The following is a 56142-nucleotide window of genomic DNA, read 5'->3' on the forward strand; positions in this document are numbered from 1 at the left end:
TTCAATGCAGGACCTTTACTTGTAGTAGTATTTCTACACCTAGCTAAGTAAAAGATGTGAGTATTTCTCCAGTCACTGTGCACAACAAATTTAACAGATAATAAGATAAATATTCACATTTTGCAACTCTATCAACACTATGACAGCCTGAATAGTGCAGGCCAAACCACAGCCAGCGGAAAAACAAGCTCATTTTACAAGTAAAAGAATGCAAATGCAAATACTGTCCACAGGTAGCAACAAAACTACAGCCAGGAGACGAAGGCAGTCCATAACAAACACGACTGAAAAGAACCAAAACACTGACTTACAACGTGCATATTAACACGAGCAGCACTGTACTCACAGTTGATGTAGAAAAGCTGTTATCCTCCGGATCTCAGCAGATAATAAATCCACTGGACTTGACGTCCTAACAAGTAACAAGAGGAGTAAGCTGAACTAGCTACCAGTAAATGTAGCTCAAAGAAAGTTATTTCCTCCACAAATCTGTCCTGAAGCAGCATGTTTGGACTGATGTAGCCGACGAGCTTGACTTTAAAAACGCTATTTAAACATTAGCAGCAAGTTTGTACAGAAATATTACAGTAAGGTTAGCAAACAAGCAGCGAAATAGCAGCTCACAGCTGAACGAAATTAGTGGATAGACGATCGCGCAGGTTATATAGGCCGCCATATTTAAAAGGGTGCGTTTGATATATGTTACAGCAGGTAGAGTATGTCACATGAGAGTGTGCCCGCGTCTAGTTGTGTAAACGGTATTCAAATCCTTTACTTATTTACAACAAAGTAGAAATACTCCATTACAAGTAAAAGCAAAGCAGAATGTACTTGACATGCCATTTAGCATCAGTCAACCTTATTTCAACCTTTTAATATGATTTTCTTTGTGATTATTCTCTTCATATTTTATGTAATTAATTTTAAATTTGAGTTCCAGTTGTGATTAAATAAAGTTACATGTATGTTACAGTGAACAAAACAAATGTACTTTCAGAGTTACTCAAGTATAATTTATTTTGTTTGGCTTTTGTGCTGTTTTCATTAGTAATGAAAGTACAAATAACACAATTAATAATAAATAGAGTGACTGATGTTATTTACCTCAATTGTGTGGATAATACTACTCACCTATGGACACATATAGCACTTTACACAGTACTATATGTTGAAGTGTTGCCAAATAGCACCAGTTCTGTCCTCTGATATAGGGTTAACAATCGACTAAATACACAGAGAACATCAGTCTATCTTTCCAAGTCAGCAAATACTTTTAATTTTATTGCACTGTACATACTGTAACTTGCCTCAGAGCAGCTCCTGAGGGTATTTTACACTCCCTGGTGTCACTCAGACTGGGAGAGGTGCAAATTGACCTTGCATATCACTGTACAGGGTGTTGGGTTGCATTGCACACTGTCACTTGAGCGTGCACAAACAGACATGCATGGAATATGTGGAAGCAAATATAGCAAGGAAAACTACAAGATGAAATCTCAAAAAAGCTCAGTCTCAAGCACACCATCTTTCCATCTGTCTGCTCGTGTAAACACAGGCTATATATGTGTGTGTATTGTGTGTATATATATATATATATATATATATATATATATATATATATATATATATATATATTCTGGATACATGAGCTTGAGCTTTGTTTTCCACCACCAGCTGCTAAAGGCCAGATTCTCACCAGATATCCAAATGACCAACAAGTGTACATGTGCTGGCATCATGCCACTGCATGGATGTGTGTGTGCAAGTGTGTGTGCACATATGCACAAGAGCCCCTTGCTGAGGTATGGAAGTACATGTAAACTCACAGTTTGTTTACCCCCCTTTGCCCTTTGACCTTTCCCCGTGACCTGCAAAATCCATGGCTGGGGAGGAGACCAAAACACAGTCTGTTAAAAGGTGATTTGTAGCTCTTTTCACATCAATGTGTCACTGTCAGATTATTTTTCATATTTTGGTATAATTACTCTAAAAACATGGTTACAATCCTCCACTTTATAGCAGTGATAATCTCAGTGTTCATCATAAAACATCCAGAAATATATTTTGCTGTTAATTAACTGGGCAGCACAGAGGTCTCATACAGGTAAAAGAAGAATGATATAAATATGATATCTAATGACTGACAAATGCAGCTTTTTGTCAGTCAGGGTTGAAATGACCTGTAGATTAAATGATTAGTTGATTAACAGAAAATTTATCACTAAATTATTTACATATTTTTAAGGCAAAATTATATAAAAATCCACAAATATCAGCTTCTTAAATGTAATTTTTTCTGTTGTTCTTAGAGTTTTATGATAATAATAAAATGATTGATTGGAGGAAATAAGACATTTGAAACTTGCACCATGCTCTCTGTGAATTAGCAGTTTATGCAATTTATATATCAAATAATTTAGCAGTTAATTCAGGAAAGAATCTGCAGATTATGAATAATGTAAATAATATTTTTTATCTCTGGTTAACATGATGCCAACTGCATATTTTCCATGTTACCTGTAGTTATATATAAAATTTGTCAGTGTAACTCTCATGTTTACCCACTAATCATTTGTTTCATCTTAACACATTTGTGTATTTAGACACATGCACGCGTACACACACGCTGAGCAGTTGTCCCAGAAAAGCTGCTATGGCACTGCAAGACTCCCCCCACCCCAGCCATTCCCTCCCCTCTGCCAAGTTACTGCACCCCCACCCCCTCCCGCCCACCTCCTGGTGCAGAGGGTACGTGTGGGGGGTTACTGCAGTGGCAAAACAGACCTGCAGTTCCAGCCAAACTGTGTACAAACACACACAGACACAGTCAGGACACTGTGGCTTGTTTCCCTGCCTCAGTCGGCCCACAGTGCCAGCTGCAGCCCGCTGTCCACCAGCACGTGCCAGCTTGATATCCCGTAAGGGCTGTGTTTGGTGTGTGTGTGTGTGTGTGTGTGTGTGTGTGTGTGTGTGTGTGTGTGTGTGCGTGTGCGTGTGTGTTTAAAGGGACGAAGGGCTTAGCCTAAAATCCTGTCACCCAGCTGCCTCCACTGTCAGATGGTCCCAAAGACCCACATCAACAGATGTACAGAGCAGCCACAGGGAGCAGAGCACACACAAAATACCATCTCACAGTCAGTCGCTCCACTTCAGTCTGTCTGTAAGTGCAGAAGGTGTGTATAAAAGAACCTGCAACCTTCTCTGCTTTAAGTACAGTCAGATAAATGAAACAGCCGTCGTCTCTACAATATAGCTGCTGACTTTCATAGCTGAATTCTTTCGGCCATTTTGAGCTCTGTAGTAGTACTACGTGTTTACAAATGCAGCGTACTGAAATGTCCTTGGCTGTTGTAAGGAGCCACTTTTGGAATCTGGTGTCAGTTTACTGATGCAGTCTGGGATCAGTGGGGGGGTATTGATGCTGACAGGCACAAAGGAAACTTGGCATCACACCACTACTACTGCCATGTACCAAGACATGTCAATAAATAAATGTTTTTATGTTGATTAGCAGGAGGTAGACGGTGTCATATGCTGCAATGTCATATGCTACAACACTGAAATTCATGCTGTCATTAACAGGTGATGAATAAAGATGCAAAATCTCAGTAACTGTCTTTATGTTATAACCTCCACAAGAGGTTAAACTCTGGGCAGAGTCTTGAAATTAAATGCAAATGCCTTGAACCACATAATCCAGGACTCTGCCAGAGACACAACACAACAAAATGTGTCTAGACACCCGAGGAAAGTATGTGGACACCCACATGTGTTTGTCCAACATCTCATTCTAAAACCATGGGTGCTGATATGCTGCTGTAACAACCCCGGCTCTTCTGGGAAGGATTTTGTCAAGATTTTGGAACCTGGCCACAGGGATTTGCTCCATGTTGGGTGATGAGGCCTGGCTCACAGTTGGCATTCCGGTTCATCCCAAAAGGTGCTCGATGGGGTTGAGGTCAGGGGCTCTGCACAGGCCAGTCATATTATTCCTCACCAAACTGGGAAAGCCAATTCTTTATGGACCTGTCTCCATGCATGGGAGCGCTGTCATGTTGAAACAGGAAAGGGTTTCTTTCCTATGTGAGAGTCAGCACTTATATGATATTATATAAATATACACGTATGCTCCGTCTCTGCAAAAACAAAAGAAGAATACTTCAAACAGATAGAAGTTAATTTCAATCATATGCTTTTATGGATCAAATAACGCTCAGACAAAACCCTTCTTAAAGTGATTTTACAGTCATTCATATATTAATATATCCGTAAATGTTATCAGCTACCTTCCCCTCTCTCTCCATGACTCCACCACTTCCACAAAGCTGTGTAAGTCGATCCGGCCTTTCCGACAACGGACGGTCCCATTAGCGCCAGCCATGGGCACCCATGGGAGTCAGGAGGAAAAGTGTCCCCCCCCCCCCCACCCACCCACTCCGCCCGGCATCATAACATTACTCATGAAACATTCACATCTTTATGCAGGCCGGGATGATCACGCCAGCCTCTCATTGGCGGAGACTGGATCGGCCCAGAACAGGAGATGAGGTTCTATTGGCGTGGTGGGAGCTGGAGCGAGGGCAGGACGGTGAGGAGGCCGGTTGAGGAAATCGGATCGATCGATCAGCCCACACAGACGAGGGCAAGGGCAAGTGCTGCAGGGTTTCATCCGATGTTATTCTTGTGGAAATGACAATCTTGATCTAATTTGAGGTTGTGAACACATATAAGATTGCTAAGTTTCTAGTCATGGTCAAATATACAGTAAAAAGTGATTTCAGTTAATTGACTTTTTTATATGGTTGTGGTAATGTGTTAGCGAGCAGCTGCCTGTTTTACATCCACCAGACATGGAGCAACATTAGCATTAATTTGGTCTCATCTTTCCAGCTATTTTAGTTAGCATGAAAGTTGGCGGACGGCCTGATGTTTGGTGTTGGGTGAGTTGTTGGTTCATCAGGAAATAAGGTTCAGTGATGGGCCTTAAAACCAAATCTATGCTAAAATGTCACATAGAGCTGAAGTGTTGGGTGACAATTCTCTGTTATTTGATACAGCTTTGGTATTAAAATATTGATTGCTGCAGCTTTAAGGAACAGTGACATGATATTTAACTGTCTAATTGTAATCAGATGCTGCTATGTTTTCATTAGTATACATTTTGTTGTGTAAAACAAAGCAATTACTACATCTGACTTGAAACTCAACGTTTTGTCAATGTCAGGAATTAACTGTCAAGCTCATCTTTATTACTGTTACCATTTTATAATTTATAATATTATTGTTCCTACAGTCGAATCCAAGGGTGGGGAGAAGTGACCAATATGGTTGAAAGGTCCTAAAAAGTTTGAAATGTAAAGTTTGAACATCTACAACACTATGACAGTTGACCAAAATCTCCATGTGCAGATGAAGGCCGTGTAATGTGGTTGAAAGCTCCAGCACAGGTGAGTGGACCTTGAGCAAACCAAATATTACAAACGGGATCAAGATGTGTCAAAACTGCTTTAATAAATAACTGGGATGATTATTTAGAACAATTAAACATCCACTAAAAGAATGGAAACTTGTTTGCTTTGTACAAAATTAACTTATGTCCCTTGAAGAATAAAATGTATACAATATGCATTATTCAGCTTTTAACACCAGCAGTGATGCATCATTAATTATTTATTTTGCTGTGTCCCATTTACAGAAAATACGATGGCGCTTTGAGACAATGACATGATATGAAAAAGAGTAAAACTTTTCATTTTGAACTGAGTTGGTAACTTAAAAAAAACACATTTGCATGGTCGCAAAAAGTAATAATTCTGCATCAGCAAATATTGTTCCCTTCATTAAAGCCTTTAAACCAAACATGAAGCTAAATGCATGATGTCCACATTTGACCTACTGACATCCACATTCATGACACTAAGAGTCATGGTGGACAGAGTATTTCTTTAATCCTCCGTCAGTGTTTTATTCCAGAGATCTCCATGATAGCAAAGTGAGACAAGGAGAGCACTTTACTCCACACCACACAATGTTTTAAAGAGTTACTTTCCTTAATAGTGAAAACAAACCAACAACATAAAAAGATGACCATTGATTACACAAATAATGCATTACTTGTTACATTAAGGCACCTGAAACAAAAGGGTTTGTGATGGATTTAGAAATGGTTTGAAGCGGAAAAACTCTTTAAGGCTTTAACGTCGGCAGCAGCACTACACATTGTTTTTTTGTTTTTTTTTTAAGCTAATCCTGATCCTGAACGACCAACTGATAAAGAGTTAAAAATGAGCAGAGTGTAAAAGGATAAGCAATGACTGGGATCAGAAAATGTTTAGGATACAGCTGTTTTGTTCTCTGAAGACAAAAACTCTGAACCAAGCTGCATTTTGGCCGCGCTCCTTTTTGTGACGTCAAAACAAGTTCTCTCCATTAGTTTTTGCCATTTTTGATACAGTTGCGACTTCCCCTTTAGATATCAAACTGTTTGTTATGTTATGTTAAATACCGAGAACACAGATCAATAATTAATATGTTTTTCTGGAACTGCAATTAAGGTGTCCTTGAAAAGAGAAAATTAAGTGCAAAAGATTTAGGATTTAAACAAACAAACTAACAAAAAAACAAACAAACAAAAAAAATCCTGCATATCCAGGCCATGATTTCTGCAGTCTAGTCGACTACTGTTGACTAAGGCCAATAGATGTGATTACTTTTGCAAATCAGGTAGCAGAGCTGCAGTGACGACAGCTTTGTAATGTTGGACCACATACAGCCAAAAAAAAAAAAAAGCAATGTTTTGGCCTAATGACGGTTATTCTATGATAAGAGCATTATTATGTAACTGAAAAAAACAAACCATTTATAAACCCTTCAGAAATTCCTTCATAGGTGGTACCTCATTGTAAATGTTCTTAACTGTGGGACTCTGGATATGAAGTGTTATAAAACCTGCCTATTTCGACTGGCATAAATAAAAGGAATGGCATTGTAAAAAAAAATAAAAAATAATATTAATCATAATAATAATAACAATAATAATAATAAAAATGTGTGACTTGTCTTTAAGTTACTTATTTCAAATATACACAGCGACTCCTTTAGTATTTACACATATGTACAGAGTATTCATTTCTGTTTTGATCAAATACCTTGAATGGCGTTGCTGTGAAATTGAACTCTCTAAATGTACACTTACATCCCTTTGAGATTTGAGAACAAGGAGGTCAAACTGGGCAGCGCGACTTGGAGCCTCGACGCGGCTCTTTGAAAGGCACTTGCTACCAACTCAAATACTGCAAAAAATCCTCAAACAGAGCTTTCAGCCAAGACAACTGAGAGACAGGAGAAAAAAAAATGGAAGGCCACATAGTAGGCACTGGGGTTTCTGTCCCCTCTCCCCTCCAGGCCAAGTGTTTTGGTAAGGCTGGCGCATGACGGCCACAGGTGGATCGGTGGGCAAAGCCGGAAGAGAGACGGAGCAAAGGGAAGGTTTCCTCTGTTGCTGTGGCTGCAACAGTCCATTTCCCTCAACACTCTTCCTTTACCTGTCTCTTTAATGTGTATCTGTCCCCACCGCCCCCCTCCCCTCCCCCGACAGACACTGAACAGGAGCCTGCTGACAATTTAACAAAATCATAATCATCTGTAAATAAAAAAAAAAGAATATTTATACAAGTTATTTTGTCTCCTTTTTGATGATTCATCATTTCTTAAATGGTACAATTCCATAAACAAAAATTGCAGAGAGCTTCTTTTGCCTCCTGAAAAATTGTTACATTTCAGCTCCTTCTGTACATAATTAAAGAAAAATAAGTGAACAGAAGCAAAAAAGGATGTTCACTGTGCTCTAGCCTCCTGAATCAAACATCATTTCAGGTGACAGTGACAAAAACATGAAAACAAAAGCAAAGAATGGCTTATTGAAACACAAAGCCTTTTTTTTTCTTTCCAAAAGTTGTCCAGAAAATAAGAATAGCCGCTGCCTAGCAGCTTCTCTCGCTTCCACATCACGAGTCCTTTGTTTAAATTTCTTATACGCAGTGGTCTCTGAGGTCTTTCTGACCAGTCAAGACAGCACTGACGTTTTTCCAGCGGTTGTCTTTGGGGCTGTAGCCTGGGGTCCGGTGTGGCGCTTTGAGGGGTGAACTGGAGCTGTGCAGGGTACAGATCACTCCCCCACTGGACTGCACTGCAGTCTTAGAGTACTTATAAACTGGCTGCTTTCCCGCCTCTGCTCCACTACACTCCTCCTCGAGCTCAAGCTCGCCTTCCGTCTCCTCCTCCTCCTCCTCCTCCTCCTCCCCCTCATCACACGTCCGATAGGAGGGACCCATGAGCTTTTTGCGCTCCTGCTCAGCCTCCCTGTTGCTTTCTTTCAGCTGCTGCTGCTGCTGCTGCTGCTGACGTCCCACGACGAGCCGGAGGGGCTCCCACTGGTTGTTCACGTTGTCGTCCGCGGCAGATCGAGAGTTCCTCTCGCGTTCTTTTCTCCGTTTGCGCGTCCACCACACGCATACAGCGATACAGAAGAGGCAGAGCAAGCAGAAGACCACGCATAGCAAAGGCACCAGGTAATCTGTTGACATCAAGACGCACAAGAGAGAAAATTAAAGACAACTCAGTGGATTAATCAGGAACTGAAAGGGGCCTGTAACAAACCCTTGTGGGACACCTTTGTTAATTATTACTCACCCACTGAGGGGGGAATGACCTGCGTTTCCACTCTGACCTCAGTGACTGCCAGCATTACTGTGCTGTTGTGCCGCCTTGACAAGGTGCCCTCTATGGCGCTGGCTGCCCTCTGGATCAGAGTGTGGTCTGGTAGATCTTCTGGCTGGAAAGACTGAGAACCAAACCAGAAAACAGGGAAGAGTTGAGACCCTTTGACTCCTACTTCAGTAAACTGACCAACAAATTGTGATTTAATGCAACAGCTTGTATCAGTAATTGTAGGTTTGACCTGTATTGTACAAGTGGCAGCACTATTTGGGTCTGTGCCAGCCAAACTGAGAATAAGAACTAATGAGTCTGAGAAAGTTTGGATCATTCACTTACTATAGCCACCTCTACAGCATCCTGATTCAAGTGAGAGATGTCACAGAGCAGGAGAAGGGCGTGGTCTTTTGCCAAGCTTCGGATGTCTGGAAGATACCTCAGCTCGTAGCAGATGTTCTCCACTGTTGTTCCCTGCATATGCACACAAACACTTCCTAATCAGCAACAATACAAAACCCACAACCTAAAAATGTGTCCAAGACCGCGCCTCTGAAACAAGAAGTATTATAGATGACTCACTGGTGGTACTTTGTCTCTGTTGAAAACAAGTGTTATGCGGACACAGCTGTTGTCCAAATGCCCGCTGTTCGGCTGGCACTTGGTGGTTACTTGTGGAGGAGAGGGTCCAGCCATGGAGCAAACGCCCCACTGGTGGCAAGGGGGGGAGAAGCAGGTGAGGTAGCTGTGCTTTAAACACTCCCGTCCAGCCGGACAGGACTGCTGTCTCTGCTCCCGGCCTGCAGACTGGAGCTGGCAGGGACGACGACCACACAGCACCTGGTGTCACACACACACACAAAACATTTACTCTGCTATTACCCTGCATGTTACATTCATCATTATAACCAGCAAATGTTAGTTATGCTCTCATTTAGGGCTCCAACTAATGGTTATTTTCACTGGTGATTAATCTTATGACTATTCTCAATTAACTGCGTCATCATTGTGTCTGGAAAATGGTGAAAAATGTCCATCACAATTTCCCTAAACTCAAGGTAATGTCTTTAAATAGTTTGTTTAGCCTTAAAATTTAGTTTACTATCATAAAAAAAATTCAAATGTTTTTCTGTCAACTGACTGATTTACTGTTTCATCTATAATCTCATTAGCTATTGGCACAGAATAAATGGGAATGACTGATCTATTTTTTTCTGTTTTAACATGCTTGAAATGCTAAATAAAAATGCAGTTTATGCAATGAAATCCTCAGTCAATAACAGTTTGTTTCTGAATAAAGAGTAGCAAATATTTAATTGCAGTGTGCTTAGAAGAGCTAGGTTACCTTTGTACAATCCACTTTGCCGTTGATGCAGTGGCAGTTGTTGCACTCTTCCTCCCAGCGGCTGCCGTGGGGAAACTGCAGCCCAGCGTAGTGGCAAGTCTTTCCAATACCTATGACTATACACACACACACACCACACACAGACATGTTGAACTGTATTAGTGTAGAATACAGACTTTGAAGACCTAATTACAAGATGGAGTGAATTGTTTCGAATGAGTAAGGCAGAGCACAAAGATCTACTTACACTCTTGACATCTGGTCCCTGTTCGACCGAGCGGACAGATGCATCGGAAGCCATTGATCTCATCCACACATGTGGCTCCGTAGGCACAGGGTGAGGACTGGCACTCGTTTATATCTGTGAAGGGAAGAGATCACCACATTTAGGCTGGATAACAGGCACAGGATACTGACTTCTTTTATTTTACAGCCCTCAGCGAGAAAAAGCAGCAAAATCTTATGTTAGAACAGTTTTTTGTAAATCCTGCTCATGTTTAATTATCAACCTTTGTGTTGTTCGACCGGCTCTTTGAAAGCCACGTATCAATTGTGCCTCCTCCACCAAAACCTTTGAGAACCCCCCCCCGGCCATTGTCATCCAGATTTCACATGAACACGGCCTGGATGAGAATTTTCAAATTCAAGCCTGACAGCAAAGGTGAATGCTATCCGGCCCAAACAAAGGAGCAGAGAAGAAGAATTTCAGGGTCACTGGGTAATTTGTCTTCACTGTGTGTTTGTGTGACTGTGTGAGTATGGAGGAGGGACGACCTCTGACCCCTGAGGCGTTAAAGGACCAAGAAAAAGGGGAGAGGGCGGCGTCGCGGTCTTGCATTTAGGTGTCAATGTGTCCATCTCATCCTCGGCCCTCCCTTTCTCCTTGGTTCCTTCCTCGCTCCATCTCCTCATCAATCATACTAGGTGCCATTACTACATTAAGGTAATAAATGAAAAAGTATCTTGATTTAAAATGTATCAGTTGGGGGTTTTGCACATTTCCATTGCATCTAAAAGCAAGTTATATGATTAAGTAACATCAGTACTCACTGATTCTGCAGTCTGGTCCGGCGAAACCAGGAGCACACTCACACCGAAACCAGTTGACTCCGTCCACACAGATACCACCATTGTAACTGAGAAAGGAGAGAAAACTATTAGATGAGGCTGCACAAGAGCTACATCCTTTCCAGCTGCAACAAAGGCACATCATTTTTTTTTTTTTTTTTTCCTGTGGTGGTGATGGTGGGGGTCACAAGGCTCAATTCAACTCATCAATACCAGCCTCCACCTTTCAGATGCTAATAGGCGTGTCCAGTCCCTCCCCTCCCCTCCCTCTCATCATGCCTCCTCAAAGCCCTGCTCCCCCTCCCTCAGGTCGCACGGGAAGAATGGACATGTAGCCCCCCCCCTCCCTTTCTCCCTGCACTCCACCCCCCACCTGCATTCACCAGGGGGTAGGTGGGACCCCCCCCCCCGAAATTCCCAAAACCCTCTCTCCACCACCTCTCTCTGTCCTATTCAATATACGAGCCCCCCTCCTCTGAGAGATGCCCCCTTTGAGGCTTGATTTAAGCGCAACTTCCACTGCTTTTAGTGGCCCTTCACCCCTCCAGTGTGCGAGGCCTGTGTGAAGTGTGGAGATGAGGGAGGCAGGGAGACAGACATGAGGGGTTGGGGGGGGGCAGTACATACCATGGATGAGGGTTGCAGTCGTTTGTATCTGTTGAAGAGAGGAAACAAAATAAATGTTTAGCGTTGAGCTGATACAGCGACATATCTGTCACCTTATGTCATTTTTGGGGAGTTTTTGCATTAGCATACAGGAAGTAACGGCCTCCATGTCATTTCAAAGGTATCTTTATAACTTATTTTATTTGTGACTGCACTCAACATGATCGCATGATATTAAAAACACAGGGTGTATTGGCCTTAAATTACATTTATTAGTTACGTGCAAAGCTACGTGGAGAAACTGACTTTGGCCGCAGGTGGGGCCTTCCCAGCCGTCTTTGCAGATGCAGGTGAAAGTGTCTCCTCCTCCCACGCACGTTCCTCCGTTGGAACAAGGGCTGGAGGCGCAGGTGCTGTTCTTGGCTGTGAAGAGAGAGAGAGGATGAGCCAAAGATCACAGAGGTGCAACAGTGTACAGATCACACAAACAAATTAAATCCAACAATCTGAATGTTTTTGCAGGAAAAGATTTATCTTCAATTCAGCTGTTTTTTATCCCGGCCTTGCACAAAGATGATAATTTAAGCATTTGAATAATGTCTGAGACCTACACACCTGTTTGAACCAGTTACTGTTTTATTGGGAAAACAACAAGTGTCATCTACTTATGATAATGGATTATTTGACGTGTACTTTATATATGCACAAACATGTGGCTGAATAAATCAAGTTAAAATTTCTACACATCATCCTGAGGTCTCACCTGTGTTGCACGTGTTTCCTCCCCACCCAGGTGGACACGCACAGCGGAAGGCATCCCCGTGGTCGTAGCAGGTGCCCCCATTACTACAGGTGGTTGCGTCACACTGGCTCTCACCTGGTGGGGAAAACAAACGAATACTGAAGTCACAAAGGTACAAACACCCTCCTCATATGAGGAGTCTGTTCCCAGCATCAGTAAGAAAGGATCATTCTTGTAATACAACATGTTGAACCCACGCTTCACTTGTCAAAACATACAAAGACGTACAGCATGGTGGAGTTGGGGGGCCACTGCGAGCTACGAACATAAACACACACATTAACACAGAGTCGACATAACTCACGGGAATGGCAGGTCTTGCCCTTCCAGTTGTCGGCACACTTGCAGTAGAAGTCGTTCACCAGGTCGACGCAGCGCCCCCCGTTCTTGCAGGGGTTGTGTCTGCACTCGTTGACGTCTGAGGGCGAAGGAAGATTTGATCTTTACTGTGCTGTGTTTTATTTAATGCAAAGAAACAGAGCAGAGCAGCAGATCTACCCCAGGCATCTCTTTATTTGTTTATAATGCTGCAGAGACAGGGTCACATTGGAGGCGGCGAACTCACTGTGGTCGCAGAGTCGACCCTCCCAGCCGTCAGGACAGACGCACTGAAAGGAGTTCACCCCATCGATGCAGGTCCCTCCATTTGCACAGGGGCTGCTGATGCAGTCGTTAATATCTGTGGGAAAGGTTTGAGTAGTTTTTTAAATTCCAGCTCAGTATGATCTTAAAAAAAAAACACACATCACCTGAGTCTCAACTTACTCTCGTGACAATACAAGCCACTGAAACCCGGATCGCAGATGCAGGTGAAGTTTCCCGCCGGCTGGCTGATGCAGCGCCCTCGCGGGCCGCAGACGTTGGAGGAGATGTGCCGCACCCCATCCGAGTCATTGGTCGCTACAGCAACGGTGCAGCTGTCAATCACTGTGAGGAAATGAAGACACAGTTGAAACTAATTTCCTTTCTTTAACGTCTGACAGTCGCCTCTCATGTTGTAACGCTGCATATGGCTCAAGTCACCTTGACATGGGGTGGTCTGGCAGTTCTCTTTGAGCCGTTCGCAGGTTTTTCCCTCGTAGCCTTCGGGACACGCACAGTAGAAGTCCTGGTAAATGCTGTGACACTTAGCATCATTCTCACAAGGGTTTGGATCACAAGCGTCTGACGGTGACCAGCTAGGGACCTGTGAAAAGACACAATATAAACAGTAATTTAAAAACTCCAAATCAATGTACACACCTTTTCCACAGTGAACTCTAACCAACTCTGCAGTCAGATCATTTTAGCATCTTTCAGCTCATTGTTTTGGTTTTACAGGCTTCAGCTTCACTGTTCTGATTCAGCCACATAAACAAAAAAATCTCTGATAAACCCAACACCAACAGAGCTAAAAGGAAAACTCTGGACTAAATGCAAATAAATTATAATGTTGCTCCATGTTGACTGGATGCGTAAATGAGCAATTCTTTGCTAACATGTTCACCACAGCAACTTATAGGATGATAACATGTCAGCTCCAAGAGACCAACAATCTACTGATGCAGGTTTAACCAAGAGTGTTTCACAGCAAGCTAAGCCTTCTTCTTACATTTAGTAATCCGGGGAAAGTAGTCTGAACCTCATTTGTCATTCAAAACGTTCTCAAATTCACATCTAAGACTTCCCAGCACCGGCTGTTTACAAGTGCTCAGTGACAACAACCACTGCTGCCACTGGATCCACTGGGGGCACAGACAGTAGCTGTGGGAGGACAGAGAGTTTCCTGGCAATCAAGCGATCTGAGCTAAACTTCGGCCACAGACCTGCTTCTGTAACTTGTCGACTCGTGCTGCCACACTAACCAAACACCACTTTACTAAAATGGTTCTTTGGTGATTATCAAGGCAAATAAACACGTGAAGACGAAATGAGCAACAGCTAAAGTCTGTGTAGGTGAGCAGCTTAGCGAGGCTCAAGCCTCCGCTCTCTGTTCAGACCAAAACCGAAAGGTGAGTGCACGACCAAAGTAAGCCCCAGAAACTTTCCCTAAGCTCATCAAGGGAATCCACGCTTTTGGTTTTACATCTCTCTCCTGCTTAATCTCGCAAGATTACTCTGGAGACAGAAGCCTGGCAGAGGAGAGGGAGAGAGAAACTGAGCAGACGAGAGAAAGATAACCCATTATGAGGGCAAATACTGACTCTGGTTCAACATCATGCAGAGCCACAGTGGATATAATAAAGATAAATCATCTGTCATACCACCATGACACAGAAAGAGCTGGTGTAGAGGCCACGGTGACATCTTTTGCCATTTCTACATGCTGCAATACAGAGGTTGGAGTGAAAATCTCTCAGTTTATGTAAACAGAAACCTACTGGGCATAAACTCTGGGTTGCACCCCTTTGCCATTTAAGGTGCTGAACACGGGAGTTAAGAGTAGGGCAACAGGGTGGAGAAGTCTGTGGTCACACACAGTTTATTTTAGCATAAGTGTCAGGGCCAGATACATTTTTTCTTTACTATTTGCATGCGTGTTGGTCAGGGGATCGGGTCTCGGGGCAAGAGTGTCTATAAATCTTCAGCACATTAACGTAACTCTTTGCACTGTTCAGTTCACCAGAGACATTTTTTTTATTGTAGCAGAAAGGATGAGAATTTCTTTGTGGTCGAAAAACCCCACAAAGCAACGTCAGAGAATGTAGTTGTAGGACAACCACAAATAAATTCTGCAATAAAATAGACTAATATAGACTAAAAGAGACTCAAAGTTTTTTCTTATAGTTGGGAACAGCTGTTGAGATCTGACCATGAGGTCCATTTAGTAGCTGTTCTGGAGCTTTTGGTTTTATTACTTCATCTTCAGAAAGCAAACAGAGTTTATCCAGCTGTCATGGAGTCATCAGGAGTTGACAGGAAGTCTTTAAAACGCTCAGGAATAAAAGAAAATGTGAGCAACTACAAGTGCAGAAACAACTGGGCTGACTCGCACTGGCTGATAAAGATCATGTGATAATGATCAAAAGCTACAGAACAGCTACTATATAAACTCTGCTGTGAGATGATTTTCTCGACGTCAAATCTCTGAACTAAATTTGATGGAATTACATCCAATAGTTGTTGAGACATTTCTGGAACAAAGTGGTGGACAGATCGGCCGACAACTGCCTCTGCCATCAAAAAATATTTGGGCTGGCTCCCTGAGTGAATTCTGTGTGGGACAAAATTCATAAATTGGTCTTAGACAACGAAGACTTGTTTACCAAGAGAATAAATGTCGTGGCTCTTTGTTTTGAACCTTCTTGAGCATTTCCGCTGGGATTCAACTTGTCCTTATTTCCCCTGAAGACATTAATCAGATCCGAGAATGGGCAGAACACCGTTACACAATCAAACTTTTATGGATTTGGAGATATCAATCGAAAGAAATATGAGGCTGGAGGTGTTGTAGTTTTGGCACTGCAGGGCAGGAATGTACACCGTGCCATGGCAGGCATCAGAGGTCTGTAGTATGCGGGCGTCACCTCATTCAGAGAGGCTCATATTTATAGTAGAGATGCTAAATCAGGATTGGCTCCTGACCAGCAATGTCCTCCATTCAGGGCCCAAGAGATGCGGTGAAGTGTCGGTTTCCTCGCTGCTAACCTACTTTAGCTTCAAACACACACTTCAAATATAAAAAGCTGCAGCAGGGACACTGATATGTAATGTCCGTATGAAATAAAAATTTGAATTACAACAGACGTTTGCAGTAGAAACTGGGCTTGGCTTGTTGGGTTAGGAACATAGAGCATTACACAACTTTTAGGCAATCACAGCAGTGATTTGGCACGCTGAGGAGTCTGCGATGGACAGTTGGCTCAGACGACAGTGTTGTAATGGCTACTGCAGTTTGGGCATTTGCTTCAAACTTGGCATTACAAGTCACTTTGTGTATATTATCCAAAATCCAAATGACTGTCAAGTAAGTATTAATATTCTTTTCACCATATTATTATCATCACAGCTTGCCAAGAGTTTCGACAGCACTTCCTTTAGATTGTCTGATTTTATTGGCATGTTTTTCCTCCGGAACTTAAACTGATCGGTGATTAGCCGTAAAATTATGACAGCTGCTTCAGGGTCTTTACACAAGTCTCTGTCTGAACATCCTCTGGTGCACAGTGTACCATCACCTACTAATGTTTTCATGTCCATGACCATCTCGCCTTGAGTTATCGACTGCTTTTCTCTAGCAAAATGTTTTTTTAGCATCAAACTTCATGTTGAACCATTTCTCGTCATCCGTCACATGTTTGGCGCTGCTCTGATAACACATTGTTAGCAGCTGTATTAATATTTCTGATGATTTTATCTGATGATTTCTCACAGTAGCGTGAAGCTCTGTGGTGTTAGATTTGCCCATACAAACAGCAGAAAAAGCAAGCCTGTGTATAAATTTAGGAGCATCCTTTTTGCTAATGATCAAAGCTCACAAATATGCTCCTGTTAATGAGCAGGTGGCAGGTTGAAATTAGCATTTCATGACCAGTTTGTGCGTTAAAGTTTGGTGAATTCGACAAGTTTAAGTTTCAAGTTCAAGTTTAATCCCACATCCCGACACCAGCTCGTATACTGTCATTGCATCGATAACTGTTAAATCCCGAGACACGTGGCACCTGAGACCCACCTCACACAGCTGTCCGGCAAACTCCGGTGGACATTCGCACACGAAGCCGTCCAACACTGCATGGCATTTGCCGCCGTTCTGGCACGGCCTGCTGTCGCATTTATTCCTCTGGAATTCACAGTGGGTGCCCATGAAACCTGGAGGACACTGGCAGTGGTAACCCTTCGCACCCTCCTGAAGAAAAACAATAAAGAGTGTAAAGGTGCAACTAGCATCCATAAATACAACCAGTTATATAGAAACTGAAAATGAAAATCATACGTACTTTGCATGTTGCTCCATTCTTGCACTGACCGTGGCAGCCATTGATGTCTGAAGAGGACACAACATTTAAAGTTATTTTTCAAGTTTCCATATAGGAATTAATTCTTAGGCCACCTCATCCATTATTAGGTGAAATCTACAACGTGGGATGTGCACAGATTAAGTCAAAGTTTGGAAAAGAAATAACTAGTGAAGCCAAGAAAGTGCCAGATAGACCCTGTAGACTGTAACTGGGCATGCACTGGATCCAAGGAGAGGAACTGGGCATGCAAGTTCAGTCATGACGGCAGAGCTGGAGCTTCAGTTTGCCGAGACGAGAAAGGAGCGGGTTACCACATGTGGGGAAAGTGACGCTAAGATACACCTACGTCGTGTGTCCAGGAAGTGAGGGGGAGGCAGTTAAAAGTAGCCAGAGGAAGAGGACGCCAGCGGAAGGAAAAAGAAATTTAGAAGTGACTCTGAGGAGGAAATACTGACTGATGACACAGTTTCGTCCGGACCATCCCTTAAAACAGTTGCAGTGATATCCGCCAATCAAATTTTTGCAAGACCTAGCGTTCACGCAGGGATTTTCTGCACACTCATTTGTATCTGTGAAGGCAGGAGGCAGAAAGGAGACCCAGTCCATCAGATGAAACAAACCAAGGAGAAGTACAGGGAGTAAGAAAAGAGACCGAAAACTCAGCCTTTTGAAGCCCAACGAACACAAAAATGAAAGAAATGGCACCATTGGTACTGAAAAATCAAACGTTTGAGCATATATTCGGGTGAAAAACTAAAATATATTATAAATATTGGTTAAACCGGTCAAATTTACATTTTTGATATTTGATACAGATGAACAAACAGAACAGTTTCACTCACAAACATCCACCACCTCTAAAACCAAGTGTTTCAAAGAAAAGGACAAATGCTCAAATATTCAAAAGGGGTGGGGGGGGGGGGTGGCACTCTGCAGGGAGTCCTGCTGTGCTCACTCACACACCTGTCCTCTCTCTGAAACCCAACACTACACACACCCACACACACCAATCGCCAGGTAAGACAGGAGGCCAATAGCTGTACCTGTAAACTGAGATCTGAGCTGGTAAGATGACACTGAACTCTTGGGATCTCTTTCCTATCTACACCCCTCTCTCCGTCCGCCCTCCATCCCCACCCTCAAACACACACACACGCACCCACCCCAACTTTGTTTACCGGTCGTAATCCATTTCCTGGCTTTGTGCCGGTCACGTCCGCCTGTCGGGACGAGGAGCGATATAAAAAAAAAAACGAATGCCAACGGCAGCGACAAACAAACAGCCGGATATAGATGCACTAGTGGCTCATAAAGTCATTGAGGAAAAAAAATAAAGGCGCTGAGCTGTGGGCAGCTGCTGGCTCGTCCAGGATATTGACAACTTGTACTCCGGCCATGGAAGGCTCAGGTTGCCAGTTGCCAGTTTTAATCCCAAAATACAGTTATCCAGAGCAGCGAGCAATGCTGCCTGAGTCTCCGAGGCCGTTTATTTGTTCTAGGAAATTGAAAAACAGGGAAAAAAATGGCCGCAAGCGCACATCTCCCCGCTGAAATGAAGAGTTGTTGCCAAAAAACATCCATCCTAAAAGCAAAAACTTTTTTTTTTTAATGTGTGTGTGTATATACAAAGGTTGAAAACTCACCTATCTGGCAGGTTTTTCCTTCCCACTGCGGCGGGCAAACACACTCGAAACCGTCCTCCCGGTCGATACAGGTTCCACCCCGAGCGCACGGGCTGGACGCACACTCGTCCAAATCTGAGAAAAAACACACACTTCAAACTCACGATGTGCCCCATTTAAAGAAACTGCTGAACTAAACAGACGTGTACACAATGATAGAGAGTTGTTTTAATCAAAGACGATGGAGAAGGAGAGCGCTGAGAGGTAAGAGATTAGAGGTTTAAGTGTTAAGAGAGCCACGACTAATGAGGTAATTTATCTGCAAATGACGGCTGGTGGCTGGTCAGCAAGAGTCAGTAAATACTACAGAGATATTCAGCAGGAAACAGAAAACACAGGGGGAAGATGATGAATTGATTTGGAGCAGCGACTCACTGTTGGCACAGGTCAGACCCTCCCAACCTGGCGGGCACTGGCATTCGAAGCCTGTAGGAACCTCGTGGCACGTACCACCGTTGGCGCAGGGATTGGACACACAGGCATGTTCAGCTGATGGAGGGAGGGAGGAGGGCGCGTTCACAGAATGAAAAGTGAAACGTTACTCAGACAGAGGGCTAAAAATCCTCACATCTTTGTCCTATACATGGCTTTATGACTTTCTTTCATCATTTTTGATGCATGAAGCTGACAGGGATAAAGTTAAAAGAGACGACACTGGACACAACAGAGGGGCCATCTTGGTTGAACAAAAACAGCAAGTATCTCACACTGAAAGTCCACTTTCAGAGACAGTAGTGTGACCTCTCTCTCACCTATCTGACAGTTCTTGCCGGAGTAGCCCTGCGGACAGGCGCAGTAGTACTCGTCTGGCTCTGTGTTCATGCAGGTTCCTCCGTTGACACAGGGCTGGTGGCGACCGCAGTAATTCAGATCTGGAGGAGACCGGGACAAAGACACATTTACAAGATCTGTATTTAACCATTTTTTGCCTGTTTGAATTCAGTGTTCCACTGGTAATAAGGACCAAAACTGAAAATCTAACACTGTTAATTTGCTTCTGAAGTGCCATTGGTGTTCCTCAGGATAAAAACAGACAGATACACTCTTCTATATGCTCTTTAAAAACCATTGGAGCAAATTTCCAACGTCTGCTGCGACTGTGCCTCAGACGCTGCTAATTGGATCGACCCTGTGACACAGCTCTCTGCTTGTTTCACCATTTATCCCGGCTGGTGTCGGGAGTTCCCGGGAAGCTTGTCGGAGTCTTCACTCGGCACGGACCACCAGCTGTCAGCTTTGACAGGAAGCACAGAGCGTGTTCTCGACAACTCTGCTGCACTGTATTATGATAAAGGTTTTAGAGGATACGGCCAAGTGGGTAGCATTTAGACCAGTAATTATTCAGCTATGGACTCTAAGCTATGAGGATTTTCTCCTGTTAATTTTTTTTGTCCCTTATCTTCCTCATTATCTGAAGTTTTTTTCCATGCCATGTACAAAGTAAGCTCAACTAAACCCTATTTGATCCCTGCACACCATCCTTAGGCTAAAGGCCAGGTCACCCTAAAGGCTGGTAAATAAATGAGCAGGGATCTGTCTCCACTGGGGATCTTAGGACCCGTTCTCATCCCCCGAAGAGCCCTTGGTGACGAAGGGATGTGGGGGGATCGAGTGTCCCTGCTGCTGCTCAGATCACACAGGCAGTAAAACTATCCAGCTGCTGTTCCTCTCAGAGGGAGAATACAGAGCACAGAGAATTAAAGAAGGTAGTTTCTTTGAATGCATACAAACTGGAACTCATTTTACTTCATTTAGGGCTTTTTTGTGAAGAACACACAGACAGTTTAAATATTGTGTTGTTGAGTGTTTGATCCAGTTTTTATAGCAACGTGACACCCAAGGTCACCACTTGAAATTGCTTTCTGGTCCAAAACCCAAAGATATTCAGTTTACTGTCACTTAAGAAAAAGAAAAGTATCAAATTTTCACGATTGGAAACCTGTGAAGAGTAATAAAACTGTAATTTTTGCTGATTAAATCACGCATAATTAATTCTGTCAATCGACTACTTGACAATTCAACTAATTGTTTCAACTCTAATCATTTCTGGGGACTCTGAGTGACAGGACAAGATACGATGATAAACTTTTAAAACAGAATATGCCTCCACTGCATTTAGATGTGGCTAAAACGCATTTGAAAAAAAAAAAGCTTCACACATTTTAAAACTGCTCAACAACAGAGAACTATGAGGCAAATAAGGGACCAAAAAGTCATCTTCTTAGCTTCTCAAGCTAATGACAGAGCAGCATTATTATTACAACACTTTCCAAGGTGATATATTGCCTCTTAAAAACGTATTTCTCTTGCGTGTCTGCTCCGAGTCGCTCATCAAATACAGGAAGCGGTAGCTGCAGGGGACGTGCAGCGTGAAAGTGAGGACTATGCCAACGTCTTGAGTGGGAGGTGATGGAATTAAAAAAAAAACAAAAAAAACAAAAAAAACTTTTCCATACCTTTATCGCACAGCAGGCCACCCCAGTTCCTCTCACAGTTGCACTGCCAGGGGACGTTGCAGGTCCCGTGGACACATCCAGGATACAGGACACATTCATCACAGAACTGGCCCTGCCAGCCGTAGCTACACCTGTCAAACACAGATGCCAAACACGATCATAAATCATTTCTATCCCTCTACCTGCTCCGTTATAAATCTCTTCTCATTCTTTCACATGCTGCTGTTTTACTTCTCTTACACGATCATTCTCCTGAATACTAAATCACTGGCAGATGATGATGACTACAACAGTCTTACCATCATAGTCTGCAAAAGAAAATGTTTAAAGGTCTCTACTGAATCAACTTAAAAGGATCGGTTTATTGTTTTTTTTGCTACCAGATTTTGATATGATCAAAATATCAAAATTTGCAATTATGCACAGCCTCATTATTACAGTAGCGACAATTATGAAGAACCACAAACTAGGATTCAGTGCAGTTCCAACAAGATACTGTCCAGGCCTTAAAAAAAACAAATCAGAAGTCAGATATACATTTCTTATATGTTTGCCAAAGAAAAAAAGGGACCAGGACCAATATCGACTGGTGAGGATGTAACAGAAATAAAACTGATGGGAAACAGCTGTTAATATCGCTCTGTCCAAGCCACCAGACTCCACTGACAAAAACTATATTTATCTAACAGAACTCAGGAGTTGCTGGAACACCGCTGCCTCGATCGGTTAGCATGTTTGTGTGACTGGGTGACTTTCAGTGTTGGAAGACAAATTCAGATCCTTTCAAACAAACTAACCAACAGAGGCAGCGGCGTTCCAGCAGCTCCCATGCTCTACAGGATAAAATGACTGTTTTTGTCAAGGGAGTCTGGTGTGCTGGAACAGAGTGATATTAAAAGCTGTTTCTGGTTGAACAAGGATCATAATCTTTAACAAAAAGTTCAGTCTCCATAAGAAACATTTCCATAATGTCGTCAGACATTTACATTAACAATCTGAACCTGTCAGCGGCAAGAACTAACAGGTTAGGAGACTTTGGCACGAACAATTGCACCATTTGATTAAATTGCGGCAGCTGTTTAGGCAGTTCAGGGTACACCGTTCTTGCTCAATAGTGGACCAACTGCAAAGATTTTCGTCCCCATCAATCATTTCCACCCAAATACATGGCCCAGGTTCAAAAATCACAGAGTTTTCCTTTAATCAGTGAGACATAAAGGCGTGTCTGACAGTCCTGTGGTATATTCATTTTTCTGAAAGCGAATTGTCGCAGATTTATGCACAATTACACATGAGGGGGAAAAAAAAGTCTGTGGAAGGGTTGGAAGAATCTCTGAAGATATCTACTGGGCTCTGATGCAGAGCACCAGCCTGCAGGAGCTACTGAATGTGCAACAGGATCAGGGAGAAAACATCCACTCAAGGCTGAAGCAAGCGCTTGGATGCAACCTGCCCAACAGTGGAAACACACCTAATATTGTATCAGCTCTTGTGTCAATCCATCTGAAGGCCTCCTGCTAACTAATCTTAGTGGAGGGTGACATTCCAGGGCAGGAGGGGTTAAGAATACTTCCAGCGGCTCCCGTGCTCGTGTTAGGGTCTGGGACTGGGGAGGTGGCGGTGTTGGTGGTGGGGGGTTGACTACGAGGGTGGCACGGTGTTTCTGAGTGCAAGTGTCTGGAGACGGCCGTGTGTGTGTGTGTGTATACAGCATATATGTGCACACGCCTGCAGCTTCATGACAGCGCTCGGCTATTCCAAGGCTGCGGTGTCGTCGAGCCAGCTGTCTTGTCAATTGACTGCTATTTTGAGTCTCCTGCAGACGGCACCGCTGCCTCTGTGAGAGACGAGGCCTTTAGAAATCTTCCATTCCCATTTCTCGGGCTGGGGCTGGGGGTTAGGAGGGGCAGCGGGGAATACTTGTCATGCTTCCTCCACTGTATGTGATTAGCTTGAGAGGGTCTGACAGCAGTGTAGCAATAACAGAACTTTGGAGAGGAGATGTGAAAGTATCAAAAGACTCTGTGGTTTAATTCTTGGCTGTATTGTTTTCATGATTACTCATCAGATCTTTGCGGGTATGGACATGATGCCTCTTTTGACTTGGAGCCAGCATCCTGGCACTTTGACACGGCAAAGGTTGCAAAATGTTCAGAGTGGTGAAAAATGTGTTACGCTGCTTACCCAAGCAATTCTTGGGACACGGCAAACCTCTGAAATACGCCAGAACAAGTCAAACTAATAAAAGCCCTCGATGCAGGGCCGTAACAACAGGCACGTACCGGCTTTTGTGTTTCTTAAAAACCAGTGGCGAACGGGGCAAAGCCCATAAAACCACAAGGAAATAAAGGGAATGAAAGGAGATGGCTTTTGGGGATTTAATGCCAGCTTTCTGTGACCTGAGGCTTCATTAAATTCATGCCACTGCAGGAAGAGTCTTTACTGCTGCTCCTCTATTCATGTCGCTTTTCCTGTTGACTGGAACTTGACATTTCTTCAGAATAAGGCGCTTCCCTCTGTTGTCTGTCTGCTAACTGGAATAAGGATGCAGCCTGCTGATCGAGGCAGACACACACACACACACACACACTCATAAAAAAAAGTGAAATAGTTTCCTAAAACTGGTCATCCCTTGCTATTCCTCTGCTCCGAGCCAAAACCGTTTTCCTAATAATGGGAGGCAAGTGTCTCTTTGCATCCGGCAGGTGGGAGGTGGGTTTTTTTTTGGGTTACAAATGACGACGGGATGCACCACATCCTGAAAACGGGGGCCATTCAACGTCACTTTATCTAACTCTTCGTTTCCACTTTGGGAAGTGTACATAACACAGTGGGATATTCATTTCCTCTCCTGCCCCCTGCCCTTCAAGGAGGACTGCAATGCGGATGGGGAGGGGATATGACGATTCCCAGCACGTTTACGGTGGTCAAATTCACACACCGACAACTCCCTGTTTTTTTTTTCTCCCCCCCCCTTCCAGTCCGAGCCACGGAAAGCTGATGAGATGCTTGGTATTCTGTGGAGGATTTCGGGTGGCTAAAAATACAAGGAGGCAGGCGCGGCGTTGCCCTTTTCTTCTGAACCGAGGTGGAGATGCCCATGAGGGAAGGAAAGGCTGACACAAAAAAAACGACAACAGGCTTCGACAAGTGAAGGTGCCTCCGTTTAGCATCTAAAATCCCTTCGTTCTTACACGCATTTAGACCGACCATCTAATTTTCCATTAAGTCAAACACCAAACAGACCAAAAAAAATCTAACAACGTGGACAATATGAGCGTGATCTAAACACGAAGCAGCAGAGAATGTAATGTAAGATAAACGCAGTACATCAAAAGCCAAAAAGATCCTGCAGAAAAATTGTCAGAACATTTCACTGTAAGAAAGAGACAGATATGCTAATCTTACTTGCATTCCCCTGGGACAGGGCAGCTGCCATGTAACAGGTTGCAGCCTTGCCTGCAGATTGCTGAAAAAAGCAAGAAGAAAGAGAGAAACCATTTAAAAGGTGATATTTAAATTCCATTGGGAGACATGTAGCATCACATTTCTTCTCATAAAAACATCTTAAAAAGAGAAGGGAGGCGATAAACGTGGAAAAGGTGGGAGGAGGTGGAGAGGCTCGTTTGTTTTGCCATCTTTCTAACAAGTGCAACAAGACATAAGAATTCATGGCACCCTGACCAGGGCTGGGGTTGGAGGGGGTGAGGAAGGGGACAACTTTATAGCCTGCATGTACAACACTACCCCACACACACACACACACCCTCCACCCCCGCCCCTCTTAAAAGCGACCCAGCCCCTCTGTGCTCCCTCCTCCTCTTTTCACCCTCCGTCTTCTAAGGTCAGTTGGGTGATTTATTGAGGCCCCCCACTCTCTCCAACACCACCCACAAACACAACCCCAACGCTGCTGCATTTAAACATTAGCAGGCATGATTTTTAATGGAACTTGGACGATGACTAAGGTTTTAGTTCATTTACAAACAACACCCTGATGAGTCATTTAAACTTTATCCTGAGAGCAAATAATCTGATCTGATTGCACACTATACAGTTAAAAAAAATGGCTGCAACTAATGACAATTTTAATTTAACAGTCTATCCAGTCACTTTATTCAATTAACTGCCTAATCTCATAGTCTTTAAAATGTAAAAAATACATATAAAAGGCCCATCACAAGTTCCTAGAGCTCAAAACTAAGTATTTTTTGGACTCACAGTCAAAAACGAAGTATCAAACCTTTAAATCTGAGAAGCTGGAACCAGCTTGAGGTTTGATATTTGACATAAAAAAATGAGCAAAATGATTAACTGATTATGAAAATAACTGCAGATTCATTTTAATAAATGGTTACAGACATAGAAAGAAGTTCCTCAGGTTTAACAAATTATTAACAAGATAGAATCCAACTGTCTTTATGAGCCTTCACAGCTGCCGTAGCTACCACATCTCAGACATATGCCATCAATCTGCTGGCCTCACCTGTCCGACAGTCCGGGCCCATCCAACCATCCAGGCACACCTGAGCCCCTGAATGCTCACAGCGATAGTGTCCAAAGTAGTCGTTACGAGGAACACACAGCTTGTTGCACTTGTTGCCGTAGTAGTTGTCGTCGCACCGCACCCGGATGCGATATGTGAGGCGAGCCACGGGGCCGTCGTGCAGGATGGTCTGCCAGGGGTCGCCGGGGTTGATCATGCCGGTGTGAATGCTGCGTTCGATCAGCAGCTCGTCCTCATCTGAAACAAAGACGAGATAAACGAACATTTAAAACCGAGGGTAGAATAAAGTTTAAACAAGACTCATTGCTTCCTTCCTCTGCTGCTCTTCCAGTGTTTTTGCCCATTAAAGGTTTTTTTGTGTGTGTGTGTGTGTGGGGGGGGGGTTTTCCTCATCCGAAAAGAAAAAGCAGTGCATTGTTATTCAGCAGACAGACGCTTTGATATCACATTGTGTGTGTGTGTGTGTGTCTGTGTGGAAAGTACCCACTGAATTTTAAGTATGCAATTGAAATTCATTGTCTGCAAATTGATCCATTTTCTGGTGATGGCACACATCACCAGTCCCTCTGGAGCTCTCTGTATGTGCACCGTCATGTCGGGGGGGGATGCTACTGTTTAGCCTCTAGCGCGCCAACACTTGCATTAAACATTGTTTGCCTCTGTGGGTCTCGCTGCAGCGCCAGCTTCCCGAATAAAACCAATCTTTATCACAGTGGGATCGAAGCTGGCAAACAATCTCTGTGGAAATAGGGGGTCTGTGATTTCCTTTTCTCCGTGGCTCTGCACTGCAATGCACCATGGACATTTTTGAAGTGAGCAAGCAGGAACACACACACACACACACACACACACCTTCCTCTGCTGGGGACTGACACAATGTCAGACAGAATTAAGCAACAATAACAGAAATAACCCCCGGCAGTTGCCAGATAGAGAACAATGGCCTCCGGGCCCAAGCCGGGCTCTGCTACCTCGGTGTCTAAACACTGAGCCCGGCCGCCCTGTCCACTCCACTTCCTGCTCGATAAACACAAGGCAAACAGCCGGCTGCCTTTCCTGAGGACACAAGGGGGAAGGGAAGAGAGGCACACACCGGAGGACATGACGCTGGAGGAGAGGAATGTCACTGACAGACCAACACACTGATGGGCTCTTACGTAGGACAAGACACGAGGCTGCTGCTGACTCAGGCCACACAACAAGTTAAGTGCCAGTGTCTTACAGATACACACCGTCATGTGTTTCAACACTTTTAGTTCTTTCTGAGCACCAAAGATGACCTCAGAGGTTTACTGCTACAATCACTCTACTTCCTCTGTTTCAATTATTCTTCCTAATTAACCACAAACATCAGAGATGAGCGGAAAGATAACAGGGCCGAGATCAATGACAGAATCAGCTGCAGAACAGATCTGGACAGACAACACTGGCATGAAAGCCAGAAGAAGCAACATGTCTACCTCCACCTTCAGTCCTGACCGTATCCTGAATAATGAGTACCACAGTCTCCAACTTTACTGGGTAACCTTTCCTAAATTGATCCCAGAATCAAAAAGCTAAAAACAGCAGATCTGAAGATGCAGGTTTCTGCCTTGTCGGCGTTAAACTGAGGGAAAGTGGTGGACATCCAGCGTTCAGTGCCACAGGACAGTTAAACTAAACACCACATCAGTGACGTGACTGAGGAATAAAAATACGATACCTGTTGATGTTGTGATTGTCAGCTCTGCCAACACTATTCCCCAGTCTGAACCATGCCTTTTCCCTAAATCTAAAATCTATACAACCTCACTGCATGGAACTCATCAGGTGCTTTATAATGTATGTAATACAATATAATGTAACACAACGACTGAGACTGCTGCGGCACTAAAGGCCTGTCGTGACTTAATCAATGTAACTGATGGCAGAAACACTGGATTTTATAATGGCACTGCCACAGAGACTGTATTTAATGTGGATTGATACAGAGCCAGCGCTGGTCCAACTTTGTGTTGGACCTTGAATAGCGATAAAACAGCAGCTCTGAAATTGACTGATGAGAGCGATTTCATTGGTAAGAAAGGACACAAAGAGACGGATAGTTCTAACATTAGTTATGCTCTTTTATGGGCCTTTGAATTCAAATCGTCTTTGATCATGAATAGCCCTGATTTCTACTAATGCAATGTTTGTGTTGTGATGCATCTGCAGTGACGTTACACATTAACTGCGAACACAAATAAGAATTAATGTAATGAGCGTGACCGGCTCGACAAAGGCTACAATCACCGCTGTTAACTCGCTGTGACCTCTCAGGAGTTTGCCACTACAAGCAGACTCCCCTTGTGATCTTCCGCAGAGGTTGAAAGGAGCATTTGTTCCAGACATTTGTGTTTCTTGAACCCATGACACTAAGGTTGAAGTCAGCTGATGTCTGTGACCCAACTGCAGGCTCAATCCAGCTTCTGAAAATCATTCAACACTGAATGCAACAAACTTGCAGCAGAAAAAAAAGTGTTTTATCAAAACATTTTTGGCATTAAATTGAAAAAGTGAGCTTTTATTTTGCTCTTATCTCAACGAAATGGATCTATGTAGAAGTGCTGAAAGTGTGTTTGTCATGTGTTCTGTCCTTACACCCAAAAACACATCTATTTTGCTTCTTTACAGCTATTTGGCTGAGACTTAAGTGCTCCTATCTGGCAGGAGATCAATTGGACAAGCCACATTTAGGCCTTGTATCAATCAGAAGCATCAGCACTAATTACCGTAAATGGACACAATTACTGGAGAAAAAGGAAGACCACACAAGGCAGGCAACAGTCTAATCAAAGAGCCATGATGTCAAAATCTATTTCTTCTCCATTGTCTGAATGAGCAAGTGGAAATGCGTTTGATGTTATGGACAAAACAGGATGTAATGACCTCATATAAATAAGCTCAAGTTTGGAGTGGAGAGGACAGTATGGTACAGTATATAAACACATGCTCGCTCAGACTTTGTATGCACAGAAAGGTATTAGAGAATCATGAAAAGTACCACCGTCTCCACAGATCAAAGCCACGTCCACACATACAGACATTTTGGTCCTCAATGGGTCCTCTTCCTCCCAGACTGAGCTACTGCTCAGACGGGAAAAAGGGGGTTGTACAGGAGTCCACCCAGCGGACATAACCAAAGGAAAACAGGATACAGCTGGTCAGCACCGACCGCCACAGCCAACATAGCTAAGGAGGCTATACAGTGCGACATATTTTCAACCTGCTACCTACAGCGTTAACGAAGAAATTCAATAAAGTTTCCATTCACAATACAAAATATAAACAAAACACATCTACTGTTTTAAAGATCTGACCGTGACGGCTCATCTGCTCAAAATTCTGCTCATTCCAATTAAAGCAAAATCATACAGGCCCATATAGAGGTCAGGTTATATGTGTCATCTGATAAGAGATGCATGTGAAGTTTCGACTTACTGCTGCGTGTGTCGTTGTCCCAGTCCCGGGCCTCTATGATCAACGTGTACGTCCGCTGGAAAGAAAAGAAAGGAAGAAAAAGTAAGAAAAAGTCAAGTGAAATAAAGGACAAACTAACATCTCCTTCACTCAGGTTCACATTGAAGAGTTTGTTGAGGCGGCCACATCCCGACGCTGCTGTCCACTAGCTAATTTCATTTGGCTGCAGCATCAGTGACACTTCAGCCGTGCAGCAGGTGGTAACTGAGTCAATATGCTGCAGTGCAATGCTGCATGAAACTTTCCTCCAGCAACAACAGATGAGGAAACTCAATCACCTTCTTCAGGAATCGAAAATCAATACTTTTCCTGTAAACGATCTCAAGTTGCACGTTGGTGTCTACTCTAACTTACAGCATGAATTTTGCCACTGAGAAGTAAATCATCGACGATCACAATGTGCTTTTTAAGAGACAGGTGATGATTTTAACTGTAACTCTTCTACAATCATCAGTGGACACACACATACACACACACACAGATGATGATGCAAAAATCGATTTCATTGCTACTACAGAGTCTCGTATGCGACTTGGCCCCGTTACCAAGAGGCGCGCTTGAGTTACGCTGCCACTGAAACCCAATAATTCGGAGATAAGAGAGCAGGACACGGTAAGTACTACTGTGGGAAGACGCCAAGAGAAGCTGCAGGACTGAGACGTGAAGAGGAGGACGCAAGGGAAGTAAAGCTAAAGCTTTGCATTTGTTTAATTTGAACAAAAAAACAAACAAACTTGAGAGTAAAAACAATAAATTCTGGTTTTACTGGAGGTTACCTGCAGGCAACCTCAAGGTGGCAAAACCACAGCTTGGTATCCATCCTCTCATCTAATTGCCTGTCAAGAAAATAGTGACTGATGATGTCCCCAGAATGCCTCACTGTGATTATATCTAACTTGAATGTTCTAACCACCTTATGTTGTCTGAAAGCCCACCACCGAGACCCACTTTGACTGTTCTTCCTGAGTCCTCCTCTAATCCAGATCAGTTCCCTCCAACAAAGTTAATGTGCAAAACAGAACAAGAACAGGTAAGGTAGGTGGTCCTCCATGATGTTTTCAGGAAAAATAAAGCCTCAGCAGGTTATTTGTCCATTACGAAGGTCACTTTGCCAATATTAGCTGTGTGAGATGAACTCTGCCTGGCTTTGTCCTTGGTTGTCAGACAGAGAGGTAAATCAGCAGCTAAGTGGATTATCTGGTTTCACACCAAGTTATGCTTTACTGTTGACCAGTGTAACAGTAGTAGTGCATCGATTAATGTGTTTTTCCTGTGGGACGAATTGATCGATTGATTAATGGATCAGAAAATTAGTCAACAACAAGGTTGATAATGTGGCTGTACTTTAAGGTATTTGTGAAGCAACGTTTGCTGTTTCCAGTCAGATGTGAGGATTTGCTGCTTGTTTTTGTATCACATAATTTTCAACAGAAGAAGCAACTAAAGATCTGCGATATCAATTAATCTGCCAAATATTTTCACAATTAATCATTTGTTTGACCTTTGAAATGTAAGAAAAACGTGGTAAATTCCCATCACAATTTCCCAAAACCTATGGTATCATGTTTTCTTTTATCTGACCAAAACTCTTAAATGCAAAAATATTCAATCTGTTATCATATAGGACATACCAAAGTATCAAACAGTCACATTTGAGAAACTGGAAGCAGTGAAATGTTGGTATTTTTTCCTCAAACAGGCACCAGTTACTTTACTCTCAATGGACTAATCAATGAATTGATTGATTGGTGCAGGTCTAATGGCTTTTTAGACTTAGCAGGGACCAAACAAATAATTTACAAAAATAAACTGATAAATCAATAATAATTACTAGTCACAGCCTTAGTTTTACACAGGATCCCCACTCCTATTACACTATCATGACTTCAAATGCAACACTTGTTAAATTAAAGAAATAAATAAGAAGTGTTTAAATGCAACAAAATTATATTTTATTAATCTATGTACACATTTAATCAACACTTCATGGATCTGGGAATTGTTTGCAGTAACATGCAAAAAACAAAATTCTTTAACCTGAACTAACCTGAGCTTTATGCACAGCTGTCCCTGGTCTGAGTAAACATGAACACACAGATGGAAACTAACCAAGCTAACCAGCATCACAAGAGTAATCTAGCTGGTGTGCAGCACAGTGCTAGGCAACCAGCTGACCTAAATAGCATTCATTACGTCACCACCAGTGACAGTTGTAGTAGCCCCAGTGTGACTGCTGTGACCTCTACTGTAAAGTCATTGATAGGACGTTGGTCTGGGGGGGGGGGTGGTAGAAAAAAAAAAAAAAGCATTAGGCAAGTATTTGAGGGAGTTGCGGTTACTTGACTGAAGTGGGAAAGAGAAATCACAGGGAGGGGGATTGTAAAATGTGTGTGTGTGTCTGTGTTGTTGATCTGGGGGACCAGCAAGCTGGTAGGCTGGTTGCTGCTGGGCTGCGGGATTAAGTAGGCTTGTCTGGCTGTGGGTGGTGGCGGGAGGAAGGGGAGGGGAGTGTTATTGTGGAAGACCACGGGTGAGAGAAGGGGATGGAAGATGATGGGATAGGGGGTGAGCTAAAGGGCTCGGGTCAGAGTTTCTGGGCGATGGGTGGTGCAGCTCCATGAGACTGTAGCTGCCAGCAAGACACAAGGAGCAAGAAACGAGGCTGAGGAAGAAGAGGTGGCTGAGAAGAACTATATTTAAGAGGAGAGGGGTGAGGGAGAGAATGGGGGGTTTAGGGCGAAGGCAGGGCAGTTTATGGGTGACGCTCGTGCCGCTGTGGCCGGAAGCTCGGCCAACCCGTCCAACCGCAGACGCACAACAGATGCGGCCTCAAAGATGGATTATTTGACATGAACGTGGATCATCCCACGATATGTAGCTCGGCTTCTGACCTTTCCACCCAACCCCCCTCCCCCCACCACAAAAGGGTGGGCTGGCTGCCCCAGTCTGAGCATGTGGGTGGGTGTATGCGTATGCCAATGCATACAAGAGCGACTAACGACTGGAAATGCATGCGTTAGTGACTGGAGGCCTTGATTTTAGGATGATGTCTGCATGTGTGTTGCAGACAAATCTCGTCAAAGACCAAAGAAAGAGCAGGTGCACAGATTGTGACCTGCACCTTTTGGGGTTTACCCGAACGCCAAGTTCGCTCGCATGCCTACATGTTGTAAATGTTTGGTTAAATAGTCCCCTGAGTCGGTGTGTGTTGGGCTCGAGCAAAGCCATGGACTAGTCTGGTTTCCCACAGACCATCCCAGTCTGTGATTAGCTGGATTAAGTGACAGCTGCCCAAATGGTTGGAACAAGATAGATGGATGGGCGGGGGGGGGATAAAGAGGAGGGAGTGGGGGAGGGAAAGGGGGGGGCTACTGAACAAAGACCCTTGTCCCAACACCGTAACTCACCCCCCATCCCAATCAAAACCATTGTCCGTGAAGAGACAGAGTCAGCACGGGGACAATTAGTGTCAGCATGTGTGCTACTGAGCCTGGGCAGGACAGTTACACGACTGAAGTCAAAAAGAGTCTCAGTCTTACATCCACCTGTGCTACAACTCCAAAAACAACCCAATTTTAAATCAACCTGCTCTTTTTTTCTCCACTCAAAACACACGTCAACAACATTTCACAGAGTGAAATACTTCATCAGAGACTACCAAGAATCCCCTGTCAGTCAAATCTCCAAAACCCAACCTGGCCCTTCCCCTGATGGATTAGAGGATTTACTAAGAGAAATCCTAGTTTTCAAGTAAAGAAGGGGGGCATGGTGGAAAAAAAAAAACGGATGTTTGCGTGTCACATACTCAGTGAATCTGTGTTTGCTCGAAATGATGTAACATCACAGCACAAATGGACCAAACCTCACCCTTTCATTGAACCCAGGTAGAGTCAGTTGAGTCATCACAAAGGGCCGTTTGTGTGAAGGCATAAGATGCGATGGTGGTGATGTCTGGGTAAATCCACAGGTGTAGGTTCCCACGCCAGATGAGGGGTGGATGGGTGAGTGGAAGGTGGCCATTGAAATGAAAAGCAACGGGGGGAAAAGGAGACAGAGGTGGCAGTGGGAAGTGGAAGCTGGGGCAGGTTGGGGTCAGTAAGCATGGGATCTGCACGCTTCTTTTTCAAAAGAGGGGTCAGCCCCTCTGCATGTGGGGCAACGTGCCGCGTTTGCATCCGAAGAATACTAAGAATGTGAGATCCAGGCCTGGTGTCTAATCCCATGTGAGGAGCCCAGCCTGGCAACAATTCAGTATCAATGGAGGGGGTGCATCTGCATTGAGGAACTGAGGTTTGATTGACTCATTTCTGCCTCTTGGGAGGAAAGTCAGGATCTCAAATGTTGACTGAGCTTTGGGAATTATTCCTAGTTGCCATTTCATGCACGCCTTTCATGCAATAACTATAAAATTTACAAATGAACACTCCCTGTGAAAAAAAACACAGTCTGTAACCTTGAGCTATTTCTGTTTCCCCATGTCATTGAGAGGTGACCTGAATGTCCACCTCCCTGTTCCCAGCTCCTCCGCAGGGATCTCCGCTGACATCTCCTGATTTATTGCCTTCTGATGGGACATGAGGTCATCACGATTCATCCTGTGGCCAGTAATCACAGCATGTAATCTTCATTAATCTGTGATGTCAATGCCCAGCTTTTGGTTTTACTAGGGCTGGGTCTACGCTATTCCAGCAAGGGCATCAAGCTGTGCTGTCTCTGCTAGAAGAGGAAGGGGCCACTGGGCACAAAAGCATCTACCATCCTTGGACACTGATCTTAAAAATTACTGGTGAAAATGTGGATGAAAAGCAGCAGCGCTCCATCACTCTTAATGAGGATTAATGGATAATAGCTGCCTGAATGTGAGGAATAATAGAATGAAAGATAGTCCCATAAAATTAATCAGTTAATCAACTCTGAAATGCTCAGTTGCATCTATTATTCGAATTAGTCATTAAGACTAACTGGAAAGTGAAATAATTTAGGATCATTAACTCCTAATGATACTGAAGGTTATTACAGGGTGGGACCAGGAACAGGCGAGAGGTTTCTGATGGGAGAGAAGCTTGGAAAGGTTTGACGGCCGAGGGAGCAACTTCCTCCAGTCAAGGGTAAAAAGTAGAAGAAGTAGACGTGAACTGAACCAGCTTCCCTGGCACTTCAGCCCGGGGAGTGGACTCAAACGTAAATCTCTCTCTGTCTAGCTCCTCAATCTGTTCAGAGGCGAGGATCAAAGACCTCCAGGGGCAAAATCCTCGCAAATGTGGTGATGATGTTGGCAGGGAAGAGAAGGACAAGTTGGACGGGTTTTGACCCTTTCTGACATCCAGACTCAACACTGATGCACTTTGCTTGTTCCAAGATTCCTGGTAGACAAAAGTGGAGCTCAGTGATCTTGTATATGTAGAATCAAACTATTAAAATGTATGTAACAACATTCAGTCTTATTCACTTTATAATCTGAAATCTGGAACTTTATTGGACCAAAATTTCACTTCCACTTCCACCAGAGAAACGACTCACACCAAACCCTGCAACAGGAGCGATTTTGGGCTTGTATTTTTGTCTATTATTTGACATAAAAGATCATTATTCATATAAAACATTTGTATCATCACCTCAGAAAAGAAAGTCTCACCCTAACATCCAGCACCATGTCATAACAGGAATTTTCTTATTAACTTTATTAACTTTATATCACCATGTCAGTGACCTTTTTTGTGAGACGGCCTTGCAGTGAGCCAATTCTTAAAAACAAATATTACTGTATTGCTTATTGTTCCTACTGACTATTTAGCTGATAATCGGCTCTGCTGTTGCCAGAGCCCACGGTGACACATTCAAGTGTCCTGTTTTGTTCAACAAACAGTCAAGAAGACATCCATTTTTTGGCAATTGTAGGAACTTTTTTATTAACATAACAGTTCCCAATATTAATAATTCATAATTTGAATAAATTAAACACAAATAAGCGTTTGGACCATGACATGAAATAAATAAAATTGTAGATGACTGTTCTATGGACCGACCATTCAATTAACCAAACTAACCATTTCAGCACTACAGTGAGACAAGACCTGCTCCAGCTGGAGTGCCAGACTCTTTCCCCCAAACAAACACCAGGAACAGCAGCTCACAGTTATGCACCAAACTAAACACACACGTCCTACTTACAGCAGCGATGTCCACCATGTGCCAGCATCAAACAGAAAAATACACAATTGAATTTAACTGCATCTTCAACGTGAGAGGAGAGCTGAGCAAACCGGTGAGATTATCAGTCTGTTTAGTGTTTTTATTTTCTTTATGTGCCCCTGCAGACGAGTTTAAGCGCCACTGGCTGAGACAATATTCATTTACACCACTACAGCTACATGTGTGGTTGTGGAGGCAGGTTACAGACACTCATATCTCCGCTGGGTAGAGAGGGAGAGGGCTGCACACAAGTTGCCTGCCAGAGTCGTGTGCCAAGAGATGTCGCACTGAAGGCAAGGCATTTGGCTGGCTGGTGTATACCGGCTGTGCACACACACACACACACACACACGGCCCATTGAGCATGCTGCTACTATGCCAACAGGGTCATTACCCATGCACTTCCAATACAACAAACCCCTCCCCTCCCGGTGCTAATTAACCAGCATGATCCAAGACTATGCAACACGTAAAACAAACACCGACACATGCACATTAGCATAGAAAAACTAAAATGACTTCACATGCAGAACACAGATATGTCAGAGTAGACCTCCTGTAGTTTACGGTTCAACACTTGCATGATCCAGAAGGATGATGTATTCATGCATCTTATCTCAAAATACTAGTCTGGGCTGGCAGGCACAATAATAAGTCAGATCTCCATCAACATGTGTGTGACAAACATCTTAAAGTGCAGTCTGATTAAACGTCGATTCTCGCGGACTCTCAGATGTTTGTCAATGAAGTCTGAGAGCTATTACGGCAATAGACATGCTTCAGAAACATTAACAGGCTAATTCCTGATCCAAAGCAACAGGGAGCCTGACTGGAGAGCGATACAGCACCGCCTCCAGCCGAGCCCCATTATCATTTCAAACAGGTTCAACAGTACAGTGACAATTTAACTGCCCTTGTAATGACATGCTTTAATTACAAGGAGCCTCCAGCACCTGCACACCATTCATTTAACAAGAGGCAGGGGACGCAGCGGGCCACAGCAACGCGCACGTACAGTGTGTTTAAACAGACGAATCAATGCAGAGGGACGCACACACACAGAAACACATCTGTGTGTTACACAACACATGTAGTTACACCTGAGATGCAGGTACCAGCTACAAGTAACTTAATTTATTGCAGGCTACAGCTGACTCCCTACATTTTACCATGCCACACAACTCCCATAAACTGCAAAGAGGATGTGAGTCCCAACCTCCCAGTCTCCAACAGCAGTCAATGTGCATTTTTCTCTGCATCTGCTCTTAAATTACTGCAAATAAACTGGTGCTTTTCCTGTGAAATCAACCAATCTCCTGTTGTGCTGCAAGGTAATCAGGCAGATCCCCCCCAAAAGCAACGATATTAGGTTTTAGAGGCTGCCATTTTCCTCAGTTTTATACTTAAATATGCACGTGTTTGGGTGCCCCAGTGGTTTGGATTAAGACACCAACACAACACTACTATGTCCCCAGTTTGAGTCCAGCTAGGGACAACTGTTGTGTATCTCTGCCCCTTGTCATTTCCTGTCATCGCTCTATTGGCAACTATTAAATAAAAAGGTATGTGATGCCCAAATAAATACTTGCTAAAATGTTCCTTAAAAATGATTTTTAAAAAGACATTAGAATCATCCTTGTCTCAGATACGCCTGAGGAAAAAACATATGGTGGAGCTTTCTCGTGTGTCACCTGAGTTCAGGCTCAAGAGAGGCAACTGTAGCGGGTGTCGTGTCTTTAATGTGCTTACAACTACTCCCCACAGGAATACCTGCAACATCACAGGACAAGGACTCCTCACACGTCCTGTTTTTGCTTTAATAGACAAGACACGCAGTCCCCTTCGAGACACATTATCTCTGCGATACTTAATTATCATCACATGCAGATTCAGGTTGTTTTCCTCATTAGGTGTAAAAGCAAGAATATGCTACCTGCTTTTACTTGGTCTATACATCGTAGCTTGACTGCTGTTTGCTGAGCATACAGAACCACTGTGCACAATTTATCATGCAAATGTGACAAGGAGTCAGGCATTTTGATGGCAGCATGAGCAACTCTTGAATTTGGGACCAATGTGATGGTAACTTCTGTCTACATCACTGCATCTTCACCCAAGGTCCTCGTGACTCTGTTGTAAATACAGGAAACCAATGTAGAAACTGCAGCAAACGTCTCCATGGCACCCATAACCAATTTGAATGTTGGTTTAAACATTCAAAAATCATGAAGCCCCTTGGTGAATGAAGCTGGTTTGCTTTGACTGTGGTTTGCACTGAGGCCCCAACCTGAACAAGAATGAGCGTATTTTCATACCCTGTGGCTGCAGAATGCATCTCATCCATTTTATTTTCTGCAGGCAAGGACATGTTGGTCACATGCAGATGAAAATCAGACACTTACATGTAATGATTATTGTGTTGTAATAGGCACACATGGGTGATTTGTTCGAACATGCACCATCATCACCACCTTCCAGTCACGTTGACTGACATGACAGACGGGTAAGTTGGAAGCTAGCGTGAAACTAGGAGAGAAAGATTCGGCGACGGCTGATTTTGCCCACATCTAACCTTAAAACAACTGTTGATATAAATGAGATACAGTTTTGCAAGTTAACTAGGTAAGGAGGACAGACCCAGAGGGAAATTGGTGCATTTTGGCCCAGACAGAAATATTTCCAAAATTAGCAGAAAAGTCACTGGAACTGCTAATTCTAAATCTGATCAGGCTGAACACTGACACTGCTCCAAGCAAGTACTGAGTACTCAACAAAACAGCTGATTCATTGACTGAATACCCCCCAAAAAAGCCAAATTACTGTTAAAACAGGCCAAAACATCATCACTTCCCTGAGGCACTGAGTAAGAAAACAGCCTTCAGATAATGACGGACCCTAAAAGCTGTTATTTCCCGCTTGTACACACTGTGCCCGATGTGAAATCACAGAACGAACAAAACAAAGTGTTCTCGGAGGAAATCCCCGCCGCCTCCCTCCCCGACACCATAACACAGATCCATTTAATATTAAGAATGTAGTCGGAGTCAGATGGCGATGACAGGGAGTTCAGTCCGCACGGGCCTCCACAGGGCAGCTGTCCAGATAACACAGTCAATAACTACACTGCATCTTTGTTAATGAGCAAAGCAACGACACAGATGTCAGTCAGACTTGTAAACTCTGGCAACAGGCGACGGTACGTAAGACACAAATATAGCAGTGTCTGAGGGGGAAGGTCTCGCTGGGAGGAAATCAGGACATGGGGTTTAAATGACAAACATTTTCTCACTACGACTTCTACTTCTTTAACTAGACAGGGAAAGTGATGAAAATGACCTCATTGCTCACTGTCTTAAATTACGCTGATGCCTACACAAAAGTTATGAATCTAACAGGACTCAATATTAATATAACCATAACTTACAGGTGTGTGTTTGCTGAGAGATCAGAAACCAAAATGTAATCACCTGTACCAGACTATAATAATTCCAATAATGCAGCATGCAATAAAAAGGTTATTTTAAGACATTGAGCTACTCACAATAATTAGATGAAAGAAAAAAACTTCATGCCTGATGAACAGAAGAGAAGAGATTAAATATAAACCCCTTGAAAATGAAACAAAACCTGGAATCTGATAATCTAATTTTGGTGTAAACTCGGACAGATTTGATGCAGCTTTTTGATTCAAACAATCAGTTTTGTTACTGCCACAAACGAGAGGAACAGACGCTGAAATCATCTGGTTACTGATGAGGCTTTAATGTTTTTCTGAGTGCACACAAGTCACCATGTCCTCTCACGTGTTGCTTAAGTGGGCCAGTGAAAACATCAAAAATTGCTCCAAGGCAGGTCCTGTTCCTTCAAACTGGGCTGGGTCTACGGTGTGCAGGATGGCAACAGGAAGGCAGGAGAAACAGAAACCTCATGACATTTCAAGGTGAGCTTTTCGTCTTCTGATGCATCAATAACTGCACTTCTTCAAAATACAGTCCTTGCCAAATTCTTGTTGGATATTGACCAATCTGCTGTGGGCACAGACACCTCTCCTCAGACTGCAGAATGATGATGATTCTGACCTTCCTGTCTGACTGCCCTTCCAAATTTTGTGGATGGTGGAAAGCTCTGAACTGGAGGAGACTAATGACTGCTCTCAACTCTAAGAAAGAGTATTACTTTTTTAGTATGTTTTTTTTTTTCCTTCAGACGTTGTAATTCAACCTGGGTTCACTATCCTACAGTATATAGATGCAGATGAGGAGGTCAGATTTCCACACAAGACTGTAACAATAAGAATGTCCACAGTAACATACTATATAAAGAGCTATGATATCAAAGTGAAACAGACGAATTAAGCCATAAGCAACCAAACAAAAGCTTCATCCGGAGGTATTGTTATTTGGGCTAAGGTTGGACAAACTCTCCAAGCTGGCATCACAAAGCAAACCCTCTTTGCAGCACATAAAAAAAGCAGAGGCGGAGAAACCGTCTACGTCCTCGTGCATGTCCAATCGCACCCTTGAAACACAAATATCAGACCCTATTCTATCCTAAATCCACATCCAGAAAAACAGAGCTCTTGCAAAAAGCTGCCGTTTCACCTTGGGAGTCCAGCCCTGACTGGCTAATTGCATAATCAATACAGAGCCGGGCTGAATCACAGGTGAGACTCATGTGAGCGGCTTTCCATCGAGGCAGCCCTGGGACCAGAGGAGGAAGGATGGGGGGAGGGAGCCACAGAGAGCAAAGATAATTGTTTACTAGAGGCCTATGTAGCCGTCTCCTAGCAACAGCTCTGACAGGCTCCATATCAGGTGTGGCTAACCATGGCAGCCTCTGTTAGCCTTTGGTTCTGTGAGTGTGTGTGTGTGTGTGTGTGTGCATCCAAAATATAGCTGCTGCTTTAACTGCAGTCTCCGACAGAGACGAGAGGAGAAGGAGAGAGGGAGGGAAGGAAGGAAGGGGAAACAGTACGTTAGAGTCAAAGTGTTTGAATGAGCCACCATTAAAGCCTCTGTCCTACCTCCTTCCAACATTAACCACTACATTGTATCAGCTAGTGTCCCAGTCCTGATTTTTTTCCCGCCCTCACATGAAGCTCAGATCTTGTTTTCTCATCAGCACAAATCGCTAACGTTAGCAATGGAAGATAACCAGAAAAAACAGTGGAAAGAAATGAAGACCGCCGACTTGATGCACATTGAAAATTTCCAAAATGCAGTGAAAGCCCTAAAGGGTATATACACCTACAGAAGAGGAGCTTATAAGAAAAACATGCTGTTGGTAGTCTTTTGTTACTGAAGGAGGATTTACTCTTGGCATACACGGGTATCCAAAACAGAAAAAAAAAACAATATGAGTCATAAAGCTCTGGGCTGACTTTCTGTATTCATGCTACAGCACAGCCAGCATCCAAGTGCAGTGCTGGTGATACTGAACGTTTTCAGCTACTAATACCTGTCTATAGAAACCTATACACAGAGAAAAGGCCAACAAGACCTTTTCAGAACATTTTGTGCATGTAGCTGCCCGTCACAGAGCTTCCACCTTTGGTAAAAGTCGTTCGTCACATAAATACTTCTGTCATTACAACAGAGTGAAACACATTGATGCCCTGAGGAGAGAGCAGTGACATGATTTACTGTGTTAAGACGGGGGTATCGGAGAGGAAGTGCGATTCATTCAGATGTGGTCAATCAATACATTGGGTGAAGTAGTTCATTTTGAGCATACTGAACCCTTGATGTACATCCAGCTATACTGATCTATGGACGTTATTCGAGATGCTACACAGCAATAATGAGAGAGAAAGCATTGGCTGCATTACAATATCCTCTCAAGGGCATAAAAGCACCGCAGACAGAAAAAATAATGATAAGCATTTGTCAAAGTGGAAGGTCTGACTTAGACTTAGACTTAGACTTAGACTTAGACGGACTTTATTGATCCTTTGGATGACTCCTCGGAAATTACATTTTTTTTTTTTTTTTTTTTTTTTTAGAAAAAAAAAAAAAAAAAATGAGAACGCTTCACGAATTGCGTGTCATGGGTCCCAAAAACCCTCTCTAGGAAAACACAAACTTAATACAGCTTTTATTTGACTTAATACTTAGTACATACAAGAGAGATACACTCATCAATGCTTGACAGTAGCACAAAAAAGGTTATGACAGCAGCACTGTGTGCATTTGACGTACGCGTGGCCAGAGCTGCCAGCAAAAACCATTCAGAGAGTTTGACTTCGTTCCAGGAAAAACAGTTTTCAGCAGGTCGGTGCAGATTAACACGTTTAAATGGGAGTGAGATCGTCTTATACATCCCACTTTTGAGATGATCAGCCTCGTGAAACTGACTGCACACCAAAGGAGTGCAGGAGCAGCACATCAAACAGTCTAATTCAAAATTTTCAACTACTCAAGCTTCAAAAGCAACAGTTAATGGCTGGAGGCTGTTGCAGTTTAACCATAGGTCTGACTAACTACACCCATCCTTTTACTAGCTGAGTAAGAACGGAGGTCTGATTCATATCCAAGTTGAGAGCAGATACAGTTACAGGCAGGCTCACATCAAACGGACGTCCGGCTGATATAGCTGAGGGGTAGAGAGGAGAGAGAGAGAGAGAGAGGCAGAGACATTCCACCGGCAATTTCATTAGTGATCAAATGGAAGTAAGACGTGTCTCTCTCCCTCCCTCTTTCTCCTGAAGTGCACACCCAGCATGGGCCAACGAAACGGAAACTCAATCAGATGGACCAAGCGAGGCTTTAACTTGGTCAGCTGGCTGCTGATTCACTGTTAATGCCTGATGCTAAAGCTGTATGATCCACAAATGAGAACTTTGAAAATAGCAATAAATCAAATGACAATGCGAATCAGTTGCTCATGATGATAAACCTACAGAGAATTGACACGCACATCTTATGGTGACTCTCTGTCTGGTCCACAACTTTACTGCTTTGGTTTAGGAACCTTTGTGGCCACAGCAGGCAGTGTTTTTAACCCAACAACCCACAGTCCACTACCTGCTTAGCACCAAACTGCAGATAGGAGGGTTAACAGCAGTGTGGTGAACATACTGGAACATTTTGCATCCTAAAAGTCAGATATCAGGAGTAGGTAGAGACCAAAACTGGAGCTAATAGAGAGCGAATATTAGTTTAACATTAACCAGGCAGCAAGAAACACGACTCCAGACAAATAAAAATGGTGATAATGTTGCCACATAACTGTTGGATGTGGAAATAAGCTTTTAAATAAAACTATTAAAACCATTTGCTAACAGGTTTGCCATATCAACTCAAAAAAAATAATTTCTACTGCCCCTAAGTGGCCAGAAAAATCAGATATTGCAGATTTTACTGCCAGCCTAGCTCTCTTCAAAGTTAGAAAATACACCCTAAAGCTCTCACATAACACTTTATATCTTGTTTGTTTAATGAGTACATTAACAGTGTGAGCAACTATTTCTTAATGAACAGCCAGGTGCAGAAACATCTCGTTAAGCTTTGCAGTCACAGTGATGTTGTGAGGCAACCAAGAGAAACTGTTGTTTGTCAAGACACAGTTACACCCCTTACTGCTGTTTAAAACCACAGATTGTTGTTTTAGAATTCCTGTTTATGTAGGGATTGAACAAACAAGGTACAACGTGGTAATTTGTGAGCTTTGAGAGGTTCTAGCTTATATTAACCATGCAACAAAATACAAAAACCTGAAAAAAAAGGAAATTGATAGTTGTTAGCTATCCAAAAGTCTGTTTCTTTCATCAGCAAAGTCTAAATACTCAATTTGGTGCATTGTTAAAACTGCAGTCTCCTGAGTCTCTCTTACTGGGGTTAAAAAAAACTCTGTCATATTGTATTTTTCACTGCAAAACAAATCCCCTCAGCTTCAAAAGTTTGAATTACAATATCCATGACAACTTAACAATAGGCTAAAAACCCATGAGGAGAGAAAAGCTTTGAGCATTTACTGTAAATTCAGAGCAGTAGAGGAAAAACTGAGAGTGGGCTGAGCTCAGAGGTGGCAGCAGCATCAGTAGTCATTCTTTTTACTGGCACGACAAGCCAGAGATGGAGAATCACTGGAAGATTTCCAAAGAATAGATAAGCATCATGCAATCTGAGTAAAATCAGCCATTAGCAACTGCATCGCACTGGTGTGATGATAACTGGACCGAGAAGAGAAGAGAAGAGAAGAGAAGAGAAGAGAAGAGAGGAGAAGAGAGGAGGCTCTGATGTTTCTGTCTCTTCACAAAAGCAGCAGCGATTCCCAGAAATGCAGGATGATAGTCATTGTTACAGGCCGACCGTGCTCCACTGAAGCAGGAGATGAAAAGTGCTCTTTGAGAATTAGCTTAAGTGCCTGTTCACCAAATTAAAGGCATCAAAAAGGTGTTTTCATAACTCAGGGTTTCAAGGTCAATTTGAAAAGCACTGAGTCCAGTTTTGCAGGAAATGGTTTGATATGAACTGCACTAACTACAGTTTTAACACTGCAAGTGTAAATCTAACTGAAAATAACTTCTGATTGAACAGAGATCTCTCTTCAAAATCCAACCTGAATAACATGTACACACTTGCACAGCCAAGATGCCATGCATGCCATAATTATGTCAGTTTTTCCTTTGAGACAGACACATGTAGATTTTATGTCTCAGGATGTGATTGCGGATCACATTCATCAGCCTGGATCAGAAAAAGGCAACCCATGCAGCTTTCTCTCTTCTCCCAGTGACATATCACATGTCATATTTCAGTATATTTTCTACGCGACTTTCATTTTCGGATTGCTTCAGATGCTGGAACGACAGAAGAGTCCAGCCCTCCGTTGGTTTCCATGGGGCTTGAAATGGGCAGTTGGCCAGATGACACAGCCAGAAGTACACTGCATCTTTGTTTCTCCAGTGAGGAAAGCGACAATGCCACAGCCAGTGACCCCGCAGGGCTTGTTGTGACATCTGGCACTGGAATAGTGCACCGTTATCAGCCCAGGCCACTTAACAGAAAGACAACACACCAGAATAGCCCTCTTCACCTCTGCCTCGAGGTGTCAGTCAGTGCTTCAAATAAGAGACTCCCGGCGCTTTATGTAGTAAGTGATGGTGAATGTTAGATGTGTGATGTTTTATGTACACGTAGCCTCAAAAATACCCGGGGCTGGCCACAGAAAATTGGTTTTCTCAGGTGGTAAACCTTGCCCCTAACCACCTCCACACCTAAACAATAGCCTCCCTCATTAAATATATAGCCCTTTACTGTGTGAAATCGCACCTTTGCCATTTTCCCCCTGAAGCTTTAAAAAACGTTAGCAAAGGCGGCTGTTAAGTCACTGAAGCGATACGCAGCTGTGGGAAACCCTGAAATCATTAAATACACAAAGACAAAACCTGAATCAAACATGTGACGCCATCGACACAAAAGGCCACGAAAACATGTCCTTGCTTTCAGTAGCTCACAGTACTAACACAGGGAGCTGCTGGTTATCAGGACCTACCTAATGTGGAAATCAAACCAGTTTCAAATAAAGCAGCTCATTGTTTTCATGTGATTAATCAGTTAATCATCTAGTCTACAAAATATCCAGAAATAGAGAAAAAAATGGTCATTACAAGTTCCAGAAGTCCATCATGAAATGTTCCAATGTCTTGTTTTGTCTTTACCTATAATTCAATGCCAATTGTTTTTCAGTTTACTGTAATGGAAGGAATGCAGGAAGGAATCAAACAAAAAAATTCTTGTTGAACTGAGGAATAACGTTCTAGAAAACAGTCTCACCATCAAAATTTCCTAAATCCCGAAGCAATTTCTTGTCTCGTTTGACCAACAGTTGAAACCCAACGGTATGACCTTTACAACCAGAAAGCTAGAACTACTCAAAGATCAAGTCATCAAGTTACACATTACTTTTCACTGTCAATCAACTAATCAACTAATCATTTCTGCTCCGGATTAATCAACTAATTGTTCTAGTCCTTAACCCCTAAAAACATTACATCACACTGTCCAAAGCAATTTACAGTTGGTTCATCCAAATTCAGTAGGAACAAAAGCTGAATGTCATCAGAACTAGAAGAGCATCCATCTCAAACAAGCAGTCCTACAGTACCAGCTGCTTTGCATATTTCTCCAGCCTGCACACCTTATTCACATGCCCCATCCATCAGCTATCACTCATCTGCAGGCAGATGAGTTTAATTGCCCTGGAGGGGCCACCAGGGGCCACCTGGCACCCACAGCAGGAGAGGAAGCCGTGGGGTGCTGAGGAGGGGGGAAGAGAGGTGTCAAAACCTAGCCAGCAGTACAGACTGAACCACTGCCCCGAGGCACCGCTCACTTCAGCTGAACACATATTTCATCGCTCGCAGCATAATGTCACTCATTCATCATTATAATAGAGAATTAATTGGAGCATACATCCAGCACATACAAGCAGGCTGTGCCCGCAAATATAACACATGCCATTCTCGTACGTCACACCAGACTCCAGTGAAAATCTGGCCTCAAAGAATCTTTTAAAATTTGTTTAGAATTCCACTTGAGTGATTGTATCGTGATGAAACTGCCCTCGTGAATCAGCAGAATGTCGCGTTTGGAAGTGAGCAGCTTTGCTATAACGGCTCCTCCGTATGAGAAATAACATAGTTCCCTCTCCAGGGTCTACATATCAAAGCATTTCCCCCAGTCTAATTACCCTATCATGGCCCTGGCAGGTGCAAGCTGGTGGATTGGAACAAAGCCAACCCTCATATATCAGGGCAACTTTAAAAGATGACCCAGATGACACTGCGAACCACTGTAGCTGCAATCGGATCCTTGTGAAGCATGCAATCATTTAGCCGTGATGTGTGGCAATTCTCATAAGGACAGGACACTGCTAAGAACCCCCATTTAATGAGGTCTATCTTCTCTGTAAAGGCACAGTCTCGTGACCCAAGACCTTCACCAAATCATTAAGGAGTTGGGCTAAATTTGGCACCGGTGTGATCCATTAAGCTGCAGTTTATTTGGATAAAGTTGGAACTTTACTAACAGGTAGAGCTGTAGAGTTTTCTGCACGAATGAGTTTCAATCAGAGCTGCAACAATCAGTCGATTAACTGATTATTTGCTCAAAAGAAAATTCACCTGCAATATTTTGCCTCACAATTCTTCTTTTTAGTCATTTTTCAAGAACAATACAAACAAATTTGATGGTTTTAAGACCTCAAATTTGAGAATTAGCTATTTTTAATAGTCTGAATAATAATTATAGTAAATTTAATATTTTGGGCTGTTGGTCAAACAAAAGAAAACATTTGTTGACATCACCTTGTGCTTTTTGATATCTGATGTGTGCTTTCTGATGTTTTATCAAACCATCACTGGAGAGAATAACCAGCAGATTAATCGATAAGCAAAATGATCAGCCCTAGCTGCAATGACTGGCATATACCTCGTGAATCTTATTTTGAAAGGGTGAACTCCAGATCAGTGCTGCTGTAGTGCGCTGAATGCATGCAGAATGGGAGAGTGGCTCCTCACCATTCATTAACAGTTGTATGACATGTTCCCCCTGGTTTGTGTTCACGTGCATCAAGAAGTGAACATTAAATTGGCCAAATTTTAAACGAGGTTCTGTATTGTGCTCTTTCCAGAGAAGAAGGGGGGGTCAGGAAACGCTGTTGTAGACTTATGTGGAGCAAACAAATGACACTCACCGGCCACGCAAACTGGAAGGGGATCAAAATCTTGCCAGCATCGTCGATTTTATTCGGGTTGTTCTTTACGCTCTTAAAAGAAAACATATTTCCACCGAGAACTTGCGTAGATCCAGCTCCGAACGTGCACGAGCCGGCGGTGGTGACCTCCATCTGGTACTCCTTCAGGCACACTTTGAAGTAAGTGTCGCACTCGTCTCGAGTGCAGCGCAGGTCCTGGGAGCTCCTGGAGCCGTCGCAGCACTCCCCGTCCGCCAGCTCGCCGTTTACATTCTCCACGGAGATCAGCTGCAGCTCGAAATAGCCAGTTGACTGGGACACCTAGAAACAACATGTTAAAAAAGACCAAAATTATATATAGGCCCGGATAAACAGGCTGCAGCACGATTTTAGGGCTACTTAAAATTGGTGCGTAAAGGTGGAGAAGTGGCCAAACAGCGCCTGACTCTCAATTAAAAACCCCAATATTAAGACAATGTAGAGGAGACGGATGTGCCAAAATTATTTGTTGCATCATGAATGGAGCACGTGAACAGCCTACACTTTGCAGGCTGGGGCTTTTTTATGTGTGTGTGTGTGTGTGTGTGTGTGTGTGGAGACAATCAGGTTACTCTAAGACTGGAGCACATTAACCACTGCAGCAGCCAATTGATCCAATGCAACTTACAACTTGTTTGGTTCAGGCCTAATTCTCCCTCCAACCTCCACCCCCCAAAAAAGAGACAGAGACGTATATTAGGGCTCAGCATTGTAACCAAAATGGAGATTAAAGGCTGTATCAATTCCTCAGACTTCAATCTTGTCATGGTAACATGATCACATGCTCCACAACTGACGGCTACGTAATTCAATTATCAAATAATGTGATGCGAATATGCCGGAGAGCAAATACATCTGCCCACGCCCACCAACTTTTGACATTGGTTTATTTTAAACATTTTATTTATTTACGTGGAGCTGAATAATTATTTTAAAATTTGAAATTACAAGCCTCCTTACCTCCGTCCATAACGTCAACAGCAGGCACACTATTGGGAAGCAATTCCTAATCCTGGTGCGATTCCACATGCCTCCGATTAATTAGAGTGACATAGGGGGGGAGAAGCGATAAGAAAAGACAAACAGCCGCGGACCCGGCGACTAGTTCCTCCTCTCCTGACATGCAAAAACAAAAATATTCACATGCGTGTGTTCTCTCCGCCGCGTACGTCCAGATTTCACCGAGGCATTACATGTGTATGTGTGTGTGTCTGAGTGTGTGAGTGTGTGAGCAGGCGGCGGATTGCAGCGCAGTGATGGTCCATGCACAGGAGTGTCCCTCCGTCAAATCTCTCCACACAGCAACTGAGATGTTTCGTTGCCACAGCCTGAGGAGAGGATGTCTGCTTTGATTGGCAGCTACGCAAACCACTTACAAATTGGCCTGCGGGCAGTCTCTGAGCCAACCGGATTAAGGGGCGGACAATAGTATAATAACCCCCACCACCAGCCCTCCTCCCCCTCCTCCTCCTCCTCCTCCTCCCTCCTTCTCCGCCACCTCCTCCTCCTCCCAAAACTTGAATTATACTGGGTTTCTTCTCTATTGAGCTTCACTTGGACAAACCGCATTACAGAGCTCAAACAAAGCAGGGGTCGACTTTAATTAAACGCACCCGCAAAGATATTCTAATGAGGATCTCATCGGCTCTGTAGTGAATGTAATCCCAGTTAACGCGGACAAAGTTGGATGTTTTCTGTCTGACATTAGGCGTCATTTCAGTCCGAGTATTTAAATATAATTTGTCAGAAAAAGCTCTGAAAACCAGAGCAGCAGGTCGGCTGTATGTCTGAGGTTGGAGTGGACTAATTGCTGGTGATTTGATTATGATAACGCGATTATACTTTACATTAAATTAACAGTATACCTGGAACATTGGTTCTGAATCTGAATCCTGGTGTTTGCATTTTAATTCTCGCTGCTTTTTTTTATTATAATGATGCTTAAAACTCTCAATATTGACATTGTCCTCGTTTGTAATCTGCTGTGAGAGATTAATTCCAATTTATTTTGTCCGTTTGCAAATAAACACCTTTTAAATAATCTGTATCTACAGCATTAAGGGCTATTAAAAGTAAAACTGGCCCCACAACGCAGCACTTGTCTCCTCGGTTCAACCCCAGCCATTGCAGTAGTTTAGAGCGCCCTCTACTGTCTGCTCTTAACCTGATTCTCTAAAACCTGGAAATATGAAGACATTAGACATGCAAATTTAGGTAATGCCACACATTTCTGTAGTTCAGGTTCTCCTTATCTGTCACATATTACACGGATCTTGATGTTTTTGTATTTCTTGTTGTACATAAGTTTAATCCATCACAACAACCAGCATGTGTTCTTTTCACTGCAGCAACATTTAAGGTGAAAGTGCAAAACATGTACTTTAATAATGTGACTTAATATAATGATGTTCATCACAATGTTTACTGACTTCAAACAGGTTTTTAGTTGACTTGAATAGAAAATGACTGTGAATACTGGTATGTATTTGTAAGTTGTAGTAAAAGTATCATTTCAGTATGGACGTGGGTAACACACTTTATTCATTTATTCAGCACTGACACTTGATGATGCATTATCCTTGTATCTAATGTTAATTTACAAACATCTGTTCCAGAGCTTAATGAGCTATTGTGCCAAAAATATTTTGCCATTCCTTGACTACATATTGCTTGACTATGACCCATTATTAAACAAACACTGGTCACATCTTAGCACATGTACAATTAGTTCCTTTACATCACAATGGAAATGTAGAGGCTCCATTAAAACTCCTTCCTTTAGAGCCAGTGCCAGTAGTCTGGTCACCTGTCTATGAAATAACTGCTCTGACCTGCAGAAACAGTATAATAGAAACTTTATTTATATACAGGTGTAGCAGGTTTTAATTGGAATTCATCTTAACTGCAGATATTAGAGGAAATTCTGTTTTTTATAACCTGTCTTATTGTTGTATTTTTAGCTAAGACACATATATAGTACATTAGCCAAACATCGCACTTATTATTTCACTAAACAACTTTACACTGAGCAAAGAAAGTGCTCTTGTTTATCATGCCCAAACTATGATAAACAAGAGCAAGTTTTTCTTTAACGTCCCTGCTGAGGTGTAAGAGAAATGAAACATGCTACCAGGAGACACCTCACTTGCTGTGTGACAAGCACAACAAGAGAGAGAAGCTGCCAATCAAAGTGTGTGTGACAGCACCACCATCCACCACCACCACCACTCCTCTCTCCATGTCTCTGTCTCCTCCTCATCAGGCGACTGCCAGCCTGTCAGATAGGCCTTGAAGGAGGCTGCCGATAGCCCGAGCCGCCGCAGCCGCTTTGACTGGAACATTTCACACGCTGTCACAAGCACATGTGAGTGCCTTAAGTTGGATCACACCTTGTAAAGGGCCTCAGGTGGTGAAGGAACAATGTGTAAGAGTGTATGTGTGTGTGTGTGTGTGTGTGTCACGTATGGGCTTTTTGAGCCGCACCAGCAGCGTGCCTCCAGGAATAGCAATGTTGGTCAGTCGGTCAATCCACAACCTTGGTCCAGACTGAAATATCTCCACAGCTTTTAGGATGGATTGCCATGAAATTTGGTACCAACTTTAGTGATGCCGTGACTTTTCCTCCAGGACCATCATGAGTTCAAATTTGAGCGTTTTTGAGTGAAATATGTCAACAACTTTTAGATGGATTGCCATGAAATGTTGTGCACAGTAAACTCCTGTCTCCCTCAGAATGAATTAACTTCTGTGACCCCTCAGTTTTTCATGTAGCGCCATCATTAGGTCAAATTTTTAATTGTCCTGTACCTCATTTACGTTTCCATTAGTCTCAGCTGAGAGGGTGAACATGGTAGACGTTACACCTGCTAAACATCAGCATGTTAGCATTTAGCATTAGCACATAGACGCTAACATGGCTGTAGACTGCAGCACCTTCTGTTTTGCCTGCTATTCAAAAAATAAAATATATTTTTGCATTTTCATTTCCATAACATTGAAAGCCTTTAGTACTGAGCCCAGAACTGTTTTCATGTCAAGGTGGAAGTGCCTCTACACAAACATTAAGACCATAATGGTTCACTAATATGAGCCTCTCCATTGAAAGCGTGACTAATGAATTTTGTTAAGCATCTCTTTAAGCCTGAGTGATCCACCAGAGGATCCTGGATACATTTTGCCTTTATGTAAGAAATGAATCAACAAAAACCTCACCTGAGAATCTACGCAACCAAAGAAAATATTCAAAATGAAATCATAATTTTAAATTTCAGACCTTTCTATGAATCTCTGCTCTTCTCCATTAGCCATGGATGATATATCTAATGTGTCATTTAAAACTAACATTAATCTGATATTGTGCCAAACTATAGTATCTCCTACCAAAGGGCCTCGGGTGGTGTGTGCCTACCTTGTCTTCCTGTTAGCATACACCACATGCATGTGTGTGTGAGGCACAGAGAGAGGGGAGTGTGTGTGCAGGAGGAGAAGGGATTATGAGTGGGAGCGCTGTGGGGGGTTTGCCATCCTCCAGGGGGGAGGTGAAGTGGATTTCTTCTCTCATCCATTTTTCATGGGCTTTTCTCCTTTCAGATCTCCGGTCTCTGTACATACGGCTGACGGGTCGACTCTCTTTTATCTTTAAGCATCTTTTGGGGGCACAGTGTGTGTGTGTGTGTGTGTGTGTGTGTGTGTGTCTGGTGGCGTTTGGGAGGGGGGTGTTGACGGTGACGGCACAGGTCAAGGTTGAGACATTACAGTTTTTCATCAAGCTCTAATGACTATCTCACCGCACCGGCTACTTAGATGATGCTCATTTGCAGATGTCTTCTGGGTTTTAATTGTGTCCTCCTCTAATGGTGAAGCCACAGGATACTGAAATCTAAATATTAGACGGACCAATGTGATGAAGCCTCATCTCAAAGCAATATTGCAGAGATCTGTCCTCATGGACTGTGTATAAACAATACTGTTTATGTCCCCTGTGGATTAATTCAAACACACACATCTTTTAAAAGTGGCTTTGAATTATTAATAACCTCGATTGGTGACCTCTGGGGTTCACCATCATTGACCAAACTTGTTTCCTGGCCTTCACACTTCCCCTTGAGCTAAAGTAACCTTTAACTGGCACAATAATAACAGCATTTCCATGGTAGAGGGGAAGTTATTCAGAACAAAGCTTCAGTGGAAATGATCTAATGATGATCATGTAAAATACTGGAATGATAAAACTGCTTTGTCCTTTTTTGGTGCTGAACTGTGAGGCCTTTTTAGTTAGATCCAGTCTAGTTGTGAAAATGACAACCATCCACTTTGTGTTTTCAGACAAAAAAAATCAACAAATTTCCTTTTGGGATTGGCGAACACCAGATTTTTGCATTAAAATTAGTTGGCAGGGTGCTTGGTCTCACCTCAGCTAATAAACAGTTATTTTATATTTTATCTGAAGTATTTTAGTTTTTCTGCGAATGTCCTGTTCTCATTTTGACCTTAAAATGACCTGAACATGTCCTGTTAGTTGTACCGAAAACAAATGTAACCCCACTTCATGTGTCCTAATAAAAGCTATTTTATAGACCATATATTGTATATCCGCTCAGGTGATGTGCTGAGACTCACTTGTTTTGCTTCAGTATTTATGTGAACTCCAGTTACAGAATGTTGCACTGTCAGTAACATGTCAGTCAGACTTGGCGTCTGGCATCGTGACATCTTTTTCTTGGGTTTAACACATGTTTTCAGTTTTTTCAACCTGTATTTGATCTTTCACACTGTAGAGTGAAAGGGAAACATGAGGAGAGAGAGAGTGAAATCAATGGCCAGAGGTGAACTGAGGATGTCACGGTTATTTGTCTTCTGCACTTTTAACAAATCAAGATATTGGACATCAGCAGTTCAGATAAAAACACACCTCCCCCGACAGGAACCACGTGTGCATGCTAGTGTTTATCCGCTGTAGAAATCCCAACCCATAGTTTAAACTTTGGAGGGAAGAATGGGGAAAGTGGCAGAGGAATGTCGTTTTTCCAGCACGCTGACAGATCAAAACCACAACACTGTACAACGGTTATGTAAATACTGGAGAGTACAGTCTTAAAAATGAATAAACTACCTGATCTGCATCAGTGTAGTTTATTCGGTAACAGCAGAAAATGTAATTATTACTGAATCAGGGTCAAGAGTGCGGCTGGCACAGTACAGATCACCCAGCCAAGGAAAGTATCGTAAATGTGCCTTTGAGCAAGGCACTAGTTGAACTGCTGACAGAAGAAAAAGTGTAGAGCTAGCTAGCACTGGTTCAGCTGAACACCAAGCATTTCACATACTCAACTTCCCGTGTCAAAAACACAACCTCATGAGTTCCTTTTGAAGACATTTTTCACGTAGTTAACCTGTTACTTCGATTTCACTTTCATTCTTCAAACAATACTCTGGACAAAATAGGGGTTTATTAATAATAAATGATATAAATACCAGCTGGAATTCAGTAAATGAGACCCTGATGCCTCAGCGTCTTTAGTCACCCTGGTTTTTCCTCCAGTTCCCTCGGTTGACTGAGCTATCAAGTGTGTGGAAAGGGCATTCCCGCTGCGATAAGGTGAGACATGTAGTCACCGCTGACACCTAAGTGTACCTCTCTTATACCCTTATGTCCTGCTCTGCTGATAGCGCTGCAAGCATTTGTGTTTTCTCATGCGGAGAGCTCAGATTTCATATAGTACGTGCCGGCCTGTGAGACATGTTGCTGTTGAGCGGAGAGGAAAAGCGACAGACGTTTCCAAACTATCTGGAAATGCATAGTTTGGTGTCAGTGACACTGGGTGAACAGGGAAACGCTCACCCCAACTCACACATACACACACAGTGTTTGAGGATGGTTTACAATGGAAAAACACGGTTACAATGTTAACCAGTTGGGCAACTTAGTGACAGTTCATAGTATGTCCTGCTTTTCTTGTTCATATTTTGGAACTGATTTTGTAGTGACAGTCCCCATTTAACCTTTTAGATTTTGAGACGTGTGACAACAAAATAAATGGTTCAGAACACCTTTTTATTTTGTGTTTTGAATACTCTCAAACTCAGCAATGATCCCCAACACTGAGCATGAGTTTGTGGAGGGAAAAGCTGCACTGCTGCACCCCAAAGCTCTTTGAACCTAAATTACTGCTTCTTCTGCTTCCTACAGCTACCACCAGTCTGTAAGAGATGAGATCTATGCTCAGATTAACCAAATGCTGTCTGTCCTACCATAAATCACTGATTAAAAGATATCACTAAAGAGGATATGTGGTATGTTGTTTAGATTTCTTTCCTGTCAGTGTTAACATAGCAGATAAGATTTCCCCCATTTGCCTCCTTCCACATATGGAGATACCTAAGGGGAGACTTGTTTCTGAACCCTCCAGTCCATCCCAGCATGCACAGCCCAGGACTTCGTAAATATACATCGCTGATAAGACCCAGCAGATGCTGCACAAGGACTCACAAGGTTGCAAAAAAAGAGCGGCAAAACCTTTATGACCGGTTTGATATGAGCTTTAAAACAGAAACAGGTTGAGGGTGTTCACCTGGTTCCTATCTAAGACTGTTTATCAGCTTGAACCAGTCCTTCCTCTGCTCTTCCTCAAAGCACAATGCCATGTTAATCCAAGGTTATGACCTCATTGCTCAAGAGTTGAGGGCAGAAGAGCAGAACATCTTGTAGTAATTTCAAGTGAAAGTTTGGTGTAAAAGTAGATTTAAAAAAGAAATGATGGATGACTTGATCCAATCAGGAGGTTCAGCTGTATTTGCTGATGTTTCCAGCCTTCGGGTTCGGCCACAGGATGAAAATAAATGAACTGAAGATGACTAACTAAAAAGCCATTACATTTTGTACAGACATTCATGGTCCCCAGTTGACGAATCCCACTGACTTTGGTCATCACTTGACTTTTCATCTGGTGTCACCAGCAGGTCAAAGTTCTCACTTATCTTGAGAAAGAGCTCAACAACTCTTGGATGGACTGGCCCAAAATTTTGTACAGACAGTCATGGTCTCCAAATGACGAATCCCACTGACTTTGGTCATCGCTTGACCTTTGTTCCAGCGCTAATATCTCGTCAAAATTTCATTTTGGGCGATATTTTTTTGTAACTTCATACCTGCAAAACTAATCTAACATAAGTATGGTTTCACAGAGTTGGTAGCATGGTTGTCCTGTCCTGATAGACATATGATAGACATATGCAACCTGAGACAAGGCCAAGGTGTCCTGAATAGACACAGCTTAGCTTTAAAATGTCATAAGCCTTGTTTGCATGAGTCTTTACAATAGTCAAAGTGGTTGTGAGGTACCGTAAACACCTCCTACAGTGGCTCCAGTAGACCTGCTACATATCCAACAGTAGAAAATGAACTCTAGTATTGCCTACAAGTGATAGAGCTGAAAGAAATAGCACATCTCCTTCCCATATGTACTATATGGTCTCATTTGCATACAGATGGAGAGTGTGTCAGAGTGTGCTGGAATCACTCTGGCTTTGTGCGCCCCAGCGTGTCGTCTGACTGCAGCGGTGGATCTTGTCTTTCCTTCAAAGGGCAGGTTTTTAGCTCCC

The 56142-nt window shown here is 43.0% G+C and overlaps 1 protein-coding gene across 2 annotated transcripts; it reads right to left on the reverse strand.

Annotated features, from left to right (window-relative positions):
* Positions 1–5486: 5486 nt before the first annotated feature.
* Positions 5487–48874, reverse strand: jag2b (jagged canonical Notch ligand 2b). Of its 2 annotated transcripts, XM_018682517.1 has the most exons (26): positions 48502–48874; positions 47503–47823; positions 29575–29629; positions 26095–26352; positions 25017–25077; positions 21609–21739; positions 19905–20024; positions 19528–19641; positions 19114–19227; positions 17926–18039; positions 17450–17496; positions 17185–17358; positions 13557–13719; positions 13299–13460; positions 13099–13212; positions 12838–12951; positions 12495–12608; positions 12038–12154; positions 11753–11780; positions 11108–11193; positions 10305–10418; positions 10058–10173; positions 9295–9552; positions 9055–9186; positions 8692–8842; positions 5487–8575 (listed from the first exon to the last, which is right to left on the reverse strand). In XM_018682517.1, the coding sequence occupies exons 1-26, from the start codon at positions 48568–48570 to the stop codon at positions 8031–8033; spliced, it is 3792 nt and encodes a 1263-aa protein (XP_018538033.1). In that variant the 5' UTR covers positions 48571–48874; the 3' UTR covers positions 5487–8030. The 2 variants fall into 2 exon arrangements, with proteins under 2 accessions (XP_018538033.1, XP_018538034.1); XM_018682518.1 differs by lacking the exon at positions 17926–18039.
* Between the last annotated feature and the right edge of the window lie 7268 nt (positions 48875–56142).

Source organism: Lates calcarifer, linkage group LG7_1 (assembly GCF_001640805.2).
Source record: "Lates calcarifer isolate ASB-BC8 linkage group LG7_1, TLL_Latcal_v3, whole genome shotgun sequence".
NCBI lineage: Eukaryota > Metazoa > Chordata > Actinopteri > Centropomidae > Lates > Lates calcarifer.

Bases quoted from the DNA above. Each gene is read 5' to 3' on its own strand.
- jag2b (XM_018682517.1), bottom strand. From the start codon at position 48,570: ATGTGGAATCGCACCAGGATTAGGAATTGCTTCCCAATAGTGTGCCTG. The intron at 12,952-13,098 runs GTGAGTTCGCCG...CTTCGCCCTCAG, and splicing joins GGGTCGACTCTGCGACCACA to ACGTCAACGAGTGCAGACAC. The intron at 10,174-10,304 runs GTAAGTAGATCT...GTGTGTGTATAG, and splicing joins AGGGACCAGATGTCAAGAGT to TCATAGGTATTGGAAAGACT.